Genomic DNA, 72,089 nt, shown 5'->3' with positions numbered 1-72,089 from the left:
TTATTGAGAGAAGAAAGAGGACTTGTTTAGGAAGATTGGGAGGATTATTGGTGGAGGGGAATGGCGGATTTGACGAAGATTGGGAAGATTATTGAAGGAGAGAGATGGAGGATTTAACTAGGAAATTTGGGGGATTATTGAGGGAGGTTGATGGTGATTTGACTAGAAAGATTGGGAGGATTATTAATGTGGGGATGGACGATTTGATGAGGAATATTGAGAAGATTATTGAGGGGAGGGGATGAAGGATTTGACTGGAACATTGGGGGAATTATTGAGGAAGGGGGATAGAGGATTTGACTAGGAAGATTGGGGGAGTTATTGAGGGAGGGGATGGAGGATTTGTCTTGGAAGATTGGGAGGATTATTGGGAAGGGGAATGGATAATTTGGCTGGGAAGTTTAGGAAGTTTAATGACAGAGGGAGATCTAAGATTTAATGAGGACAATTGGGGGGATTCTTGAGGGAAGGAGTTAGGGATTTGATGAGGAAGATTGGGGTTATTAAGGGACAGGGATGGGATTTGACTAGATGTCTGCATTTGTACCCCGTCATTGGCTTGTCCTTCCTTACATTCATGTTACATCCATCATCTACTTGTAAACCTGCTGGCTCATCCTCAGCTCTATCATACTGGTTCACATTTCCCTGCCATATTCGTTGAAACCACTCCGAACGGCTCTAGTAAACCTGTCCATAAGAATATTGGTCCCCCTTGGAATCAAGTGCAACCCTTCCCATTTGTCCAGGTCCCACCTACCCCAGAAGAGGTTCCAATTATCCAGAAATCTGAATCCCTACACCCTGTTCCAATTCTTTAGCCATGCAATTATCCACCACCTCATTCTATTCCTGTACTCACTATCGCATGGCACAGGTTGCATTACCAAGTATGCTACCTTTGAGGTTCTTCTTCTCAGCTTCCTTCCTAATTCCCTGTATTCTTTTTTCAGGACCTCCTCCCTTTTTCTCCCTATGTCATTGGTACCAGTATGTACCACAACTTCTGGCTGCTCAGCTTCCCCTTTCAGGAAATTGTGGAAGCATCCAGAAACATCACAGACCCCGGCACCCGGGAGGCAAACTGCCATCCATGTTTCCTTTACACGTCCACAGAATCACCTATCTGTACCCTGACTATACAGTCACCTATCAGTGCTGCCATCCTCTTCGGTTCCCTACCCTTCCAAGCCACAGGGCCAGACTCAGTGCCAGAAGCATGGCCACTGTTACTTCCCCTAGGTAGGTCATTCTCCCCCCTAGTAATACTCAAAATAGAGTACTTATTGTTGCGGGCGACAGCCATGGGGTGCTTTCCACTGTCTGACGTTCTCTCTTCCCTCTCTCGAGAATCACCCATTTATCTGTCTCCTGTAGCTTCTAGCCTTGATTTGGTCTTGGTTGACTACCTCCCTGTCTATCACTGCTTCATTTTCCCTAACAAGCCGAAGGTCATCAAGCTACAGCTCCAGTTCCCTAACATGGTCTCTAAGGAGCTGCATCTTGATGCATCTGGTGCAGACATGGCCATCGGGAAGGCTGGAAGTCTCACAAAAGTTGGGGGTGTTGTGGATAGTCTGGAGGGTTGTTTGAGGTTACAGCGGGACATTGATAGGATGCAAAACTGGGCTGAGAAATAGCAGATGGCGTTCAACCCAGTTAAGTGTGAAGTGATTCAGTTTGATAGGTCAATTTGAAGACCGAATATAATATTAATGATAAGACTCTTGACAGTGTGGAGAATCAGAGATCTTGAGGTCCGAGTCTATAGGACACTCAGAGCTGCTCCACAGGTTGATAGTGTTAAGAAGGTGTATGGTGTGTTGGCATTCATCAACTGTGGGACTGAGTTCAAGAGTCGCGAGGTAATGTTATAGCTGTATGAGACCTTGGTCAGGCCCCACTTGGAGTACTGTGCTCAGTTCTGGTCACCTCACTACAGGAAGGATGTGGAAACTATAGAAAGGGTACAGATGAAATTTACAAGGGTACTGCCTGGATTGGAGAGTATGCCTTATGAGAATAGATTGAGTGAACTTGGCTTTTTCTCCTTGGAGCGACAGAGGATGAGAGGTGACCTGATAGAGGTGTACAAGATGATGAAAGGCATTGATCGTGTGGATAGTCATTTTTCCCAGGGCTGAAATGGCTAACACAAGTGGGAAATAGGTACCAGGGGGTGTCGGGGTAAGTTTTCACACAAAGAGTGGTGGGTGTGTGGAATGCACTGCCAGTGGTGGTGGCTGAAGTGGATACAATAGGGTCTTTTAAGAGACTCTTAGATAGGTACATGGAGCTTTGAAAAATAGAGGGTTATGTGGTAGGGAGTTTCTAGGCAGTTTCTAGAGCAGGTTACATGGGTCGGCACAACATTGCGGGCCGCAGGGTCTGTAATGTGATGTAGATTTCTATGTACTCTGCCTCAGACTGCTTCAACAACTGCTCTGACAATGACCGGTCTGCTTGGTGGTACCCCTATTTTATAGAGACCTGGTTTTTATAGATCTTCACAGGACCTGTGCAGGAACACTTCTGTAGTGGCTGCACAGTGCTCCAACCACCGACTCTCGTTGAAAAACATACTGCTTTTTAAACCTCTTCCTGGACCTGTGCAGGAATGCTTCTGTTGTGTCTGTGTAGCTCTGCAATCACTGACTCTCATTGAAAAACTTACCGCTTTTTAAACCTCTTCGCTGGACTTATGCAGGAATGTTTCTGTTGTAGCTGCGCGGTTCTCCAATCAATAACCTTGTCATGTCTGTGTGGAGTTTACACCTTCCAAATGCTGCTTCCTGTGCTTCCCCTGGAAGCCACACTTCCTTCCTACATCCCAAGTGTAATTGCCAGTCAGTTATCTAGCCAGTGTTAGAATCTGGGAAGCGTTAATGAGAATGTGGGGTGAGTTGGGAGCATCAGGTTTCTGAGAGAGTACATAATGGATAATCTCACCTCAGCACCACCTCATTTGTCACAGCAGCATTTTCACTTCCTGAGGAGGTTGAAGTGGGTGAGGTTGCTCTCCCAAGTCTCCACCATTCTAACAAGCTCTACAGCAGAACCACTGAGGGTGTCCTAACCAGCTGCACCACCATCTGGTATAGGAATTCCAAGGTATCTGTCCGCAAGGCCCTACAAAGGATTGCGAGCATTACAGACAAGATCACCAGGTCTCTCGTCCACCCACCAGAGATATTTATCGAGAGTGCTGCATATGCAGGACCCTTGTCAATGATCCTTTCCATCTGTTTCAAAATCTCTTTCTGCCGGACGATGCTGAGGATGTCCTACGAGTCTGTGGTGGCCAGTGCGATCATGTTTGCTGTTGTGTGCTGTTGTGGGGCAGCAGGCTGAGGGTAGCAGATACCAACAGAATCAACAAACTCATTCGTAAGGTCAGTGATGTTGTGGGGATGGAAATGGACTCTCTCACGGTGGTGTCTGAAAAGAGGATGCTGTCCAAGTTGCATGCCATCTTGGACAATGTCTCCCATCCACTACATAATGTACTGGTTGGGCACAGGAGTACATTCAGCCAGAGACTCATTCCACCCAGATGCAACACAGAGCGTCATAGGAAGTCATTCCTGCCTGTGGTCATCAAACTCTACAACTCCTCCCTTGGAGGGTCAGACACCCTAAGCCGATAAGCTGGTCCTGGACTTACTTCCTGGCATAATTTACATATTACTTTTTAACTATTTATGGTTTTATTACTATTTAATTATTTATGATGCAACTGTAATGAAAGCCAATTTACCCCGGGATCAATAAAGTATGACTATGACTATGTGCAGTTGAGATCTAACAGCCAGGAAGACAGTACTGCAATGCTCTGTGGAGAGCGAAGGGAAAGACAAGGCACAGAAGAAGTCATAGTCATCCACTGAGACCAAGGAAGACTCCAGTTTGTGATGCTTGTTCGAAAACTAGATCCAGACTTCTGATTTCAGGACAGTGGAACTGCCCCAGTGCAATGGCTTTTGCACATTGAAAACTCTCCCACACAAGTTTCCTGTCATCATCGGGCACGATGGGCAACCATCATTATAAACAGTCGTAAATTAAGTCAATCCGTAAAGGAGGTGGTTCAATGTGAATCACGCTGAATACAGATAATAATATCTGTTAATTTTAACAATTATTTAATTGGAACTAAGTTTCTCCATTAAGATTGATATGTTAATTAGGTGAATCAGTAACTCAATAGTTCACATCAGGTTTTCTTTCTTAGTTTGAAAATGATATATAGCCACAGTCTCAGGTGATTGTCTCTTCGTACATTAGTTAAAAAGAGAGAATCTCTCCTGACTGCGAGTGCTGTCCAGCTCTTTGACCACATTCTCACTCAGACTCATCAGCACAACAGATGTCAGCCCTCCCCTCCTGGCCAGCTCTCAGTCCACTCCTCTCAGTATATTGGTCATCTCCACTTGTTCAGTACAGACAAAAGGTCTTAATGCAAAACACTAACTATCCATTTCCATAAGACCATAAGACATAGGAGCAGACTTAGGCCATTCGGGCCATTGATTCTGTCTGCCTTCCCATCATAGTCATCTTATTATCCCCCTCAACCCCATTCTCCTGGCCTCTCTCCATAACCTTTGATGCTCTTACTAATCAAGAAACTATCAACCTCTGTTTTAAATATATCCAGTGACTTGGCCTCCATAGCTGCCTCTGGCACTGAATTCCACAGATTTACCACTGTCTGGCTAAAGAAATTCTTCCTCACCTCTATTCTAAATGGACATCTCTCTTTTCTGAGGTTGTTCCTACTGGTCTTAGACTCCTCTACTATGGAAAACATCCTCTCCACATCTACTCTATCTAGGCCTTTTAACATTTGATAGGTTTCAATGAGGTTGCCCCCATTCTTCCAAGCTCTAGGGGTACAGGCCAAGAGCCATCAAACACTCCTCCTATGTTAAATCTTTCATTTCTGGAATCATTCTCCTCAACCTTCTCTGGACCCTCTCCAATGCCAGCACAGCTTTTCTTTGATAAGGGGCCTAAAATTTCTCACAATACTCCTGGAACAGTCTGCCTAATGTTTTACAAAGCCTCAACATTACATCCAAGAGAAAATCTGCAGATGCCGGAAATCTAAGGCTCTCAGCCTGAAATGTCAACTTTACTCTTTCCATTGATGCTGCATGGCCTGCCGAGCACCTACAGCATTTTGTGTCTGTTGCTCAACATTACATCCTTGTTTTTGTATTCATTATCAAATTTATTATCAAAGTACATACGTGTCGCCGAATACAACCCCAAGATTCATTTTCTTGTGGGCATACTCAATAAAAGTTCAAAAGGTTCAAAGTTTCAAAGGGCGAGTTTAATGTCAGAGAAATGTATACAATATACATCCTGAAATGCTTTTTCTTCACAATAAATCCATAAAAAATAACCATAACAGAATCAGTGACAGACCACACCAACTTGGGCATTCAGGCAGTGTGCAAATGACAACAACCTGTGAAAAACCAAAAAGAAAGAAATCATAATAAATAAACACACAATAAATATTGAGAACATAAGGAGGCATGGGATCCAAGGGGGGCATTGCTTTGTGGATCCAGAACTGGCTTGCCCACAGAAGGCAAAGAGTGTTTGTAGGCCGGTCATATTCTGCATGGAGGTCGATGACCAGTGGTGTGCCTCAGGAATCTGTTCTGGGACCCTTACTCATCATGATTTTTGTAAATGACCTGGATGAGGAAGTGGAGGGATGGGTTAGTAAATTTGCTGATGACACAGATGTTGGAGGTGCTGTGGATAGTGTGGAGGGCTCTCAGAGGTTACAGCAGGACATCGATAGGATGCAAAACTGAACTGTGAAGTGGCCGTTGGAGTTCATACCAGATAAGTGTGAAATTGTTCATTTTGGTAGGTCAAATATGATGGCAGAATATAGTATTAATGGTAAGACTCCTAGCAGTGTGGAGGATCAGAGGGATCCTGGGGTCCGAGTCCATAGGAAGCTCAAAGCAGCTGCGCAGGTTGACTCTGTGGTTAAGAAGGCATACGGTGTATTGGCCTTCATCAATCGTGGAATTAAATTTAGGAGCCGAGAGGTAATGTTGCAGCTATATAGGACCCTGGTCAGAGCCCACTTGGAGTACTGTGCTCAGTTCTGGTCGCCTCACTACAGGAAGGATGTGGAAACCATAGAAAGGGTGCAGAGGAGATTTACAAGGATGTTGCCTGGATTGGGGAGCATGTTTTATGAGAATAAGTTGAGTGAACTCGGCCTTTTCTCCTTGGAGAGACGAAGGTGACCTGATAGAGGTGTATAAGATGAGAGGCATTGATCGTGTGGATAGTCAGAGGCTTTTTCCCAGGGTTGAAATGGCTGCTACAAGAGGGCACAGGTTTAAGGTGCTTGGGAGTAGGTACAGAGGAGATGTCCGGGGTAAGTTTATTTACAGATAGAGTGATGAGAGGGTGGAATGGGTTGTCGGCAACGGTGGTGGAGGCGGAAACGATAGGGTCTTTTAAGAGACTTTTGGATAGGTACATAGAGTTTAGTAAAATAGAGGACTATGGGTAACCCTAGTAATTTCTAAGGTAGGGACATGTCAGCACAACTTTGTGGGCTGAAGGGCCTGTATTGTGCTGTAGGTTTTCTATGTTTTCTATAAAGAGTCCTTGAAAGTGAGTCCATAGGTTGTGGGAGCAGTTCAGTGATGGGGCAAGTAAATTTGAGTGAACTTATCCCCTTTGGTTCAAGTGTCTAATGGTTGAGGGTAATAACTGTTCTTCAACCTGGCAGCATGAGTCCTGAGGCTCCTGTACCTTCTTCCTGATTGCAGCAATGAGAGCATGGACTGGGTGCTAAGTGAAACTGATAATAGATGTTGCTTTCCTGCGACAATGTTTGATGTGGATGAGTTCAATGGTGGGGAGAGATTTACCCATGATGGACTGGGACATGTCCACTACTTTTTGTAGGATGTTTTAGTACATATATCACACTCAGCACATAAAACACAATGTTACCAGAAGTAAGTTAATAAATGCATTTAGTGCACAGTACGGGTAAGCAGTAACCAGTAAACAGTACACAGCTCACTATCCTAGTGATGCCAAGATGATTGTGTATAAGATAGCCCTGTGTTCTTGGCAATTGTTTCCACCATTACCGTTGCCTTGAAATACTATGCAAGCCAAGGCAGTACGAGGTGGAGAGCAAGCTGTTCCCCATGTAGCAGGCTCCTCCTTTCCACAGAGTTGATGAACCCAAAGGCATGGCAGAAACCAATACAGTTTGGGACCAGCAGCATGGTAGGAGTTGCCAGTCCACGTTCAACTCAACATAGGACTACCGTAAGGACTTGCTTGCGGATTACTCCCGAAGCTCTCCCAATGAGTGGGTATAGACATAAGGCAGCAGAGGTTTGAGATCAAAGTTTTCCTTCTCCTTGATGAGCTGCCAGCTATGGCTGACAGGCTCTACCTGCCTGGAGCAACTGGTTTTGCCCTTCTCTTGTCAGTAGAAACGGTTCCACCAAACTTAGTAGCTGAGCCACATGTGAAGGCCAGAAGCTAGACTTGGCTGTCAGAGGCAATTTGAGATACACGGCATTGGGAGCACTTAAGTGGAAGTGGAAGTTTATCCCCATTACCAGCCTCGGCTATGACAGCCTTAAGTAACCAACCTCAATGGAAAAAGGCTGCTTGCATTTACTCTGTCAATACCCCTCATCAGTTTCCATAGCTCTATCAAGTCTCCCCTCAGTCTCCTACGCTCTAGGGATTAAAGTCCTAAAGTACTCCAATGTAGTTTAATTACTGGTTTCTCTCTTGAAATGTTGCAGAAATCCTCAGATCTTTGGATGCTTTTTGTAATTCACAGCAGACCGAGAGCAGATGTACTTTCTGGTTGATTTAAAGTCTAGAGGACAGAGCAGTTTCTCCCAGACATAGAGGGAACACTAGTCCTGTTCTGAACTTTGAGCATGAGTGCAAGAATGAAAAGATGAAAAGAGAGCTCAAGGGCAGTAGAAGATGCTTGTAGAGAGAGGATAAGGAAAGGGAGGGGAGCTCAGCAAGTGGCCATTGGAGCAACAGTCCCCCAGGTGGTTAGATTGCTTTGGATGCTCTTTACACATTAAGGTGAGAGACAGAATCAAAGTTCAAAGTAAAACTTATATAAAAGCATGTGCAATCCCGAGATTCATTTCTTACAGGCATATACAGTAATCTAAGAACCATAATAGAATCAATGAAAGATTGAAAGGGTGGACAAACAACTAATGTGTAAAAGATAGCAAACTTAAAATACAAATGAGAAAAAATAAATATATGACCAATAAGTATCAAGAACATGAGATAAGGAGTCTTTGAAAGTGCGTCCATAGGTTGTGGGAACAGTTCAGTGTTGTGGTGACTGAAGTTATCCCCTCTGGTTCAAGAGCCTGATAGTTGAGGTGCAATAACTGTTCCGTAACCTGTTGGTGTGAGTTCTGAGTCTCCTGCACCTTCTTCCTCATGGTGACAGTGAGACGAGAGCTAACCTGTGTGATGTGTGTCCTTGATGATGGATGCTGCTTTTCTGCATTTTGTAGATGTGCTCAATGGGCTTCACCCGTGATGGACTGGGCCTCATCTGCTACCTGTTGTCAGGTTTTCTGTTCAACGGCATTGGTGTTTCCATACCAGGCTGTGATGCAACCAGTCAATATACTCTCCACCACATACCTTTAGAAGTTTGTCAAGGTATTAGATGTCATGCTGAGTCTGGCAAACTTCTAAAGAAATAGACATGCTGTTGTGCTTTCTTCTTAATTGCACTTACGTGCTGAGCCCAAGACAGGCAGCTGAAATGATAACACCAAGAAATTTAAAGTTGATCCCTGATCATAACTGGCTAGTGGACATTGGTTTTCTCCTCCTGAAGTCAATAATCATCTCCTTGGTCTTGCAGACATTACTGTTGTTGAGGTACCACTCAGCCAGATTTCCAGTCTCCCTCCTATTGTTACCACATTTGATTTGGCCAATGATACTGGTGTTGTCAGCAAACTGAAATATGGCATTGGAGCTGTCATAAGTATAAAGTGAGAAGAGCACGGGGGATAAGCACACATCCTTATAGTGCAACTACGTTGGTGGAGGTTTGGACGAGATGTTGTTAACAATCTGAACAGATTCTGGTCTGCAAGTGAAGTAATCGAGGATACAATTGCACAAGAAGGTATTGAGGCCAAAGTTTTGAAGCTTATTGATTAGTTTTGAGAGAATGATGGTACTGAATGTTGAGCTGTAGTTGATAAAGTGCATCCTAATGTATGCATCATTATTGTCCAGATGTTCCAGGGTTAAATGAAGAGCCAATGAAACGGCATCTGTTCCGGACCTGCTGTGATGGTAGGCAAATTGGAGTGGATACAATTCGCTTCTCTGGCGGGAGTTGATACGTTTCATCACCGGCCAGTAAGAACACTTCATCACTGTGGATGTAAGTGCTACTGAGCAATAGTCATTGAGGCAGGTTACCATGTTCTTCTTGGGCACCAGTGTGATTGAATCCAGCTTGAAGCAGGTGGGTACTTCAGACTGCTGAAGTGAGAGGTGAACACTCCAGCCAGTTGATCAGCACAGGTCTTTATTACTCGGCCAGGAAAGCCATCTGGACCAGACAGTTTCCATGGGTTCACCCTCCTGAAGGAGGCTTACACATCAGAGTTGGTATGTCACCTGTAAGGTGACTCAATCAATCCCTTTATCTTACTGCCATTGAGTGTAAGGTCGTTGCTGTGACACCACTCAACCAGCTGGTCTATTTCATTCCTGCACCACACGTAAAATCACTAATAATGTGGAAAACTTAATGCATGTGTGCAGTACATCAAGGATTATTGCCACAATTCTGATCAGTTCTATGCACCATATGCAAAGAACCCTGCAAGATTTAGTTTACGAGTTCTCGTTCTAATTCCTTCACTATTTTATGTCCTTGAGAAGAATTTCTAGGCCGTTATCCTCAAACTATTATCCTCTGAGTCATTCCCACATTAGTAGGTAAGATGCCAAATTTCAAATTTATTGTCATTCAACTCTATACATGTGTACCAACAAATGAAGCAACGTTCCTCTGGACCAAGGTGCACAACACAGTACATATAACTCTCACACAAAAAGTATAATGTAATGTTACCACAAATAAAATAAGGTGGATTTACAACACGATTAAAAAACGCAAGTGACGAAACCTGGTTGGTGACAGGCAGTTCAGTAGTCTCACTGCCTGGGAGAAGAAGCTGTTTACAATCCTGACAATTCTAGTTCTAATGCTATGGTACCTCCTGACTGATGGTGGGGGAATCAAGTGATTGTTGGACAGACGAGAGGTAACATTGGCAATGCTAAGAGCCCTGCATATGCAATGGTCCTGATAAATATCTCTGATGGAAGGAAAAGAGACCGCAATGATTCTCTCAGCAGTCCTCACAATCCTTTGTAAGGACTTGGGGTCAGATACCTTGCAGTTCCTGTAACAGATTTTGTGCTGCAACTAGTCAGGACACTCTTGATAGTGCTCCTGTAAAAATTAATTGGAATGGGGATGGGGAACCTCACTCATTTCAATCTCCTCAGGAAGTGGAAACGTTACTGCATTTTATTGACCAAAGAGATGGTGTTGATGGACCAGGTGAGATCATCCGTTATGTTGTAAACAAGATAAAATCTACAGATGTTGGAAATCAAAGTAATACACACAAAATGCTGGAGGAACTCAGTAGACCAGGCAGCATTTATGGAAAGGAGCAACCAGTTGGCGTTTCCGGCTGAGACCTTCCATCAGGACTGTTGGCCTGCTGAGTTCCTCCAGCATTTTGTTTGCAATACTCATTCGTTATGCGCACTCTCAGAAAATTGACTCACCTAATTGTCTCCACGGAGGAGCCATTTACTTGCAGTGAGGAGTGGTCAGCCTGCAATGTATAGTGACCTTGAGAAAGCTTCTGTAAAATAAATAAATTGTTACAAAGGTTTTGTCACTCTGGCTTCAAAAAGATATGAGAAATGAGAAGTATCTGAGATTTTAACAAGGCAGAGTAGATTTTCAGTAAAGACTAACTGAATCCTAATATTATATTTGATGTAATTACACTCTACAAGAGGACACAGTCAAGGTCAAAAAAGTAAGTTGAATGCATGCTTACATTTAATTTACATGGATGCTGATAAGTATTTCAAGAATAGATCTCAATAAACATGGACAAACTTTATCCAGAAATTCATGAGAATAGATTATTAGAAAACAGAATTGAAGAAATGAAAAATAAATCACTGCATCATGAATTTAGGACAAATTGATGGTAAGCTGTCATAAGCACCAGTATTTTTTGGTGGAGCGGCAGGTAGAGTTGAGGAAACAGGTAGGATGCAGAAGGACTTAGACAGATTAGGGGAATGGGCAAGGAAGTGGCAAATGAAATATAATGTTGGAAAATGCATGGTCATGCACTTTGGTAATAGAGATAAATATGCAGAATATTTTCTAAATGGGGAGAAAATCCAAAAATCTGAGATGCAAAGGGACTTGGGAGTCCTTTTGCAGAACACCCTAAAGGTTAACTTGCAGGTAGAGTTGGTGGTGAGGACGGCAAATGCAATGTTAGCATTCATTTCAAGAGGTCTAGAATACCAAAACAGGAATTTGATGCTGAGGCTTTACGAGGCACTGGTGAAGCCTCACCTTGAGTATTGTAAACAGATTTGGGCCCCTCATCTTAGAAAAGATGTGCTGGCATTGGAGAGGGTCCAGAGGAGATTCACAAGGATGATTCCAGGAATGGCTCTGGGTCTGTACTCACTGGAATTTTGAAGGATGAGGGGGAATCGTTGAAACCTTTCGAATGCATTACTAAATGACAATAAGAGAGGACTGCATGTCCTCATAATCTAATCTAATCTAATGTTGAAAGGCCTAGACAGAGTAGCTTAGGAGGATTAATGGTGCCTAGCTGCGACTCTGTTGCTTGCATCTTTGAAAACAGCTCTATTTCCATCTTTTTATATATATATTTTTTTATTTTCAAAATATCTCTATTTTTCCTTTTCAGGTTTCTTTTGAAGACCTGACCTGGAGTTACACGCTGACTAGTGTTCTTTGCGGGAATGGGACCAGCTCGCGGGGTTTCATGACTGGCCGTTATTCGGCACGCCAAGGGCTCTGCCTAAGGTCTCAGCTCATCTTCAGAGGTCTGAGATCTCGTGGCTCTGGAGATGGGCGGATCGAAGGTCGGTGTCTGAGCAGGAGATTGGTGTGCTGTGGGAGATGGAAGACCTAAGGCTGTGTGCCCAGAGACCTGAGATCTTTTTGGGCACAGAGCTCAGAAAAAGCGACGCAACTGATTTTTACCATCGTAAACCAGCGAGTTGTTTGTTATGTCTCCACTCTGGCTGTGAAATGGAGACACCTCTTTCTCCCTTATTAGAGAGAGAGAGCCTGTGGTATGTGGAATACCGAGTGAATAAGTAGTCATTATGGTAACTGCAAGTCTGCGTCTTTGCTGTTGGTTTGCTCACTCTTGAGTGCTCAGTGGCGGGTGCCGATGCTTTTTTTGCTGCTGGGGGGAGGGGGGATCATTGCTTGCTGCCGCTTACGCGCAGGAAGGAGGGGAGCTCCAGGGACTTTGGGGTTCTAATGTTTAATTGTTGTTCATTCTTTGGGGGCACTGTTCTGTTTTCGTGGATGGTTGTGAAGAGAAAGCATTTCAGGATGTATATTGTATACATTTCTCTGACATTAAATGTACCTTTGAAACCTTTTGACTAGATGTGAAAAGGATGTTTCCCATGGTGGGAATGTTTAGGACAAGAGGCCACAGCCTCGGGATAGAGGGGCATCCATTCAAAACAGAGATATGGAAACATACCTTTAGCCAAAGGGTGGTGAATTTGTGGAAATTTATTACCACAGGCAGCTGTGGAAGCCAGGTTGTTGGGTGTTTTTAAGGCAGAGATTGATAGGTTCTTGATTGGACATGGCATCAAAATTTACGGGAAGAGGGCGGGGAAATGGGATTGAGGAGGAGAAAAAAAAGGATCAGCCTTGATGAAAAGGCAGAACAGACTCAATGGACCAAATGGCCTAATTCTGCTCCTCTGCCTTATGGTCTTATTTGTTAATTATTCTCTTATCTAGAGTAGCTGTGCTTTCTGCTTAATCTGGTCAAGTTTATTTTGACTGGAACTATTCGCACTGATCACAGGGTTCCTATGTTTTGAGAATGATTCGTCTCAAGGCATAACTCACTCAAGTCACCAACATTCTGTTGGAATCCCTGTGTATAAACATTTGTTTCTGTCTCTACATGGGAGTCTGTCAGTCCTCTGCATCCGGTTCAGTCATTGCCAGCGCACACCGTGACATTCAGCCTTTTGCAGTTCTCTACGTTTTTGTCTGTAACTGCATGGAGATCCGAGGTAATTCTTTAATCTTCCTTTAGCAATTGAAGCTGAGTTTTATTTACTCATTCCCAGGAGATGGTCATGGTTGGCAAGTGCAGCATCTATTATCCATTATCCACCCCTAATTGACTTCATCTGCACGGGAAGCTGACCAGCAACTTCAAAGGGTAGTTACTTGAAACTGGAGTTTGACTTAAATCAGGCTGGGGATGGCAGCCCTCTGCCCTCCAAAGATAACGGTGAACCTGTACAGTTTTCTGATAGTCCTGTACTTTCCTTGTTCCAATTACTGATACCACTTTGCATTTCAAAATTTACTTATTTGCTCGAATTTCCAATACCAACTCTTATGATGGGATTTGAACGTTGTTTGCGGCTCAGACCATGGACAGTAGTCCATTCACTTAATTCCTGTGAAACACCAGAGAATGGGCAGATGCTGAGACTCCTGAGCAACACATACAAACTGCTGAAGGATCTCAGGGTCCCGAAGAAAGGCCTCAGCCCGAACCGTTGACCGGCACCAGCCCACCTGCCGTCAGTATATACTGTGTAGAGAAAGGTGCTGGAAAAGGGCTAGTAACATCGTGAAGGGTCATGGACTCTTTCTCACTCCCATCAGGGAGGAAGCTACATAACCTCCAGGCCAGGAACTCCAGACTCAAAAACAGAGACTTTCCCCAAACAGTAAGGCTGATCAACACCTCCACCCACTGACCCACCACTACTTAATCATTTCCTGTCAGTCATCTTGTGTACAGATGCTCCTGTACCTAGTGTTACTACATGCACATGCTGTCAATCTATATATATGCAAGCTTATGTATTGATAGTTGTTGTATTTTTTATCTTATTGTATTTTTTTGTGCTGCACCAGATCCGGAGTAGGAACTAGTTTGCTCTTTACACTTGTGACAAGGAAATTACATTAAACAACCTTGAGGCCCCCCCCCACCCTTTTCCTTGTCCCTGAGCCTCCTGTCCCATGATCCTCTCATATCCCTTTTGCCTATCACCTGTCCAGCTCTTGGCTCCATCCCTCCCCCTCCTGTCTTCTCCTATCATTTTGGATCCCACCCCCCCTCCAACTTTCAAATCTCTCACTAACTCTTCCTTCAGTTAGTCCTGACGAAGGGTCTCGGCTGGAAACGTTGACTGTACCTCTTCCTAGAGATGCTGCCTGGCCTGCTGTGTTCATCAGTAACTTTGATGTGTGTTGCTTGAATTTCCAGCATCTGCAGAATTCCTCGTGTTTATGTTTTCAAACAATCTTGAGCCTTGATTTCCACAGATGCTGCCTGACCTGCCGAGTTCCTCCAGCATTTTGTGTAAGTGGACATGTAGCCTGTTCCAAAATGCTGGCTTCCAGAAAAATCTGTTAAATACTATTCCTCAAATCTATTTTCCTAAACACACCATTAACACTCATCGCTCGCCGTCCCCAACCCCCATTTCCCCATGTCTGATTAGTCATTTACACTGAGGGCAATAGTCTGCAATTAACCAAATAACCAGAAAATCTCTGGGGTGTGGGGCTTGGGGACATGAGTGGAAAGGGAGGGCATGCAGCTTCCATAGTGTGAGCATCAGAGTTCAACGACAGACCTGTGCTCTCCACTCCCATATTCAAGATTTAAGACTGATTAATTTCATTTCCTGTACTTAAGTGTAAAAAACAAAATAATTGTTCCTCCGGGTCCGGTGTAGCACAAACAAGGCCTCAAAAGATAAGGAACATAATAATAAAAAAAAGCAGAATTAATACAAATACATATGATGGCTTATATACACTGAGGTCACTTCCCCACTTTTCCTATGCTGCATCGATGATTGCATTGGTGTAGCTTCCTGCACCCATGTGGAACTCGTCGTCTTCACCCACTATGCATCCAACTTCCACCCTGCCCTCAAATTAACCTGGTTTATTTCTGACAAAACCTTTCTTTTTCTTTCTTTCTTTCTTTCTTTCTCTTTCTCTCTCTCTCTCTCTCTCTCTCTCTCTCTCTCTCTCTCGTTTATCTACTGATGTCTATTATAAACCCACGGACTCTCAGAGCTACCTTGACTATGCCTCTTCCCACTCTGTTACTTGTAAAAATGCCATCCCTTTCTCTCAATTCCTCTGTCTTCACCACATCTGCTCTCAGGATTAGGCTTTCCATTCTAGAATGAAGGAGATGTCCTCTTTCTTCAAAGAAAGGGGCTTTCCTGCCTCCACCATCAATGATGCCCTCAAACGCATCTCTTCATGTTTGCCCTCATCCCATTCTCCTGCCACCCCACCAGGGATAGTATTCCTCTTATCCTCACCTCCTACCCCACCAGGGATAGTGTTCCTCTTATCCTCACCTCCCACCCCATCAGCACCTGCATCCAGCACATAATTCTCCGCAACTTCCACTACCTCCAACGGGATCCCACCACCAAACACATCCTTCTCTCCTCCCCACTTTCTGCTTTCCACTGGGATCACTCCCCAAGTGTTTCTCTTGATCATTCGTCCCTCCCACTGATCTCCCTCCTGGCACTTACCCTTGCAAGTTGTACAAGTGCTACACCTGCCTCTGCACTTCCTCCCTCACCGCCATTCAGGGCCCCAAACAGTCCTTCCAGGTGAGGCAACACTTCACCTGTGAGTCCGTTGGGGTCATATACTGTGTCTGGTGTTCCCAGTGTGGCCTCCTATATTTCGGGGAGATGCAAAGTGGATTGGGAGACTGCTTCGCTGAGCAACTACGCCCTGTCTGCCAGAAAAAGTGGGATCTCCCAGTGGTCACCCATTTTAATTCCACTTCTCATTCCCCATTCTGATATGTCAATCCACGGCCTCCTCTACTGTTGTGATGAGGCCACGCTCAGGTTGGAGGAGCAACACCTTATATTCCATCTGGGTAGCCTCCAAGCTGGTGGCATGACCGTGGTTTCTTGAACGTTTGGCGATGCCCCTCCCACCCCACTTCATTATTCCCCATATGCATTTCAGTCTCTCACCCTACGTCCTTGCCTGCACTCTAGTGCTCCTTCACCTTTCCTTTTTCTATGGCCTTCTGCCCTCCCCTATTACATCTCCCCATTCTCCAGCCCTCTATCTCTTTCACCACTCAACTTCCCACCCCCCCCCGATTTCACCAATCACCTTGTATTTCTTCCTCTTCTGCCCCCACCTTGACTCCTGACTCCTCATCTTTTCGTTCTCCACCCTTGCTGAAGGATCTCAGCCAAAAGTGTCGACTCCACTCTTTTCCATCCTCCCTGGCCTCCTCAGTTCCTTGCTTCTTCATTTTGTGTGTGTTACTTGGATTTCCAGCATCCGCAGATTTTCTCTCACTTTATATACATTGATAGCCAGTTGCTGGGGTATGAGGGCATCTGTACTAACTGCTACCACCATGTGGATGTGTCAGATTTATAGGTTGGTTGGAAACAACGTCGGGTAAATTACAAAAAAAACCCCACCAAAGCTAAAATCTGTCCCCGACCTGTAATTGATACGTTTAGCAAGACATTTCGTTTTCCCATTCAGAACTGAGTTAAGATAATCGCTCTTCCACTTTATAGTTTCTGGTCCAGAAATGTGGCAAAGATTTTACAGACCAGAAAATCAATATTTAACAGAAGCCAAGTCTTTGGTGCAGGTTTCCAGCTTTGTGAAATGATTGTTAGAAATGCTGACTTCTTCACACTCTGTAAAGGGAGAACGATTTTTCCAGACTAACGTTTTATTGAGGTCAGCGTTCTTTCTACACTTGCTGTGTGCAAAGTAACACAAGATTTAAAATGCTCTTCTCCTTTGTTTCCTGAACTTATAATTGACACCAAATAATACAGCAGCAGCAAGGTAAACAAACTTTGCTTTATAAAGTTCTTTCAGTAGGCTAAATTTTAAACACTATTCTTTTACCTTAGACTTGCTGCTATCAGGAAAAAGGTATGGCAGCCTTAGGACCCACACCACCAGAGTCAGGAACAGTTATTACCCCTCAATCATCTAGACTATAAGACATAGGAGCAAAATTAGGCCATTCAGCCCATTGAGTCTTGTCCGCAATTCCATCATGGCTGATCCCAGATCCCACTCAACTCCATACACCTGCCTTCTTGCCATACCCGCAGACATGACCTCCACCGCAGTCTGTGGCAGAGCATTCTACAGACTTACTATTCTCTGGCTAAAATATTCCTCCTTACCTCTGTTCTAAAGGGTCATAACTTAATTTGAGGCTGTTCCATCTAGTTCTGGACAAACCCACTAAAGGAAACATTCTTTCCACATCCATCCTATCTAGTCCTTTCAACATTCCGCAGGTTTCAATGAGATCACCATGCATTTTTCTAAATTCCAGTGAGTACAGGCCCAAAGCTGTCAAAATCTCCTCATATGTAAACCCCTTCATTCCTGGAATCATCCTCATGAACCTCCCCTGGACTCTTTCCAATGCCGAAACATCACTTTTAGATATGGTGCCCAGAACTGTTGAAAATACTAATCCAGCTGGGCAACTTCCTCTCTCATGCCTCTGTAATTCCCTTTATTCCATTGTGATACTGATACATGTGATTAAAACTTCTCCCTCTCAAATTGCAGTATGAATTCAATCATATTATGATTACTATCTCCTAAGCGTTCTTTTATATTAAGCTCCCTAATAAGATCTGGGTTATTACACAACACCCAATCTAAGGTAGCCTTTCCCCGAGGAGGCTCAAGCACAAGCTGCTATAGAAAGCCATCTCGTAGGCTTTCAACAAATTCCCTCTCTTGTGATCCAACATCGACCTAATTTTCCCATCCCTTTGCATATTGAAGTCTCCAATTACAATTGTGTCATTACCCTTATTACATGTCCTTTCCAGCTCCCTTTGCAATCTCAACCCCCATCTTAGTTACTATTTGGAGGCCTAAATATGATTCCTATAATGGAATTTTTACCCTTGCAAATTCTTAACTCCACTCACAAAGACTCAACATTCTCTGACCCTATGTCATCTCTTTCTGAAAATGTAATTCTATCTCTTACCAACAGGGCCACATCACCGCCTGTGCCTTCCTGCCTGTCTGCTTGATGCAAAGTATATCCTTTGATGTTAAAGCAACACTCACAACACGCTGGAGGAACTCAGCAGGTCGGGCAGCATAGAATAGGGGAAAGCACAATGGGTAGTAGAAGGAGGCAGAACCATGAGGGAGGTGGTAGGCAGCTGGGGGGGGGGCAGGGTGACATAGGGATAGGGGAAGGGAGGGGGAGGGAATTACTGGAAGTTGGAGAATTCTTTGATGTTAAGCTCCCAACTATGTCCTTCTTTCAGCCACGACTCAGTGATGCCCACAACATCCTACGAACCGATCTCTAATTTCACCACCAGTTCATCCAACTTATTCTGAATGCTATGCACATTTAAATACAGTATAGCACCTTCAGTCCTGCATTCTTCACCTCTTTGAATTTTGCCTGTGTGGTACAAATTAACTCTTTGCTCTGTTTGGATTTGTATCCAGTCATTGGCTTGTCCTTCCTTACATTCATGTTACAAATCATCTACTTGCAAATCATCTGGCTCACCTTTAGCTATATCATCCTGGTTCTCATCCACCTGCCGTATTAGTTCAAATCACTCCCAACAACTCTAGTAAACCTGCCTGCAAGGATATTTGTCCCCCTGGGATTCAGGAGCAACCCATCCCTTTTGAACGGTTCCCACCTGCCCCAGAGAGGCCCCAATAATCCAGAAATCAGAATCCCTGCTCCCGGCTCCAATTCTTCAGCCACATATTCAAGACAATGCCACCTCATTCTATTCCTATGCTCACTATTGCATGGCACGGGCAGCAATCCTATGATTACTACCCTTAAACCAGAAGGGATAGCTTCACTCAGCTTCACTGACCCAACATGGAACTCTTCCCACAACCTACGGACTCACTCAAACAGACTCTTCACCTCATGCTCTCAATATTTATTACTATTATTATTATTATTAATTTTTCTTTCTTTCTGCATTTGCACAGATGCATGTCTTTTGTACTCTGGTTGTCTGTCCCCTTGGTATCGTCTTTCATTGATTCTATCATAGAACATAGAATAGTACAGCACATTACAGGCCCTTCAGCCCACAATGTTGTGCCAACCCTCAAACCCTGCCTCCCATATAAGCCCCCACCTTAAATTCCTCCATATACCTGTCTAGTAGTCTCTTAAACTTCACTAGTGTATCTGCCTCCACCACTGACTCAGGCAGTGCATTCCACGCACAAACCACTCTCTGAGTAAAAAACCTTCCTCTAATACCCCTCATGAACTTCCCACCCCTTACCTTAAAGCCATGTCCTCTCGTATTGAGCAGTGGTGCCCTGGGGAAGAGGTGCTGGCTATCCACTCTATCTATTCCTCTTATTATCTTGTACACCTCTATCATGTCTCAGCTCATCCTCCTTCTCTCCAAAGAGTAAAGCCCTAGCTCCCTTAATCTCTGATCATAATCCATACTCTCTATACCAGGCAGCATCCTGGTAAATCTCCTCTGTACCCTTTCCAATGCTTCCACATCCTTCCAATAGTGAGGCGGCCAGAACTGGACACAGTACTCCAAGTGCGGCCTAACCAGAGTTTTATAGAGTTGCATCATTACATCGCGACTCTTAAACTCTATCCCTCGACTTATGAAAGCTAACACCCCATAAGCTTTCTTAACTACCCTATCCACCTGTGAGGGTAGTTGTACCCTCACAGTTATTGTTATAGTTATAGTTACAGTTATAGTTATTGTATTTACTGTGAATGCCCACAAGAAAATGAATCTCAAAGTTGTATGTGGTGACATGTATGTCCTTTGATAATAAATTTATTTTGAACTTTGAGCTTTAAATATAATATAAACTAGACACTAAATACATAAAAGGATGCAATCACATAGAAATAAAATATTTAGGTAAACCAAATTAATCCAAAAATAGAGTTTAAGAACCAAGAGGTAATGTTACAGCGATATCGGACCCTGGTCAGACCCCACTTGTAGTACTGTGCTCAGTTCCCGTCACCTCAGTACAGGAACGTTGTAGAAACTATAGAAAGGGTGCCGAGGAGATTCACAAGGATGTTACCTGGATTGGGGAGCACGCCTTATGAGAATAGGTTGAGTGAACTCAGCCTTTTCTCCTTGGAGTGATGGAGGATGAGAGGTGACCTGACAGAGGTGTATAAGATGATGAGAGGCATTGATCGTGTGGATAGTCAGAGGCTTTTTCCCAGGGCTGAACTGGTTGCCACGAGAGGGCACAGTTTTAAGGTGTTTGGGAGCAGGTACAGAGGAGATGTCAGCGGTAAGTTTTTTACAGAGAGAGTGGTGAGTGCGTGGAATGGGCTGCCAGCAACGGTGGTGGAGGCGGATACGATAGGGTCTTTTAAGAGACTTTTGGATAGGTATTTGGAGCTTAGAAAAATAGAGGACTGTAAGTAAGCCTAGTAATTTCTAAGGTAGGGACATGTTCAGCACAACTTTGTGGGCTGAAGGGCCTGTATTGTGCTGTAGGTTTTCTATGTTTCGATGTTTTTAAAATTTTGGATGACCTAATAAATAGTAGATCTATGTGTTGTTTAGGAACAGTTATTAACTTTCAACCATCAGTCTCTTGAACCAATGCAGATAACTTCTCTCACCTCTACACTAAGCTGATTCCACAACCTATGGACTCACTTTCAAGAACTCTACAACTCATTTTCTCAAAATGATTTATTTATTTATTTGCACAGTTTGTTTTTTATGCACTTTAATTGTTTGTCAGACCTTGCGTGTTGGTTTTCCTTGATTCTACTGTATTTTTGGTTCTACTGTGAATACCTGCAAGAAAATGAATCTCAGGGTTATGTATGATGACATACAGTACTGTGCAAAGTCTTAGGCACCCTAGCAATGTGCAGTATACTGTACGTACATAAGACGTTTGCACTTTTGCATCTGTTAATGTAGAGCGGAGATCAGGTTTGGTAATCTGGTGGGAGCAAATGATGTTGGGAATGATGAAGGTGGAGCACCATGGGAGGGGTGTGGGACAGGTGGCAGAGAAGGAGTGTTAGGTCCTTTCATGGGAGAAAAGAGCATCACATCACTTAATCAAACTTCAAACTGCATATTGCAGGCTCCAACAGTCTCTGAAATCCAATCAAAACAAAAAGAACAAGCAGAATGTATAGAAAAAGTGAAATAATTGAAATGATTGGCTATCTAGAAGATATTGCCCATGGAATTGTTGTTCACTGGTGTCATATTGACCAGAAGTCAGATCCAGAGTATCAATTTTTTTCATTCTCCTTTACACTTGTGCACAAGAAATAACATTAAATCATCTTGATTTGACAAAATCCAGGTATAGTCTTCTACTCTTTCCAATATTATGCATCCATCAGCCATTCTAGGTCTCAACTATGTCTGTCAAGGTAAATTTATACTAATAAATTTTAGAACTGGCAAGGTCTTTGCCCAAGATTGATCAATGTCTATTTTGTTCAGTGTATTTGTTAACTATGACTCTACATTAAAATTGGTATAACCGAATAATCATAACAGATACCTGAGATTATTAATAGCTGAACATTTATCAGTGCTAATGCTGTATTTCAGTGGATCGACACAAAAATAATGAGCTCATTACTGTTCTCTTTGCAGATCTAAATGTAAGATTTGATTTAAATGAGTTTAAAATGAACAATAATATATGACCTAATTCTATTCACTACAAATTAGGTGAAAAATGATCAGTACTGAGTCTCACATTATCAAATTTATAAAAGCGCCTTAAGTAACATTTGTTATTTAACTTGTGCTGCCAAATATTTCAATGTTTTTTTTCATTGCTAATGTTGCATTTTATTAATGCAAGAAAAGTAAAAGGAAAATGAACAATGATGTCCTTGCACAACTTTAAGTCATCATTATAATAACAAGTTATTTTACAGCTTAAACCTCTAAGAGGACTACAACCTTACAGTAGTTTTTGGAGGCTTGCATGCCTCAATGACCCGAAGAGCCTTATTGGCTCTGGTCAGGGATTTATGCTTTGGCTCTTAGTCAGGTCACCCATCCCAAACAGATGAAAGGAGAGAGACCATTTGAAGTGTGGTTCACCAGTCCCAATTTTGTGTTCAGCTCAGGACTAACATCCTTGAGTGGAAAAATAAAACTGCTGCAGAAACAACAATGAAGAATCCTTCTACATCAGACTGCGACGGTATTCCTGAGTCTCCATCTGGATCTTGCATAACTGACAGCAGTGAAAACTGAGAGGAGGCTTCTGACATGATGAAGGAAGCCCTGAACACCACTGGAGATGGAGAACCTTCAATATGGCCCTAAACGCCAACAGCGTAACAGGCAGTAAGTATGCATCTTAATAACATAGAGTTCCTTCCCATGCTGGGTGCAATAACTTAAAGTAAGAACATTTGTTTGTTTATGCAAGTGTTTTTGATCCAAATTTTTCCAAAGCCTTGTCAATTTTTGCACTTTGGATTCTACAGCCCTCCATTTCTGGTATTTGAACATTAAGATACCCTTTTGGAATTCCCTCATGGAGTATTATGTGCACTTTTGGTCACCTACCTACAGGAAAATATAAATAAGGTTGAAAGAGTATAGAGAAAATTTACAAGGATGGTAGGGAACCTAAGCTGTAAGGAAAGATTGAATAGGTTAGGACTTTATTCCTTGGAATGTACAGACAGAGGGGAGATTTGATAGAGGTATACAAAATTACCAAGTGTATAGATATAGTAAATGAAAGCAGACTTTTTCAACTGAATATGGGTGGCACTATAACTGGAGATCATGAGTTAAGGGTGAAAAGTTGGAAGTTTTAGGGGAACATGCGGGAAAACTTCTTCAGTCAGTGGGTGGTGATAGTGTAGAATGAGCTGCCAGAGCAAGTGGTACATGTAACTTTGATTTCCATGTTTAAGAGCAGTTTGGAAGGGATATGGAGGGCTATGGTCCCAGTGCATGTCAACAGAACTATGCAGTTTAAATGGTTCACCATAGACTAGATGCACCAAAGGGCCTGTTTCTGTGCAGTATTTTTCAAAATCTCTGTGGCTGTATAACTCCAACCTTAAACTATCTCCTTCTCCACAAATATCTAATGTCTCTAGACGAAAACTACAGACGTTGAAATTCAGAACTAAAAAACAAACAGAAGCATCCATAAATATTCAGCCAACACTGTTGGGAAAGAAAATCTAGGATAGGTAATCTGAGTGAGTATCTGTCCGCTACTTACAACTCCATAATGGTTGAAGGATAGTTCGAGGATAGAAGTTGGTCACTTAAAAAGAATTCAAACAGAATGAAATGCCATTTGGGGCAACAGAAATGCCAATAGGGAAGATTGTGGGCTTCACGATGGCACAGATTGACCACTCTCCATTGCATCTCAATGGCTCTGCTGTGGAGAGAGTGAAGGGCACAAAGTTCCTTGGTGTGCACATAATGGATCATCTAACCTCAACCCTCAACATCTCCTCACTAGTCAAGAAGGCAAAGCAGCGTATACACTTTCTGAGGAGGTTAACGCGTGCAGAGTGCCCTGCCCCCATTCTAAAAACTTTTTACAGGAGCACTGTTGATGGTGTCCTGACTGGCTGCATCTTGATGTGCTACAGAAACTGCAAGGCATCAGACTGCAAGACCCTACAGAGGTAGTAAAAACTGATGAACAGATTACGGGGTCTCCCTCTGCCCCTATCTATGTCATTTACTGGGAACTTTGTACAGAAAGGTGCTGAAGTATTGCTGAGAATTCCTAACACACATCCCACAGGAGGAGTTCAGGTGGAGACCATTTCGCCTCACAGCAACTCCCTTGTTTGCATCTTCGGATACAGCTCCCAAATAATTGGCCTAATTCTGCTCCTACATCTTATGATCTTGTGCATTCCACTAGGTTTAAAGGATTGTTTTATTTTTGCCCCTGGAGGAGGTTAATATTACCTTAATAATTCTCTTAAACTCCTTTTATCTAAACAGAAAAAGTGTGAGCTTTCTCTGTCAAAACACAAGAGATTCTGCAGATGCTGGAAATCCAGAAAAACACAGAAAGTACTGGAAGAACTCAGCGGAATATGCAGCTTCTAAAGAGGGGAATAAATATTTGACATTTCTATAAGACCAACCATAGCAGCAGAATGAGGCCATTCGGCCCCTCGACACTGATCCGTCATTCCATCATGGCTGATTCATTTCCATGTCAACCCCATTCTCCTGTCTTCTCCCTGTAACATTTCACGTCCTAATTAATCAAGAATACATCAACCTCTGCCTTAAATACACCCAATGTCTTGGCCTCCACAACCACTGCGGCAAGAAATTCCACAGAGTCACCACCTCTATCTAAAGAAATTCTTCCTCATCTACGTTCTAAAAGGACATCCCTCTGTTCTGAAACTGTGCCCTCTGGTCCTTGGCTCCCCCAACTATAGGAAACATCCTGTCCATATCCACTCTATGCAGGAATTTCAAGCTTCGATAGGTTTCAGTGAGATCCCTCTCATTCTTCTAAATTGCACACAGAGAGTGGTCGGTGTGTGGAATGCACTGCCAGTGACGGTGGTGGAGGTGGATACAATGAGGTCTTTACGAGACTCTTAGATAGGTTCATGGAGCTTAGTAAAATAGAGGGCTATTTGGTGGGGAAATTCTAGGCAGTTTCTAGAGTAGGCTACATGGTCAGCACAACATCATGGGTCGAAGGGTCTGTAATGTGCTGTAGATTTCTATGTTCTATGTTCCAGCAAGTGCTGGCCCAGAGCCATCAAACGCTTCTCATACAATAAGCCTTTCATTCCTGGAATCATTTTCGTGAACCTGCTCTGAATCCTCTGCAATGTCAGAACGTCCTTTCTTAGATGGATTAATCTGCCAAATTATTCTCTTATCCTCACTGGCACGTGGTTCTGGGCTGAGACCCATCATCATGTCAGTTCTATCTAACCCTACAAGTGAAAATTCTCATCTACAGAACCATTTCATTAATCTTCTGAAAGAGATAATAAATCAGCCATGATAGAATGGTGGAACAGACTCAATGAGCCAAATTCTGACCTAATTCTGCTGAATGTCTTATTGACTAGTGGTCTGAAAAATAATTCCTAATGAGAGCTGTACCACGCCTCCCCCCCCCCCAATGTGTGGTTATGAAGATGAAAGAAGCATTTGAAAAGCATTGCACATTCAAGTCACTTGCCAAGAAAGCTAAAAATGACCTTGATGGAGGTCTCATTGCCTCTTATAACATTTTCACAATGATAGCAAAGTGTGGAAAATCTCATACAATTGACAAAAGATTATTAATACCTGCTGTATCAGAAGTGCTCACCACTGTTCTCAAAATAGAAACCAGTATTTTAAAATCAATTCCTCTGAGTAATAACTCTGTAGCTCATTATATTGATGAAATGAGTGAAGACATTGAGTATCTACTATGCACAGAGCTACAAAAAATAAAATTTGGGATACAACTGGATGAGTTAACTGTGCAAAACAACGAGGTGTTGCTAATGGCATAAGTATGGTTTATCAAAAATAGAAAAGTTTATGAAGAGGCACTCTTTTGTAAAAAGTTAAAAACAAATATCAACAGAGAATCAATCTACTACAAGCTCAAAATGTGTATTGAGGATAAAAGTATTTTGACCATGATTAGGAACATGATTTCTTGTGCAACAGATGTGATGCGTATATCACAAACAAAAGAAAATCTGCAGATGCTGGAAATCTAAGCAACACACATAAAATGCCGAAAGAACTTAGCAGACCAGGCAGCATCTATAGAGGAGTACAGTGCAGCCAAAACCCTCAGCCAGCAACTTTTTTCAATCATGACTTCTGTAATGTCTGCTATCATCCATTAAATAGCAGAATATTTCACCTGTTATGTCAAGATAATGATGAAGAGCTTGAATGCTTGCTTCTTCACACTGAAAAAGGCTGCTGCTTAAAACATTTCTTTGATCTTTTTGACACTGTGGTTGAATTTTTATTCAAAGTCGACAAGAGCTTGGGAAAAAAGCTTGAAATTCTCGGTGAAGCTGATCTGTATGACAAAATGAATATTCTAAATATGAAACTGCAGGGTGAGAATGTCAATTTAATCCAGGCGAAAAGTGCAGTGTCCACTTATATTGGAAAATTGGAAATAGTTAAGTAGAACATTGGGAGAAGAATGTTCTCACAGTTTCCCTGCACTGAAAATATGACTCTCTCTTTCACAGACGGTGATCTGCAAGAGTACTGTTTACACCTGCAGTCACTGGTGAAGGAATTTTAGAATTGATTCAAGGATTTGAGCAATCTGGAAATTCCAGACTGGTAAATTAACCCATTTCTTTGCAAGATGGAAGAGCAGGAAGAGAACTTTCAGGATGAAATTATCAAAATTCACTATGATAACAATGCAAAAACGTTTTTCAAAAATGTGGATTTTGTGGTATATGGCTACATTGTCATCCAAAGTTTCCTGGTCTTTGGAAAAGAGCCAAACTGCTCTTCATTGCACGTCTATCCTTCTACCTTGTTGAAAGAAACTTCAGTGCAGTGAACCACATACTCACAAAGAAACAGAAACCGCTTGGATGTTGTTACGTGTGGGGTCTTAAGGCTTCTGCTGTCACCAGATATTTCAACTCTTGCTAAAAACCATCGAACTCAAGGATCACATTGATATTGAAGCTGCTGTACAGCACCCAGGTACTGTGTAAGCTATATTAAAAACAAATAGAAATTTAAAGCACAATCGTTTTTCTCATGTTAGCATTCAGAAGACATGTTTTTACACTATGAGGGTGCTGGAAAGTATACAGTATTTTGCCTAATAGGGGCATTGGCAAGTATGAAGGTGCTTTAGGGGAGTGTTGGCAAGTATGAAAGTGCTTTAAGGGGACTGAAAAGGTTGGTAAACACTGATCTAAAATGTATTACAAAAGTTCCAGGTAACAGAAATTTCAGCTCTTAAGTTAGCTGGGGGTTGGAGAGGGATTTGATAGACCATCAAGATATGAAATCATGCAGATTTAAGTGAAGCAGAGACAAATTGTTGCCACTTGGAAATGGGTAAAGGGTAAAGTGCAGTGGATAGCTCAACATTTAGCAGCAGAGGCAACGCAAGTTCAATTCCGCAACTCACTCTAATGGGTTTGTACATTCTTCCCGTGACTGTGTGGATTTCCTCTGGGTGCTCCAGTTTCCTCCCACAGTCCAAAGACCTGCTGGTTAGTAGGTTAATTTGTCATTATAAGTTGTCCCATCATTAGGCCAGAGGACTGATGGGTGGTGCAGCTCCAAGGGTGAGAAGGGTTTATTCTGCACTGTATCTCAATAAAGAAGTAAATGTGAATCTGAATCAGGTTTAATATCATCGACGTACATCGTGAAATTAGTTGCTTTGTGGCAGCAGTACATTGCAATTCATAATAATAAAAAAAACTATAAATTGCAGGACAAATATATGTTAAAAATTAAATGAAATCAGTAATGCAAAAAGAGCAAACAATCAAACAATAGTGATAGTGTACATGGGTTCCTTGTCTGTTCAGAAATCTGTTCTTTTACACAAGAATACTTCTAAACTGGAACACATTGTCTTTAAGGGTGGTTGTTGGATTTTCAAAGGGCAATTAGAGAGCTTGGTCAAAAATATTTAGGAGGACTATGATGAAAGAGGGAGTGGATTGCTTTACCAAGAGCCAGCATGTACTTGATAAATTATAATTCTTGAATTCTATTTATGATGGTGAACTGTTGCACAATCTAAGAAAAAGTATTGACACACTTTCACACTTTCTGAAAAGTTATTAATATAGAAGTACGTCTCGATCTTGGTGGAGTTTTCTGTCCAAAATAGAATGCAGTTCTAAACGTTCAGGTTCACTAACAACAATAATCTTGCGTAAAACCACACAATGAACAATGCAAACCTTAATGTACCCTGAAATGTTTGATCTGCAAGCTGTTCTGATTTCATGGTTTTGGGGAGATCAGTGGATAAAAGTGGAAATATATCCTAACATGTCTCGATGCAAAATCCAATACCTGAAACTGATATTACAAGATTCTTCCTGGAATATTTGCTGAGACACAGTGATGTAGTCAAATCCATACTTGCAAATCCAATTGAATTGTTTAAACAAAGATATCTACAGATCAAAAGTCACTTCATTGATTAAAGTCTGAATCATGTTTGCAATTGCTATGGTATAAATTGACATTAGAGACCAAGGACTATACTTCAGCAAGTTGGACTGCCAAAGGCGAACGGGCTTCTTCAGTTCAGGTAGGACTCTGAAATTATAAATAGGCTACCAATATGAATCTGTAAGTGAACTTGTGTTAGAACCTAAGGAGCAATATCCGATCTTGTTAACTTGTGAAATGTAATAGAGTTTCAATGTAAGCTTTGTCGAATATCTAAAAGGAAGGTTTTGAGCAAACTCAGAACCCAGTAATAGTAGTAGGTAGTGTGTTGCTATTACTGCTCAGGGGGGTCTGGAGTTCTGAGTTCAATTCTTTGTATTTCCTGCCCATGAGCGCATGGCTTTCCCCCAGCTGTTCGAGTTTCTTCCCACGGGCCAAACATGTACAGGTTAGTCGGCTAATTGGTCATTGTCAATTGTGCTGTGATTTGACTAGGGTTAAATAGGTGAGTTTCTGGGTATTGTGGCTCGATAGACTGGAAGAACCTGTTCTGCGCTGTATCTCTAAATAGTGCACAATAAATACATTGTAGGTTTGTGTTTTACTTTGCAGGTTCAACATGGAGAAGTTGCTTGCTTTTGCTTTCCTGATGGTCACTTTACCTTCCAGTAGCATGGTCAGTGGATATCCCTCTGCTGTCAATGAACCTACCCCACATCCTCCCCTCCTCAGCCTCTCAGCAGCAAATTCAGAATTTGCATTGCGTCTGTACAGAAAGATTGCCGCTCAACCAGACACAGCTTCCCAAAATATTTTCCTTTCTCCACTAAGCATCTCTAGCTCCCTGAGCATGTTGTCATTGGGTGCCAAGGATAATACTCGGGCTCAGCTCCTGCAGGTTCTTGGATACAGCAACATGACAAACAATGGTACTGTCGCCGTGAGGGAGACATTCCGCCAGCTTCTGAAGCATTTGAATAATGTGAGTGATGGAATCCAAATGGGAAGCTCTCTGTATTTTCAAAAGGGAAAAGAAATTCATGAAAAGTTCCTCAGAGAAGCCGAGGAATATTATAATGCCACGATAGAGAGGGTTGATTTTCGTGAACAACAAAGTACAAAAGACAAAATAAATGCTATTGTGAATGACACAACCCACGGCAAAATCCCAAACATCCTTAGAGAGCCCCTCTCACCGGATACTCTGATGTTTCTTCTCAACTATTTCTTGTTCAAAGGTAAGAGATCATTTGGATGTTAAACACACATCATTTAATGACTGGATCAGTTGATGCTTCAACTTCTGTTTCTTGAGTAGGACAATTTCTCAACATCTCTATATGCTCTGTGAGGGTAGGGGTGTTTTGCAATTGTTTGTTTTTTATGCGCCCTGTTGTATGACATGAGCGATCATTGTCTTTCCATGATAATGATTGTTCTTGGCAATTTTTTTTACAGAACTGACTTGCCATTGCTTTCTTCTGGGCAGTGTCTTTACAAGATGGGTGAGCCCAGTCTTTATCAATGCTCTTCAGAGATTATCTGCCTAGTGTCAGTGGTTGCATATCCAGGACTTGTGATATGCACCAGCTGCTCATACGACCACCCACTACCTGCTCCCATGGCTTCACGTGACCCTGATGGGATGGGGTGGGGGGGGGGAGAGTCTAAGTCGGTGCTGCACCTTGCCTAGGGTGAGCTGCAAGCTCGTGAAAGGAAGGAGGGCCTTACACTTCCTTTGGTAGAGATGTCTCTCCACCCCACCACCCATGTTATGCAATGCAATAATTTGAAAATCTAACCATTTAAAAGTTTATTCATCAGTGCATGAATTGCCATTTTTTACACTGATGTCCCCAAATTGATGATGTCAGAATTACCTGTAATCCAAACATTTCTGAATGCATTGTTAATTTGTGTGGCTCTATGCAAGATTATTGTTAGTGAACCAGAAAACTTAGAACTATATTCTATTTATAAAAAAATATTTCTCAGGGAACTTAAGGTGAATTGAACAGTAATCAATTTTCAAGACAGTATATTTATTTTACTTTAGGTATTTGAAATATTGATCCAAAGAATGCAATATTTGTTTGGTTATATTTTATTTGTAATAATTATGAGATACTGCAGATGCTGGAGAACCAGAGCAACACATGCAAAATACTGGAGGAACTCAGCAGGTCAGGCAGCATCTATGGAAATGAATAAACAGTCAGCACTTTGGGCTGAGAGCTTCTTTGTGACCTGAAAGGAAAGGGGAAGATGCTTGTATAAAAAATGGGGAAGGAAGATAGCTAGAAGGTGATAGGTGAAGCCAGGTGAATCGGAAAGGTAGGCTGGAGAAGGAGGAATCTGATATGAGAGGACAGTGGACCATGAGAGAAACGGAATGAAGAGGTGACGCATGGTGGGGGGGGGGGGTGACAGTCAGGTGAGAAGAGGTAAGAGGACAGGGAGGGGAATAGTAAAGGGGAGGAGGAGATAAATTTTTACCAGAAGGAGAAATCGATGTTCCTACCATCAGGTTGGAGGCCACCCAGATGGAATACATGGACCAACATGTTTGAAGAGGAAAGGAGAAATTAAAAGTTTGACCACCAGGAAGTTCCACATTGTTTTTTTAAGTCATTTTTAAAGTTATGCACTGGAGTTACAGATCTCTCTCTGTTCTCCATCTTGTACACCTCCCCTTGATCCTGTGCATCTCTCACACACAGGGGCACCACAGTAGGGTAGCGGTTAGTGTGACATTCCAGAGTTTGGAATTCTGTTCTGTAAGAAGCCTCTGTACATCATTCCTATGGAATGTGTGGGTTTCCTCTGGGTGCTCCAGTTTCCAAAGTCGTCCCGGATAGGTTAATAGGTGACTGTAAATTGACTGGTGATTAGGTTTGGATTTATTGGGTTTGTGGGTAGTGGGGGTTGATGGGATGGTGTGGCTCGAAGGGCCAGATGGGCCCACTCTGCCCTGTATCGGCAAATAAATAAAGTCAAACATGAACATCTCTGTCCATCTCTCCTCCGATAGAGTTTTACATTGATCTGCTCTAAACTCTCTTACATCAAACTATCTTTGGGGCGTATTTCAAACTATGTCCCGAGGTATATTTAAGGCAGAGATTGATAGATTCTTGATTGGTTATGGCATAAAGGGTTACAGCAGGGAAGGCAGGATATTGGGGCTGAGAGGGAAATAGATCAAACATGATGAAATGGCAGAATAGACTCAATGGGCCAAATAGCCTTCTTCTGCTCCTATATCTTATGGTCTGTTTCTCTTGTCTGTTTTCCTTTTCCTTTTTGGCGTTTGTTCATTTAAATTATAGTTTCATTGTAAGAAGACTCATGATCAGACATGGGGCACTGATTGAGTCATTGGTAGAGACGGGAGTATTCAAGGAAAGAAAGAACTTGCACTACCTACAAGTTCTCAATATGACACAAAAATCATCAAACCCAATGAATTACTTTGAGATGTGTGTCTAACCAGCAATTGATTCAATAAGGGCGACTAACAACAAAATAAGTTATTGGCTCCATTTCCTTTTATAATTTCTGCATAGAGCAATTCCAATTCTTGGTGGATGTTAGCAGTATTTGTAATTCAGTAGAGGTAGAGAAACTGTTCTGTACCTGTGGTTTACGTTCTGTACCCACACTGATCACTTTTAACATTCTAGTTAGCACGTTGCTTATTTCCCACTGGCAGCATCAATATCATTATAAGTGTGTTGCTATGCGTACTGAACATAGAGAAAAGACAAGATTAATCTGAACATCAACCTCAAGTTCTTGTCATTTCTCCCACCTCCCTCTTCTCTCTTCTTCTATTCGCCATTTTGTCTCACTTCTTACCCATTTTCTTCTCCATCACCTCACTCTGTTTCCCCTTTCTCCCATGGTACACTCTCCACCACTATCCGACTCCTTCTTCTTAACCCTTTACCTCTTCCACCCATCACCTCCCAGCGTCTTACCTCATCTCCATGTCCCACTTAACCACCTTCATCTTCACATGGTTTCACCTATCATCTGCCAGCTCAAACTTCTCTCTCCAACTCCCTCCCCTTCCTTTATCAGCCTGAAGAAGGGGTTTGGCCCAAAATATCAACTGGTCATTCTCCTGCACAGATGCTGCCTGACCTGATGAGTTCCTCAAGCATTTTTCTGTGTGTTGCTCTGGATTTCCAGCAACTGCAGAACCGCTTGTGTTTCCAATTACAGTCTGTTGGTTAACATCAAGAAAGGAATAAAATCATTGCCAGGAAATTGGTTTGAACATAAAACATTACAGCAGAGAAAAGGCCATTTGGCAATGATGTTGTGCCAAGCTACAGTACTGTGTGACAGTCTCAGGCACATACATATAGCTCGTGTACCTAAGACCTTTACACAGTTCTGTATTTGTCAACGTGCAGTGGAGAACGAGTTTGTAAGTCTGGCGGGAGGAAAGGATGTTGGGAATGGGGAGGGTGGAGGGCGACAGAAGGAGTGTGGGACCGATGGCAGAGGAGGAGTGCCATGGGTGGGGGTGGGCTTGGTACAGGGGCAGACACACCCAGCCTTGAGACAGTAGGCAAGGTATAAGAAGCCATAGAAAAGCACAGCAGCGATAAGCCATTTGTCTCATCTGGCTCATCTGATCTGTGCCTAACTATGTAAACCACCACCTTCCATCAAGCTGCACGTGACCAGAGACCTCTGTACCCCTCCGATCCAAGTACCTTGCACGTAGCACTTGCTCTGGCAGCTACTTCCACACACTCACCACCCTCTGAGTGAAGGAGTCTGCCTTCACATTCCCCTTAATCGGTGGTGGCCCACTCAAGCATGCAGCAAAGCATCAGGAAAGACAGACTTGCCCAAAGACTACTCGCTCACCCGGTATTCGACATACCACAGGCTCTCTCTCTCTAATGAGGGAAAAAGAGGTGTCCCCGTTTCACAGCAGGAGGGGAGATGTAACAGAACAACTCATTGATTTATGATGTTAAAAGTCTGTTGCATCGCTTTTTCTGAGCTCTGTGCCTCTGGGCACACAGCCAGCAGCCAGCCTGCTGCTTCCGATCTTCCTTGTTCTCCCGTGACGCATCAGTCGTCATCGGTGGCGGCACCGGCATTGAATCAGCCCGTCTCCAGAGCCACAAATATCCGGCACCCTGGAGGCACGTTAGTCTTCCAGGCCATGTGCTTGGCATATCGAAAAGCCGACAGTTATGAGGCCGCATGAGCTGGTCCCATTCCTATAAAGAACCGAAGTCAGAGTGTAAATCCAGGTCAGGGTCTTCAAAAAGAGCCTTGAAAGGGAAAAAAGACATATCACAGTCCACCACCATGACGTCCATTTCAACAGATCTAACATATCTTTAGCGAGCACATAGATAATGAGAATACTTTCCTAAATAAGGAATGCCTGAAAATAGTAGGTTTTTCTGGTGATTTCTGATACGACAATGTCCAGAAATAGTGCATCAGAGACAGATGTGATCCAGTGTCCCGGTCCGAAAGGATTCAGTAAACCGGACTCTCGAGAATGCAGTACAGCTATGGCGGCCATTGCTGGAGCAGACTTGGGCTTAATCGAAGCATCAGTGTCTGAGCCCGAGAGCGAAAAATGAACCGATGTTTGGCCATTGCTGGGGTGTACCTGAGAGGAGATTGAAATGTCAGGGCCCAGCCTGAGAGCTAAAACAAATAGATGCTTGGTGGATGCTGTCCAAGTTGCATGCCATCTTGGACAATGTCTCCCATCCACTGCATAATGTACTGGTTGGGCACAGGAGTACATTCAGCCAGAGACTCATTCCACCGAGATGCAACACAGAGCGTCATAGGAAGTCATTCCTGCCTGTGGCCATCAGACTTTACAAATCCTCCCTTGGAGGGTCAGACACCCTGAGCCAATAGGCTGGTCCTGGACTTATTTCCTGGCACAATTTAAATAATATTATTTAACTATTTATGGTTCTATTACTATTTATGATTTATGGTGCAACTGTAATGAAAACCAATTTCCCCCGGGATCAATAAAGTATGACTATGACTATGACTATGGATTTAAGCACCGAGCCAGATTTACAAGAGCAAAGCATCAAAGTTGAGGATAAAGGATGAACTCACTACTCTGCATGGTTTACTCGTCTTAGCACTAAACTGTGGCGTGCAGTGATTGGCACTCATCTCTGTGCTGAACTGCCTCTGGGGCTGTGGCCTGCAGTCATCGGGTTCCTGGACTGGTATCACTTGCCTCTGTGCTGAAATATCTCCGGGGCTGTGAACTCACTCGCAGGGTCTCTGCAGTTCACGTTCTGTGTGGTATTTGTTTACTTGTTTATTGTTTGGACAATTTGTTCTTTTCTCACATATTGGGGGTTTGACGGTTTGTTCTGTGTGGGGGCAGGGTTTTTTCAGGGATTCTATTGCGTTTCTTTGTTTAGTGGCTGCCTGCAAGAAGACAAATTTCAAAGATGCATTTAGTGTGCGTAGTTTGATAATAAATGTACTTTGAACTTTGAACATACAGTATGCTGCATGCACATACATGTTGATAAAATTACCTGAGTGCGCTTATCTCTTTAATTTCTCCAGGTGAACTGTTGCAGCCTTTTGACGCTAAGCGCACTTATGAAGCTGACTTTCATGTCGATGACAGAATAACAGAGAGAGTTCGCATGATGAGAAGGACAGGAATGTATTACAGAACGTATGCCGAGGACCTCTCCAGTGAAGTGCTTCTGATGGAATATGCAGGAAATACCTCCCTATTGATTTTGCTACCGAAATCTGGAAAATTGGCAGAGTTGGAGCGGAACCTGACCGTTCAAAAATTTGATCATCTCTTGTTGTCAATGCGAAAGCAGTAAGTTCAATTAAATCAAATTTAATGTTATTATTATTTTCTAGCTGTACAAGTGAACTAAAAAAATTACCATGATGGAAAGACCATAAGACATAGGAGCAAAATTAGGCCATTCAACCCATCAAATCTGCCCCACCAATCCATTATGGCTGATTTATTATGCCTCTCAACCCCATCTCTTGCTTTCACCCTGTATCCTTTGATGCCCTGACTAATCAAGAACCTATCAACCTCCACTTTAAATATACTCAATGACTTGACCCACATAGTGATCCCCGGCAGTGATTCACCATCCTCTTACTCACAAAGTTCCTCCTTATCTCTACTCCAAAGGGGCAACATAGAAAATAGGACATTCAACAGTACAGCACAGGAACAGGCTATTCGTTGCTATCACATCTCAGCTCTGCCTTCACTGCTCCACCGAAAAGAAAACCAAGTACATCCAACGTCACATTATAACACATGCTCTCTAATCCTGGCAGCATTCTGGTAAACTTCTGCCGCACTCTCTCCAAAGCTTCAACATCTTTCCTATAATGAGGTGACCAGCACTGTATACTATACTCCAGATGTGGCCTAACCAGAGTTTTATAAAGTTGCAACATAACCTCCTAACTTTTGAACTCAAGGACCAGTGAAGACAGAGAAGCCAAATGCCTTCTTCAGAGTCAGATTTATTACCAGTGACACAAGTCATGATGGAGCATAGACAACACAGGAAGAGGCCATTCGGCCCACAGTGTTGTGCCAAACCAGCTAAAATGCAAATCAAAAACAACCGAACACTAATCCCTCCTACCCACACCATGTCCATATCCCTCCATCTTCCTTACATCCATGTGCCTATCCAAACATCTCTCAATAGCCTCTGATGTATTTGCCTCTACCACCATACCAGGCAGCGCATTCCAGGCTCCTATGACTCTCTAGGTATAAAACTTACCCCTCACATCCCCCTTGAACCTACCATCTCTCACCTTCAATGCATGCCCTCTGGGAAACAGATACTCCCTCTATGCCTTTAGGATCTATGCCTCTCATAACCTTGTAAACCTCAGTCAGGTCTCCTCTCAACCTCCAATGCTCCAGAGAACACAACCCAAGTTTATCCCGTCTCTCATGATAGTATATGCCCCTTGAACAAGGCAACATACAGGTAAACCTCTTCTGCACCCTCTGCAAATCTTTAACATCCTTCCTATGGTGGGGTGACCAGAACTGTACACAACACTCCAGAGGAAGCCTAACCAGGGTTTTATAAATTTGTAAATAACCTCTTGACTTTTGAACTCATTTCCTTGACTAATAAAAGCAAATATTCCTTCTTAATCACCTTATTGACCTGTGTAGCCACTTTCAAGGAGCTATGAACTTGGATCCCAAGATCTCTCTGCTCAGCAACACAGTTAAGGACCTTGCCCTCAACAGTGTACCGTCTCCTAGCATTTGTCCTGCCAACGTGCAACACCTCACATTTATCTGGATTAAACTCCATCTGCTATTTCTCTGCCTATATCTGCAAATGATCTATATCAGCTGTACGCTTTGCCAGTCTTCTACACCATCGACAACTCCACCAATCTTGGTATCATCTGAAAACTTACTAAACCACCCACCAACAGTTTCATCCAGGTCATTTATATACATCACAACAGCAGAGGTCCCAGCACAGATCCCTGTGGAACACCACCAATTACAGAACTCCAGCTCGAATCTCTGCTCCTGTGTCTTATGGTCTCATGGTCTTTTGGAATTTGTCCCTTCAACCATTACCCCTTGTCTTCTATGAGCAAGCTAATTCTGAATCTAAACAGCCAAATCACCATGCATTTTAATCTCACAAACAACAGGAATTCTGCAGATGCTGGAAATTCAAGCAACACACATCAAAGTTGCTGGTGACACAGCAGGCCAGGCAGCATCTCTAGGAAGAAGTACTGTCGACGTTTCAGGCCGAGACCCTTCGTCAGGACTAACTGCTAACTGAGAGTTAGTCCTGACGAAGGGTCTCAGCCTGAAACGTCGACTGTACCTCTTCCTAGAGATGCTGCCTGGCCTGGTGCGTTCACCAGCAACTTTGATGTGTGTTGCATGCATCATAATCTTCTGGGTTAGCCTTATATGAGTGACTTTGTCAACTGTCTTCCTAAAATCCATGTGAACATTGCCCTACCCTCAACGATCTCTCTCGTCACCTTGTCAAAAAAACTCAATCAAGTTGGTAAGGCACGACCTGCCCCATACAAAGCCATTTTACTCTCCCTAATTAGGCCAAATGCTCATATATCCTATCCTTAAGAAGTTTCTCCAGCAATTTCCTGACAACTGACATGAGACTCACTGGTCTGTAGTTTCCAGGATTTTCCCTTGTCCATCCTTAAATAAAGGTACAACATTAGCCACTCGCCAGTCCTCTGGGACCTTGCCTGTGGCCAGAGAGGACATGAAGATACCAGTCAAGGGCCCAGCAATCTCGTCTCTTGCATCCTTCAATCCCATCAGGTCCTGGGGACTTATCCACCTTAATTCTCATCAGAAGGCCCAACACTTCCTTCTCCTTGAACTCTGAACACCTTAATGTAAATATACATGCAGCACTGATCTCCTGGTCTTCCAAATCCTTTTTCCTTGATAAATATTGAAACAAAGTACTCACTAAGTACCTCACTCATATTCTCTGCATCCAAGCAAATGTTCACCTCTTTATCGTTGAGTGATCCCACTCTCTCCCTCATTATCCTTTTGCTCTTGATGTAAGTACAGAATTCCTTTGGATTCACCTTAATCCTACTTGCCAAGGACTTTTCATGACCTCTCCTGGCTTTCCTAATTCCCATCTCAAGTTCTTTTTTGGCTTCTTTGTACTCCTCATGTGTTTCATTTCATCTTAACTTTTGAAGCTTTACATACCTTTTCTTTTTCTCCTCGACTAAATTCATCACAGCTCTTGACATCCAAGGTTCTCTTATCTTTCCAACCCTGTCCTTCCTTCTAACAGGAACGTATCTTTCCTGCACTCTGTACAATTCATCTATAAACACACTCCACACGTCTGCTGTGGACTTTCCAGAGAAAAGGTGTTCCCAAATAATGCTTCTTAGTTCCTGCTTAACATCTTCTTAATTTGCCCTGCTCCAATTTAAAACTCTCCCACAAAGACCATACACTGTCCTGAAATTCAAGGAGTTGAACTCACTGTTCCCTAACTGTTCACCCACTGAAAGGTCAGTCACCTCTGGCCAGGCCCATTTCCCAACACCAGGTCAAGTACGGCCCCTCCTCTTGTTAGACTGTCCACATATTGATTTCAGAAACCTTCCTGGATACACTTAACAAATTCTGCCCTATCTAAAACCCCTTACACTAAGAAGCTCCCATTTTATATTAGGGAGGTTGAAATCCCCATGACAACGACCCTAATATTTTTACACATTTCCTTGATCTGACTATATATCTGTTCCTCAATGTCCCGTTGGCTATTAGGGGTCAGTGGTACAATCCCATCAGTGTGATTGCACCCTTCCTATTCTATCCAAATGACTCAGCATCTGACATCTGACCCCTCCATTGTCTCCCCGAGTACAGCTGTGATATTGTCCCTGATTAGTAGTGCTGATCCCCACATCCCCCACCCCCTCTTTTACCTCCTCTATCTTTTCCAGTTATTGTGTTTGTCTTAATATGTTCTTTTGCAGCTGCATCAGACCCGGAGTTTCAATTATTTTATCCTCCTTTGCACCTGTGTACTGGAATTTATATAAAACAATCTTGAACCTTGAATCCATAGATGCTGCCTGATCTGTTGTTTTCCTCCAGCAGTTTCATGTGCGTTGTATTAATTCTTAGATTTCCTTTGTGTTAGTTTAATTTCTTTATCAGTAAAAGCTTAAAAATCTAAGATGTGAGAAAATTTGAGATGATACAGTACCTTTCTGGTGTTATGTTCATGACAGATCTGTAGATGTGCATTTCCCAAAGACGACGCTGAAGGCAATTTACAAACTCAAAACCCTACTGAGGTCCATGGGTATCGAAGATGCATCTACTGACTATGCAAACTTTTCTGGAATATCTGATGACCCGCTAAAATTATCAGAGGTAAACCATTGGAAAATTGATTATATTGAATATAGTTTATGTTAACTAACAAAAGATCACAAAAGTACTGCTTGGTTTATTGGGATAATTTAAATGTTTAAGTTTGTATGCACTCATTGAATATGAATGCACGAACTACCCTACACAATCCATACGTATCCTATACATATCTACCCACTGACCCACCCCTCCACATTCTCTATGTACAGTATACTATACATATCCACCCAATGATATTAAATTGGGTTTAATATCATTGGCATATGTTGTGAAATTTGTTTTTGTTAATAATGATAAACTGTACAATAGGAAATATATTTTTAAAAATTAAATTAAATAATTAGTGCAAAGAGAGTGCAAAAAATATAGTGAGGTTGTATACAAGGGTTCATTGTCAGTTCAGAAATCTGATGGTGGAGGGGAAGAAGCTTTTCCAAAACATTGAGTGCATGTCTTCAGGCACCTGTACCTCTTCCTTGATGGTAGCAATGAGAAGAGGGCACGTCCTGCATGGAATATACAAACATAGTACTCTCACAAACAACAGGAATTCTGCAGATGCTGGAACTTCAAACAACACACATCAAAGTTGCTGGTGAACGCAGCAGGCCAGGCAGCATCTCTAGGAAGAGGTACAGTCGAAGTTTCAAGCCGAGACCCTTCGTCAGGACTGTCCAGTTTTGGTCAGCTACCTACAGGAAAGATGTAAATAAGGTTGAAAGAGTATTGCGAAAATTTACAAGGATGTTGCCTGGTCTGGAGGACCTGAGTTATAAGGAAAGATTAAATTGGTAGAACTTTATTCCTTGGAATGTAGAAGACTTATAAAGTAATACAAAATTATGAGAGGTGTAAATGTGCTGAATGCAAGCAGGATTTTTCCACTGTTGGGTGAGACAACAAATAGTGGTCATAGGTTAAGGGTGAAAGGTGAAAAGTTCAAGGGGAATGAGGGGAAACTTCTTCACTCAGAGGGTTGTGAGAGTGTAGAATGAGCTGCCAGTGCAACTGGTGCATGTGAGCTCAATTTCAATGCTTACGAGAGGATCAGAGTTCAGAGTTCAGAGTTCAAGGCCAATGCTGTCTGGAAGGAGTTTGCACTTCCTAGTCGTGAACACATGGGTTGACTTCGGGTTACCTGGGGTTCCCTCCAAAGCCCAAAGTCGTACTGGTTATTAGGCTAATTGCTGATGGCAAATCAAAGTTGAAAGTAAACTTGTTATCACAGTACATATATTGTATGGTAGCACAAACAACCCTGAGATTCAGTTTCTTGTGGGCATAGTCTATAAATCCAAGAAACACAATAAAATCAATGAAAGACTGCACTGACAACAGGAATTCTGCAGATGCTGGAAATTCAAGCAACACACATCAAAGTTGCTGGTGAACGCAGCAGGCCAGGCAGCATAAGGGTCTCGGCCTGAAACGTTGACTGTACTTCTTCCTAGAGATGCTGCCTGGCCTGCTGCGTTCACCAGCAACTTTGATGTGTGTTGAAAGACTGCACTGAATAGGATGAACAACCAACCAATGTGCAAAGGACCACAAAATCTGTTTAGGATGGTGGTGAATCTTGGTCGCTCGGGTTCAGTATCTGATGTTCTGGTGTTTGCCGAGCTTGCAGATGTTTCATTACCAGTCGCAGTGACATCCTCAGTGCACAGTTGTTGGTGTTTCTCTCTGGGAGTGCTTGTGTTCATGGAGACCCCTGTTCACTTGCTTTGATCCTGATTGGCGAGTCCTTCAGTTGACCTTTGAATTCTATTGCCTCACGTCTTAAGAGCCTCGACTGGTGAGGAAACATCTGCAAGCTAATTGGCAGGCTCGAAAAACGTGGCAACATCAAAAAGTAAACTGTGTAGGTACAAAAGAGAAAATAATAATCATTATACATACAGTGGCATGCAAAAGTTTGGGCACCCCGGTCAAAATTTCTGTTACTGTGAATAGTTCAGTGAGTAAAGATGAACTGATCTCCAAAAGTCATAAAGTTAAAGATGAAACATTCTTTTCAACATTTAAGCAAGATTAGTGTATTATTTTTGTTTTGTACAATTTTAGAGTGAAAAAAAGGAAAGGAGCACCATGCAAAAGTTTGGGCACCGCAAGAGATTTGAGCTCTCAGACAACTTTTACCAAGGTCTCAGACCTTAATTAGTTTGTTAGGGCTATGGCTTGTTCACAGTCATCGTTAGGAAAGGATAGGTGATGCAAATTTCAAAGCTTTATAAATACCCTGACTCCTCAAATCTTGTCCCAACAATCAGCAGCCATGGGTTCCTCTAAGCAGCTGCCTAGCACTCTGACAATTAAAATAAATAATGCCCACAAAGCAGGAGAAGGCTATAAGAAAATAGCAAAGGGTTTTCAGGTCGCCGTTTCCTCAGCTCGTAATGTAATTAAGAAATGACAGTTAACAGGAACGGTGGAGGTCAAGTTGAGGTCTGAAAGACCAAGGAAACTTTCCGAGAGAACTGCTCGTAGGATTGCCAGAAAGGCAAATCAAAACCCCTGTTTGACTACAAAAGACCTTCAGGAAGATTAAGCAGACTCTGGAGAGGTGATGCACTGTTCTAGTTGTTCGTCCATCGTCGTCCATGAAGATCTCAACACCATTATGATGATGATGGTGGTGTCGAGACTAGCGCTTGATTTGGATTTAAGTGAGGGAGAGTTGTGCAGTATCAGTTTCACTCTTTCTTCCCAATTCCCATCCGGATCCAGTGACAAGACAATAGTTGCAATGGCTGGGGATGGGACTAGGCGCAGTGGAAGACCAGGACATCTTCTGTGTCTTGTCCTGCTCTACGCGTTCCAGGACGCTTGCAGAGACCGCCTTCTTGACCGTTGGACCTTCCAGTGGTCTCGTCCACTCAGTCCATCGGAGTCTGTTTCATATGCTGCGATAGACAACTCCCTATCTCACCAAGGGTTTGAGACCCGTCGGCTACCCTCACCTGGTTTAGCCAGCTTGTCAAAGCCGTTGCCCGGGGTGTAGCTGCTGTCACATGCAAACAAGTACGGGGACCCACAGGTGAGAGCTGAATGCCAGGTGGGGACCAAAGGTGGACAACCTGCCTGAAAAGGACACGATATGTTCCCCCACCAGAGGTGCTAGCCTCCCTGACACCCCGTACACTGTTCTACTGCGGAGCGACACCTGCACAGATATGACCATCATGGAAGAGTCATCAGAAGAAAACCTTTCCTGCGTCCTCACCACAAGATTCAGCATCAGATGTTTGCAAAGGTACATCTAAACAAGCCTGATGCATTTTGGAAACTAGTCCTGTGGGCTGATGAAGTTAAAATAGAACTTTTTTGGCCACAATGAGTAAAGGTACATTTGGAGAAAAAATGGTGCAGAAATTCATGAAAAGAACACCTCTTCAACTGTTAAGCATGGGGTTGGATCAATCATGCTTTGGGCTTTTGTTGCAGCCAGTGGCATGGGGAACATTTCACTGCTAGAGGGAAGAATAAATACATTTAAATACCAGCAAATTCCGTAAACAAACATCAGACCGTCTGGAAAAAAGCTGAAGATGAAAAGAGGATAGCTTATACAACAGGATAATGATCCTAAACGCACCTCAAAATCCACAATGGACTACCTCAAGAGGTGCAAGCTGAAGGTTTTGCCATGGCCATCACAGTCCCCCGAATTGAAGATCTGTGGATAGACCTCAAAAGAGCAGTGCATGCAAGACGGCCCAAGAATCTCACAGAACTAAAAGCCTTTTGCAAGGAATAATGGACGAGAATCACCCAAACAAGAATTGAAAGACTCTGAGCTGGCTACAGGAAGCATTTACAAAATGTGATACTTGCCAAAGGAGGTGTTACTAAGTACTGAACATGCCCGGTGCCCAAAGATTTGCTTCAGGACATTTTCCTTTTTTGTTATTTTGAGACTGTAAAAGATGGAAATACAAAAGTAATCTTGCTTAAAATATTAAAGAAATGAGACATCTTTAACTTTATGCCTTTTGGAAATCAGGTCATCTTTTACTTGCTTAGCTATTCACAGTAACAGAAATTTTGTCAGGGGTGCCCAAACTTTTGCATGCCACTGCAAATAAGCAATAAGCATTGAGAACATTTGAAAGTAAGTCCATAGGTTGTGGGAACATTTGAAACTTAGGATGAGTGAAGTTATCAAGAGCTTGATGGTTAAGGTGGAATAACTCTTTGTGAACCTGGTAGTGGGGCTCCTGAGGCTCCTCTACCTTCTTTCTCATGGCAGCAGCAAGAAGAGAGCATGTCCTGGATGGTGGGTGGGTGGAAATGTACTTAGGCTGGTGTTAAATCTGTGGGTTAGGGTTAGGGTTAGAGTTAATTATCTCTAATTAATTAAATAGGCAGTTTGAATAATTCAGTGCATGTTTATAGGCCTAAAACACAACAACACTGTTTTTGTAAGTTGTAGGGTATTAATCATATATAGTAATAAAGTATTTGGAAAATCTATGAAACTTATAAATTGGATGTTTTTGTTATAACTCAAGTTTGATGCCTTTTTTTCCCTCCGTAGGTGATATATAAGGCTGGGCTGGAAGCAAATGAGGAAGGAACAAAATCTGCTGCATTGAGAAATGACGAATTAATCAAAAGGTCTCTTCCTATTGAGTTTAAATGTAACAGACCTTTCTTGTTACTAATTGCTGATAACAATATCAGGAATATCCTGTTTGCTGGGAGAGTGATGAACCCCAACATTTGATCACAGAGTCCACACCATCACAAAACTTGTGCATCTCCGGATGGAAAACAATGCAGTTACTTCTAACACTTAAGCTTGTAACATTTAAATATTGGGAGCTGGCTAACATAATTTGGGTTTGCTTTATAGTAGGTTAGCATGTCAGGCATTGATTGAGGAGATTTCAATTCAAAGTAAACCCTTCAAGAATATTCACATTAACAAAATATCTCAAATATAGACTTCTTGATTGTTATGATTTGCTTAATACATATTTGATTGAATAACATGATTTATATTAAAGTAGAAATTGCACCTGATCTTTACTAGTAGAGTTTGTTATTGGTTTTACTTCAAAGCTCTTCTTTAACTTGCTCTTGTAGACATTTATTTCAAGAATAACAGTCACAGGAAGATTTCCAAATTGTATAAATGATCCATTTATCCTCAGGCACTCAGTAAAAAATGCAATAAGCATGAGAGATTCTACAGATATTGGAAATTTTGAGCAACATGCACAAGACACACAAAATGCTGGAGAAACTTAGCAGATCAGGCAGCGTCTATGAAATGAATAAACAAATGTTATCTCAGGCCCAGGCGAAGCCAAGTGGCTGGGAAAGGTAAAAAGGAATCTGACAGGAGAGGAGAATGAACCATGGGAGAAAGGGAAGGAGGAGGGTCACCAGGGAGAGATGAAGTCAGGTAAGAAGAATAAGGGGCCAGAGATGGGAAAAGAAGAGAGGAGGGTTTTTTTTTACCGGAAAAAACAGTGTTCATGCCATCAGGTTGGGGGCTACACAAGTCAAGTCAAGTTTATTGTCATTTAATTATATATCTATATATGATGTATATTACCATACAATATACAGTATATAACAATGAGACAGTTCTTCAAACCAGGTTAGTACACATAACAGGGTAACTTATGAATATAAGGATAAAATATACAGATGAATCACACATAAGTAACAAATTGAAGTGCATTAATATTAAATATTGTAAGGTACGGAACAGATTAACCAGTGACTCAGAATATGATGTGACAAGGAATTCAGAAGCCTAACAGCCTGGGGGAAGAAATTGATTCTCATTCAGACCCAGAGGAACATGAGGTATTGCTCCTCCATTCTGAGAGTGGCCTCATCACAAGGTGAAAGAAGAGGACATGGATCGACCTATCAGAGTGAGAATGGGGATCGTAATTAAAATGGTCTCACTGTTGCAGATGAGTCATGCAGTGGCTGATGAAAGGAGAAAGGTTATCACATCTTTGTTGAAAATGCAAGATGTGGTGAATCTGGAAGAGCAGAATATCTGTTGTAGGAACTCACTGGGAAACTCTGGCAGATCTTTTGTATAATTTAACCAAAGAGTGGTGAATCTGTGGAATTCTTTGCCATAGACAGCTGTGGAGACCAAGTCTTTGTGTATATTAATAGATTCTTTATTGGTCAGAGCATGAAGATTTCTGAAGGTAAATGTATCAGATCTGATCAAATGGCAGAGTAGACTCGATGGGCCAAATGGCTTAATTTTTCTCCTATACCTTATGGTTTTATGGTTCCAAGGAATAAAGTCCTAACATATTCAATCTTCCTTTATACCTCAGGTCCTCCAGTCCCAGCAACATCCTTGTAAACTTTCCCTGTACTCTTTCAACCTTTTTTTAACAAAATTACAAAGCCACATCAAACCTTTTGCCTATCCGCATGTGATTTCGATACAATGTGTATCCCTGGACACTAAGCTCCCAGCTATAATCTTCTTTCAGCCACAATTCAGCAATGAATTGCTGAAACAATTCAGCCCACACCATCATATATGCCGATCTGTAACTGTGCTACAAGTTCAACTACCTTATTCCATATACTGTGCACAAAGGTAACATCTTCTGTATTTACCCATTTTGATCTTATAGAACACAGAACATAGAATAGTACAGCACAGTACAGGCCCTTCGGCCCACAATGTTGTGCCGACTCTCAAACCCTGCCTCCCATATAAGCCCCCACCTTAAATTCCTCCATATACCTGTCTAGTAGTCTCTTAAACTTCACTAGTGTATCTGCCTCCACCACTGACTCAGGCAGTGCATTCCACGCACCAACCACTCTCTGAGTAAAACCTTCCTCTAATATCCCTCTTGAACTTCCCACCCCTTACCTTAAAGCCATGTCCTCTTGTATTGAGCAGTGGTGCCCTGGGGAAGAGGCGCTGGCTATCCACTCTATCTATTCCTCTTATTATCTTGTACACCTCTATCATGTCTCCTCTCATCCTCCTTCTCTCCAAAGAGTAAAGCCCTAGCTCCCTTAATCTCTGATCATAATGCATACTCTCTAAACCAGGCAGCATCTTGGTAAATCTCCTCTGTCTGCACGATGCTAAACTCAAGTGCCTATGAATGATGGAAGATGACAAATCAAAGAGTAATTTGAAACTTACAGCCTATGCCATTCTGACACAAAAGTGCTAGCGTGTTCTCACACTAAAATTGTCTGTATCGGCATCATTTTCCCGGCAAAATCTAGCTGATTGTGTTTATATCTAAAATGGTGAAGCCAAACATTTTTGGAGTGCCGTTAGAAACATATGCACACTGGGCTATGGGAAGAGAATTGAAATATACTTTTTCAATTGATGCTGGAAGAACTGATTATAGAATTTATGAGAAGGAAACCAAAGGTCCATCAACCAGATCTCCTCGGAGGATCAGAGATGGAGAGGGTCGGCAACTTTACATTCCTCGTTGCTATAATTTTGAAGGACCTGTCCTGGCCCAGCACGTACATGTAGTTACAAAGAAAACATGGCAATGCCTCTACTTCATTAGGAGTTTTTGGAAAGTTGGCATGACATCTAAAACTTTGACAAATTTCTATAGATGTGCGGTGGAGAGTATTTTGACTGGCGGCATCACAGCCTGGTATGGAAACAGCAATGCCCTTGCACAGAAAATCCTACAAGAAGTTCTGGATGCAGCCCAGTCCATCATGGGCATAGCCCTCCCACAATTGAGTACATCTACATGAAACGCTGTTGCAGGAAAGCAACATCAATCATCACCGTCCCCCACCACCCAAGACATGCTCTCTTCTCTAGCTTCCAATAAACCCCTCGTTCACCTTCCTCCTTCTACTTCCCCAGCTCTTTGTCTTCATTCTATAGTCCTCTGGTCTTTCTTACAAGATTCCTTCTTCATCAGCATTTTGCTTTTGCTGCGATACACCTCTCAGTTTCTCACATTCTTCCTTTTTGCCTCCTCACCCTCCCGCCTTCCTCTCAATTGGATTGATCTATCACATGCCAATTCCTGCTCCTCCTCCCAAACACCACCTTTTGATTTATGTATCTATCTATCTATCTATTTATTTAGCAACACATTTTGGAACAGGCTCTTCTGGCCCAATGAGCTGCACCACACAGCAACCCAGTGATTTAACACAAGTCTAATCAGGGGACAATTTACAATGACCAATTAACCTGCTAACCAGCATGTCCTTAGCTTCTGGGAGGAAACCAGAGCATCTGGAGGAAACACATGCGGTTACAGGGAAGATGTACAAACTCCTTACATACGGCGCTGGAAGTGAACTCCAAACTCCAACAGCACAAGCTGTAATAGTGTCACCCCAACCGCTGTGCTGCCATGGCCCCCCACTTTGGCTGCCATGGCCCCCTACTTTGGCTTCCATTCCTGTCCTGGTGGTTTCAGCTTCAAACATCAACAGCCCATTTCACTTTGTAGGTGTTGCCTGACATATTGAGTTCATCCAACATTTGACGTGTGCTGAAATATTAAAATAAATAGAAGTACTTGCAGAGATTGTTAAGAGCTTATAGTCATAGTCTTAGTCATACTCTATTGATCCCGGGGGAAATTAGTTTTCGTTACAGTTGCACCATAAATAATAAATAGTAATAGAACCATAAATAGTTAAAGAGTAATATGTAAATTATGCTAGTAAATTATGAAATAAGTCCACGACCAGCCTGCATTTCACTCAAAGAGTGGAACTACACGTGCATGTAACGAGAGCTGTATAACTCATCTCCTTGTACCTTAGGCCATGAACTTATCAATCAGCCCTGCTGTGGACCACCTGTAGGTCCATGAGGCTCTCGTTACATGCACGTGCAGTTCAACTCTGTGAGTGATAATGCAGAGTTTACATTTAATAACTCATCTCCTTCTACCTTAGGCCACAGACTTAACAATCACCCCTGTTGTGGACCACTTCTACAAAGGAGGAATCCGTATGCTCTACGACTGCTGAACTAAGTGTGTACATGTAGCAGGGGACTATGTTGAAAAATAATTTTGCTAGGTTTTCTAAAATTGACTCCTTCTACCTTAGCCCATGAACTTATCAATGACCCCTCGTATCTCCAAATACGCAAATAAGAAAATAAATAGATAAATAAATTTGTTTGTAAGTAAGTCATTTTAACGTATAAGCCAATCCAATTTTAGAAAGTAAGTAGACTCGGATCTGTCTCGGACCTGGAACAGTCAGATAAAGGTGGCGTTATACGGAGAGGAATGAGTGCCATCATGTCACTCTGTCTGAGGTTGACTTTGATACAAAGAACATTGAAACTTCAACAGTGACTAAAGATTAAATTCCTCTGTACAGTACTTACCCTCTTTGACTCCAGGATTTGGTCTCGTCAGGTACTAAGATGGATGTATGGGAATAATTGAAGGCGATACTTTCATCCACAATCTTGCAGAAGTTCCTTAGAGTCTTCAACCTAAGCAATACATATATGGAATTATGATGTAGTGGCCATTACAGAGACTTGGCTGGCACCAGGGCAGGAATAGATTCTCAATATTCCTGGATTTCAGTGCTTTAAAAGGGATAGAGAGGGTGGAAAAAGGGGAGGAGGGGTGGCATTACTGGTCAGGGATCCTATTACAGCTACAGAAAGGGTGGGTAATTTAGCAGGATCCTCTTTTGAGTCAGTATGGGTGGAAGTCAGGAACAGGAAGGGAGCAGTTACTCTATTGGGGGCATTCTATAGGCCCCCTGGTAGCAGCAGGGATACAGAGGAGCAGATTCGGAGCCAGATTTTGGAAAGGTGCAAAAATAACAGAGTTGTTATCATGGGTGACTTTAACTTCCCTAATATTGATTGGCACCTGATTAGTTCCAAGGGTTTAGATAGGGCAGAATTTGTTAAGTGTGTCCAGGATGGATTCCTGTCACAGTACGTGGACAGGCCGACTAGGGGGAATGCCATACTAGATCTAGTACTAGGTAATGAACCGGGTCAGGTCACAGATCTCTCAGTGGGTGAGCATCTGGGGGACAGTGACCACCGCTCCCTGGCTTTTATAATTATCATGGAAAAGGATAGAATCAAAGGGAACAGGAAAATTTTTAATTGAGGAAAGGCAAATTATGAGGCTATAAGGCTAGAACTTGCGGGTGTGAATTGGGATGAGGTTTTTGCAGGGAAATGTACTATGAACATGTGGTCAATGTTTAGAGATCTCTTGCGGGATGTAAGGAATAAATTTGTCCCGGTGAGGAAGATAAAGAATGGTAGGGTGAAGGAACCATGGGTGACAAGTGAGGTGGAAAATCTAGTCAGGTGGAAGAAGGCAGCATACATGAGGTTTAGGAAGCAAGGATCAGATGGGTCTATTGAGAAATATAGGGAAGCAAGAAAGGAGCTTAAGAAGGGGCTGAAAAGAGCAAGAAGGGGGCATGAGAAGGCCTTGGCGAGTAGGGTAAAGGAAAACCCCAAGGCATTCTTCAATTATGTGAAGAAAAAAAGGATGACAGGAGTGAAGGTAGGACCGATTAGAGATAAAGGTGGGAAGATGTGCCTGGAGGCTGTGGAAGTGAGCGAGGTCCTCAATGAATGCTTCTCTTCAGTATACACCAATGAGAGGGAACTTGATGATGGTGAGGACAATATGAGTGAGGTTGATGTTCTGGAGCATGCTGATATTAAGGGAGAGGAGGTGTTGGAGTTGTTAAAATACATTAGGACAGATAAGTCCCCGGGGCCTGACGGAATATTCCCCAGGCTGCTCCACGAGGTGAGAGAAGAGATTGCTGAGCCTCTGGCTAGGATCTTTATGTCCTCGTTGTCCACGGGAATGGTACCAGAGGATTGGAGGGAGGCAAATGTTGTTCCCTTGTTCAAAAAAGGTAGTAGGGATAGTCTGGGTAATTATAGACCAGTGAGCCTTACGTTTTGTGGTGGGAAAGCTGTTGGAAAAGATTCTTAGGATAGGATCTATAGGCATTTAGAGAATCATGGTCTGATCAGAGACAGTCAGTATGGCTTTGTGAAGGGCAGATCGTGTCTAATAAGCCTGATAGAGTTCTTTGAGGAGGTGACGAGGCATATAGATGAGGGTAGTGCAGTGGATGTGATCTATATGGATTTTAGTAAAGCATTTGACAAGGTTCCACATGGTAGGCTTATTCAGAAAGTTAGAAGGCATGGGATCCAGGGAAGTTTGGCCAGGTGGATTGAGAATTGGCTTGCCTGCATAAGGCAGAGGATGGTGGTGGAGGGAGTACATTCAGACTGGAGGATTGTGACTAGTGGTGTCCCACAAGGATCTGTTCTGGGACCTCTAGTTTTCGTGATTTTTATTAACGACCTGGATGTTGGGGTAGAAGGGTGGGTTGGCAAGTTTGCAGACGACACAAACGTTGGCGGTGTTGTAGATAGTGTAGAGGATTGTCAAAGATTGCAGAAAGACATTGATAGGATGCAGAAGTGGGCTGAGAAGTGGCAGATGGAGTTCAACCAGGACAAGTGTGAGGTGGTACACTTTGGAAGGACAAACTCCAAGGCAGAGTACAAAGTAAATGGCAGGATATTTGGTAGTACAGAGGAGCAGAGGGATCACAGGGTACATGTCCACAGATCCCTGAAAGTTGCCTCACAGGTGGATAGGGTAGTTAAGAAAGCTTATGGGGTGTTAGCTTTCATAAGTCGAGGGATAGAGCTTAAGAGTCGCGATGTAATGATGCAGCTATATAAAACTGTGGTTAGGCCACACTTGGAGTACTGTGTCTAGTTCTGGCCACCTAACGATAGGAAGGATGTGGAAGCATTGGAAAGGGTGCAGAGGAGATTTACCAGGATGCTGCCTTGTTTAGAAAGTATGCATTATGATCAGAGATTAAGGGAGCTAGGGCTTTACTCTTTGGAAAGAAGGAGGATGAGAGGAGACATGATAGAGGTGTACAAGATAATAAGAGGAATAGATAGAGTGGATAGCCAGTGCCTCTTCCCCAGGGCACCACTGCTCAATACAAGAGGACATGGCTTTAAGGTAAGGGGTGGGAAGTTCAAGGGGGATATTAGAGGAAGGTTTTTTACTCAGAGAGTGGTTGGTGCGTGGAATGCACTGCCTGAGTCAGTGGTGGAGGCAGATACACTAGTGAAGTTTAAGAGACTACTAGACAGGTATATGGAGGAATCTAAGGTGGGGGCTTATATGGGAGGCAGGGTTTGAGGGTTTGCACAACATTGTGGGCCGAAGGGCCTGTACTGTGCTGTACTATTCTACGTTCAATGTATTTTTACAAGTAACAGGGTGAGAAGAGGTATACTCCAAGTAGCTGTGAGAATCAGTGGTTTTATAATAGACATTAGCAGATATGCTGTTTCCAGGGATAGAGACAGAGATCGAGAAAGGGGAGGGAGGTATTAGAAATGGACCGAGTAAATCTGAGGGCAGGGTGGAAGTTAGAGACAAAGTTGTTGAGGCCTCATTTCTTTCTTCCATGGCCTTCTGTCCTCTCCTATCAGATTCCCCCTTCTCAAGCCCTGTATCTCTTTCACCAATCAACTTCCCAGCTCTTTACTTCACTCCTCCTCCCTCTCCTCCTTGTCTGCTGGTTTCACCTATCACTGTGTATTTCATCCTCCCCTCCCCCACCTTTTCACTCCGACTTCTCATCTTTTTTTTCTCCAGTCCTGTTGAAGGGTCTTGGCCCGAAATGTCAACTCTACTATTTTCTATAGATGCTGCATGACCTGCTGAGTTCCTCCAGCATTTTATTGTATAAAGTACATACACTTTACTAGTTTCTGGAATGGTTCCAGAGGTTCCAGAAGGTTAAGACAAATGTAGGTCCCCTACAGACAGAAACAGGTGAATTGATTATGGGGAGCAAGGACATGGCAGACCAATTGAATAACTACTTTGGTTCTGTCTTCACTAAGGAGGACATAAATAATCTTCCGGAAATAGTAGGGGACAGAGAGTCCAGTGAGATGGAGGAACTGAGGGAAATGCATGTTAGTAGGGAAGTGGTGTTAGGTAAATTGAAGGGATTAAAGGCAGATAAATCCCCAGGGCCAGATGGTCTGCATCCCAGAGTGCTTAAGGAAGTAGCCCAAGAAATAATGGATGCATTAGTGATAATTTTTCAAAACTCTTTAGATCCTGGACTAGCTCCTGGCTAATGTAACCCCACTTTTTAAAAAAAGAGGGAGAGAGAAACCAGGGAATTATAGACCGGTTAGCCTAACATCGGTGGTGTGGGAAATGCTAGAGTCAGTTACCAAAGATGTGATAACAGCACATTTGGAAAGTGGTGAAATCATCAGATAAAGTCGGCATGGATCTGTGAGAGGAAAATCATGTCTGACGAATCTCATAGAATTTTTTAATGATGCAACTAGTCGAGTGGATGGGGAGAACCAGTGGATGTGGTATAGTTGGATTTTCAAAAGGCTTTTGACAAGGTCCCACACAGGAGATTCGTGTGCAAACTTAAAGCACACGGTATTGGGGGTAAGTTATTGATGTGGATAGAGAATTGGTTGGCAGACAGGAAGTGAAGAGTGGGAATAAACGGGACCTTTTCAGAATGGCAGGCAGTGACTAATGGGGTACTGCAAGGCTCAGTGCTGGGACCCCAGTTGTTTACAATATATATTAATGACTTAGATGAGGGAATTAAATGCAGCATCTCCAAGTTTGCGGATGACACGAAGCTGGGCGGCAGTGTTAGCTGTTAGGAGGATGCTAAGAGGATGCAGGGTGACTTGGATAGGTTAGGTGAGTGGGCAAATGCATGGCAGATGCAACTTAACATGGATAAATGTGAGGTTATCCACTTTGGTGGCAAAAACAGGAGAACAGATCATTATCTGAATGGTGGCTGATTAGGAAAAGGGGAGGTGCAACGAGACCTGGGTGTCATTATACACCAGTCATTGAAAGTGGGCATGCAGGTACAGCAGGCGGTGAAAAAGGCGAATGGTATGCTGGCATTTATAGTGAGAGGATTCGAGTACTGGAGCAGGGATGTACTACTGCAGTTGTACAAGGCCTTGGTGAGACCACACCTGGAGTATTGTGTGCAGTTTTTGTCCCCTAATCTGAGGAAAGACATTCTTGCCATAGAGAGAGTACAAAGAATGTTCACCAGATTGAGTCCTGGGATGGCAGGACTTTCATATGATGAAAGACCAGATCGACTAGGCTTATACTTGTTGGAATTTAGAAGATTGAGGGGGGATCTTATTGAAACGTATAAAATCCTAATGGGATTGGACAGGCTAGATGCAGGAAGTTTGTTCCCGATGTTGGGGAAGTCCAGAACGAGGGGTCACAGTTTGAGGACAAAGGGGAAGCCTTTTAGGACCGAGTTTAGGAAAAACTCCTTCGCACAGAGAGTGGTGAATCTGTGGAATTCTCTGCCGGAGGAAACAGTTGAGGCCAGTTCATTGAATATATTTAAGAGGGAGTTAGATATGGCCCTTGTGGCTAAAGGGATCAGGGGGTATGGAGGGAAGGCTGGTACAGGGTTCTGAGTTGGATGATCAGCCATGATCATACTGAATGGCAGTGCAGGCTCGAAGGGCCGAATGGCCTTCTCCTGCAACACACATCAAAGTTGCTGCTGAACGCAGCAGGCCAGGCAGCATCTCTAGGAAGAGGTACAGTCGACGTTTCAGGCCGAGACCCTTCGTCAGGACTAACTGAAGGAAGAGTGAGTAAGAGATTTGAAAGTTGGAGGGGGAGGGGGAAATCCAAAATGATAGGAGAAGACAGGAGGGGGAGGGATGGAGCCAAGAGCTGGACAGGGGATTGGCAAAAGGGATACGAGAGAATCATGGGACAGGAGGTCCGGGAAGAAAGACAAGCTGGGGGGGGGACCCAGAGGATGGGCAAGGGGTATATTCAGAGGGACAGAGGGAGAAATTGGAGAGTGAGAGAAAGAATGTGTGTATAAAAATAAATAATGGATGGGGTACGAGGGGGAGGTGGGGTATTAGCGGAAGTTAGAGAAGTCGATGTTCATGCCATCAGGTTGGAGGCTACCCAGACGGAATATAAAGTGTTGTTCCTCCAACCTGAGTGTGGCTTCATCTTTACAGTAGAGGAGGCTGTGGATAGACATATCAGAATGGGAATGGGATGTGGAATTAAAATGTGTGGCCACTGGGAGATCCTGCTTTCTCTGGCGGACAGAGAGTAGGTGTTCAGCAAAGCGGTCTTCCAGTCTGCGTCGGGTCTCGCCAATTTATAAAAGGCCACATCAGGAGTACCGGACGCAGTATATCACCCCAGCCGACTCACAGGTGTAGTGTCGCCTCACCTGGAAGGACTGTTTGGGGCCCTGAATGGTGCTAAGGGAGGAAGTATAAGGGCATGTGTAGCACTTGTTCGGCTTACACGGATAAGTGCCAGGAGGGAAATCAGTGGGGAGGGATGGGGGGGACGAATGGACAAGGGAGTCGCGTAGGGAGCGATCCCTGCGGAATGCAGGGGGGGGAGGGAAAGATGTGCTTAGTGGTGGGATCCCGTTGGAGGTGGCGGAAGTTACGGAGAATAATATGTTGGACCCGGAGGCTGGTGGGGTGGTAGGTGAGGACCAGGGGAACCCTATTCCTAGTGGGGTGGCGGGAGGATGGAGTGAGAGCAGATGTGCGTGAAATGGGGGAGGTGCGTTTAAGAGCAGAGTTGATAGTGGAGGAAGGGAAGCCCCTTTCTTTAAAAAAGGAAGACATCTCCCTCGTCCTAGAATGAAAAGCCTCATCCTGAGAGCAGATGCGGCGGAGATGGAGGAATTGCGAGAAGGGGATGGCGTTTTTGCAAGAGACGGGGTGAGAAGAGGAATAGTCCAGATAGCTGTGAGAGTCAATAGGCTTATAGTAAACATCAGTGAATAAGCTGTCTCCAGAGACAGAGACAGAAAGATCTAGAGAGGGGAGGGAGGTGTCGGAAATGGACCAGGTAAACTTGAGGGCAGGGTGAATGTTGGAGGCAAAGTTAATAAAGTCAACGAGCTCTGCATGCGTGCAAGAAGCAGCGCCAATGCAGTCGTCGATGTAGCGAAGGAAAGGTGGGGGACAGATTTTTTTTTTTTTTATTTCAAAATATACTTTATTCAAAAATAAATATATACAATAAACCATTCAATAACTTTTCATCCTTTACATACGTTTCCATTATACTCAGTAAAATACCCGTGTTTATAGCCACCCACGTGGCACTCCAGTAGTTCAGCTTAGCATCTCATTGTTGAGGGGTATACTCCCCGCCCACCGACCCCTCCCACTCCCACGGGTGGAGAAACCTATACTGTGGTCCTTCCCCACTGGGCCCTTGCGGTGGCTGCACCAAGTTTCAGTGCGTCCCTCAGCACGTACTCCTGCAGCCGAGAGTGTGCCAGTCGGCAGCATTCTCCCACGGACATCTCCATGTGCTGGTAGATCATCAAGTTTCGGGCTGACCAAATAGCGTCTTTCACCGAGTTGATGATCTGCCAGCAGCACCGGATGTTGGTCTCCGTGTGCGTCCCCGGGAACAGCCCGTAGATCAGAGAGTCCTCTGTCACGCAGCTGCTGGGGATGAAACGTGACAGTAGCCCGTCCATCCTCCTCCACACCCTCTTTGCGAACTGGCAGTGTGCAAAGAGGTGGGTCACAGACTCCTCCTCACTGCAGTCCTCCCGTGGGCAGTGGGGTGCGGAGACGACGTTCCGGGCGTACAGGAGGGCTCTGACTGGGAGGGCCCCTCTCACCGCCAGCCAGGCGAGGTCTTGGTGCCTGTTGGTGAGATCTGGCGATGAGGCATTTTGCCAGATGAACTGGACAGTCTGCTCAGGGAACCACCCCACTGTGTCCATCACGTCCTTCTCCTGCAGTGCCTGCAGGACACTTCGTGCCGACCACTGCCTGATGGCCTTGTGGTCAAAGGCGTTCTCCTGGAAGAACTTTGCTACGTGGGATAGGTATGCCGGCAACGACCAGCTGACTGGGGCGTTGCGCGGGAGTGGGGCCAGACCCATCCTTCGCAGCCAGGGCGACAAGTAGAACCTGGGCACATAGTGGTACTTGGTGCCCACATACCTGGGCTCTACACACAACCTGATGCAGCCACATACGAAGCTGGCCATCAGGGTGAGGGCGACATTGGGGACGTTCTTGCCCCCGTTGTCCAGGGACTTGTGCATGGCGGTCCGTCTCACCCGCTCCATCTTGGATCCCCAGACGAATCTGAAGACAGCCCGGGTGATTTCCGAGCTGTAGGAGCGGGGGACGGGCCAGACCTGCGCCAAGTACAGCAGCCCTGAGAGCACCTCACACCTGATGACCAGGTTCTTGCCCGTTATCGACAGGGAGCGCCCTCCCCACAGTCCCAGTTTCTGTTTCACCTTGGCAGTCCGCTCCTGCCAGTTCTTGTTGCACGCCTCAGCCCCTCCGAACCAGATCCCCAACACCTTCACGTGGTCAGACCTGATGGTGAAGGGGACGCTGGATCGGTCGGGCCAGTTGCCAAAGAGCATGGCTTCGCTCTTCGTGCGGTTGACCCTGGCCCCCGACGCTAGCTCGAACTGTTCGCAGGTGCCAATCAACCTGCGAACTGACCTCGGATCAGAGCAGAAGACGGTGACGTCGTCCATGTACAGGGAGGTTTTCACTTGGGTCCCTCCACTGCCTGGCAGCGTCACCTCTCTTATGCCCTCATCCCTCCTGATGGCTTCCACAAAGGGTTCTATGCAGCAGACAAACAAGACAGGGGAGAGGGGGCAGCCCTGCCTGACTCCAGACCTGATGGGGAAGCTGTCTGTTTCCCACCCGTTGACCTGGACTGCACTACGGATGTCTGTGTAGAGCAGTCTGATCCAATTCCGGATTCCCTCCCCAAATCCCATTTTGGAGAGCACGTCCGCCATGTACGTGTGCGATATCCTGTCGAAGGCTTTCTCCTGGTCCAAGCTGACCAGGCAGGCGTCCACCCCCCTGTCCTGCACGTAGGCGATGGTGTCCCTCAGCAGCGCGAGGCTGTCTGAGATCTTCCTGCCCGGTACAGCACAGGTTTGGTCCGGGTGGATCACCTGTCCCAGAGCAGACTTGACCCTGTTGGCGATAGCCTTGGACAGGATCTTGTAGTCCACATTCAGGAGAGAGATGGGTCTCCAATTCCTAATGTCCTCCCTTTCCCCCTTCTGCTTGTAGATGAGGGTGATGATGCCCTTCCTCATGGACTCAGACATACTGCCGGCCAGAAGCATAGCGTTGTACACTTCCAGCAGGTCTGGGCCCATCCAGTTCCACAGAGCCGAGTACAACTCGGCCGGTAAGCCGTCGCTTCCGGGAGTCTTACCCGACCCGAAGGAACGGATGGAGCCTGTCAGCTCGTCCAGGGTCAGTGGCCGATCCAGACTCTCCCGCTTGCCGTCGTCTAAGACCTGCGTGATAGACGACAGGAAGTTGCGGGAGGCTGTGGATTCTGTGGCCTTTTCCTCGTACAGACCGGCATAGAAGGACTTTACCAGAATAGGCACAGAACATAGAATGTTCCACAAAGCCAACAAAAGGCAGGCATAGGACCCATACAGGTGCCCATAGCTACACCTTTAGTTTGGAGGGAGCAGGAGGAGCCAAAGGAGAAATTATTAAGAGTAAGGACTAATTCCGCTAGACGTAGCAGAGTGGTGGTAGAGGGGAACTGATTAGGCCTTCTCCTGCACCTATTTTCTAAGTTTCTATTTGAAAGTTGCAAATTTCACTCCTCCCTTCAATAAGGGAGAGAGTCAGAAGAAAGGAAATTATAGGCTGGTTATTCTGACCTCTGAATATGGGTGGCACTACAACTGGAGGTCATGGGTTAAGGGTGAAAGGTTGGAAGTTTTAGGGGAACATGCGGGAAAACTTCTTCAATCAGTGGGTGGTGAGTGTGTAGAATGAGCTGCCAGAGCAAGTGGTACTTGTGAGTTTGATTTCCATGTTTAAGAGCAGTTTGGAAGGGGTATGCAGGGCTATGGTCCCGGTGCATGTCAACAGAAGTATGCAGTTTAAATGGTTCGCCATAGACTAGATGCGCCAAAGGGCCTGTTTCTGTGCAGTATTTTTCAAAATCTCTTATGGCTGTATAACTCCAACCTTAAACTATCTCCTTCTCCACAAATATCTAATGTCTCTAGACGAAAACTACAGACGTTGAAATTCAGAACTAAAAAACAAACAGAAGCATCCATAAATATTCAGCCAACACTGTTGGGAAAGAAAATCTAGGATAGGTAATCTGAATGAGTATCTGTCCGCTACTTACAACTCCATAATGGTTGAAAGATAGTCCGAGGATAGAAGTTGGTCACTTCTTAAAAAGAATTCAAACAGAATGAAATGCCATTTGGGGCAACAGAAATGCCAATAGGGAAGATTGTGGGCTTCAGGATGGCACAGATTGACCACTCTCCATTGCATCTCAATGGCTCTGCTGAGGAGAGAGTGAAGGGCACAAAGTTCCTTGGTGTGCACATAATGGATCATCTAACCTCAACCCTCAACATCTCCTCACTAGTCAAGAAGGCAAAGCAGCGTATACACTTTCTGAGGAGGTTAACGCGTGCAGAGTGCCCTGCCCCCATTCTAAAAACTTTTTACAGGAGCACTGTTGATGGTGTCCTGACTGGCTGCATCTTGATGTGCTACAGAAACTGCAAGGCATCAGACTGCAAGACCCTACAGAGGTAGTAAAAACTGATGAACAGATTACGGGGTCTCCCTCTGCCCCTATCTATGTCATTTACTGGGAACTTTGTACAGAAAGGTGCTGAAGTATTGCTGAGAATTCCTAACACACATCCCACAGGAGGAGTTTAGGTGGAGACCATTTTGCCTCACAGCAACTCCCTTGTTTGCATCTTCGGATACAGCTCCCAAATACTTGGCCTAATTCTGCTCCTACATCTTATGGTCTTGTGCATTCAGCTAGTTTTAAAGGATTGTTTTATTTTTGCACCTGGAGGAGGTTAATATTACCTTAATAATTCTCTTAAACTCCTTTTATCTAAACAGAAAAAGTGTGAGCTTTCTCTGTCAAAACACAAGAGATTCTGCAGATGCTGGAAATCCCGAGAAACACAGAAAGTACTGGAAGAACTCAGCAGAATATGTAGCTTCTAAAGAGGGGAATAAATATTTGACATTTCTATAAGACCAACCATAGCAGCAGAATGAGGCCATTCGGCCCCTCGACACTGATCCGTCATTCCATCATGGCTGATTCATTTCCATCTCAACCCCATTCTAATATATTCTCACCGTAACATTTCACGTCCTAATTAATCAAGAATACATCAACCTCTGCCTTAAATACACCCAATGTCTTGGCCTCCACAACCACTGCGGCAAGAAATTCCACAGAGTCACCACCTCTATCTAAAGAAATTCTTCCTCATCTACGTTCTAAAAGGACATCCCTCTATTCTGAAACTGTGCCCTCTGGTCCTTGACTCCCCCAACTATAGGAAACATCCTGTCCACGTCCACTCTATGCAGGAATTTCAAGCTTCGATTGGTTTCAGTGAGATCCCTCTCATTCTTCTAAATTGCACACAGAGAGTGGTGGGTGTGTGGAATGCACTGCCAGTGACGGTGGTGGAGGTGGATACAATGAGGTCTTTACGAGACTCTTAGATAGGTTCATGGAGCTTAGCAAAATAGAGGGCTATTCGGTGGGGAAATTCTAGGTAGTTTCTAGAGTAGGCTACATGGTCAGCACAACATCATGGGTCGAAGGGTCTGTAATGTGCCGTAGATTTCTATGTTCTATGTTCCAGCAAGTGCTGGCCCAGAGCCATCAAACGCTTCTCATACAATAAGCCTTTCATTCCTGGAATCATTTTCGTGAACCTGCTCTGAATCCTCTGTAATGTCAGAACATCCTTTCTTAGAAGGATTCATCTGCCAAATTATTCTCTTATCCTCACTGGCACGTGGTTTTGGGCTGAGACCCATCATCATGCCAGTTCTATCTAATCCTACAAGTGAAAATTCTCATCTACAGAACCATTTCATTAATCTCCTGAAAGCGATAATAAATCAGCCATGATGGAATGGTGGGACAGCCAAATTCTGACCTAATTCTGCTCAATGTCTTATTGACTAGTGGTCTTAAACAATGATTCCTAATAAGGGCTTTCCCGCACCCCCCCCCCCACCGATGGTGCGGTTATGAAGATGAAAGAAGCATTTGAAAAGTATTGCACATTCGAGTCATTTGCCAAGAAAGCTAAAAATGATCTTGATAGAGTTCTCATTGCCTCTTATAACATTTTCACAATGATAGCAAAATGTGGAAAATCTCATACAACTGGTGAAAGATTAATAATGCCTGCTGTATCAGAAGTGCTCACCACTGTTCTCAAAATAGAAACCAGTATTTTAAAATCAATTCCTCTGAGTAATAACTCTGTAGCTCATTATATTGATGAAATGAGTGAAGACATTGAGTATCTACTATGCACAGAGCTACAAAAAACAAAAGTTGGGATACAACTGGATGAGTCAATTGTGCAAGACAACGAGGCGTTGCTAATGGCATAAGTATGGTTTATCAAAAATAGAAAAGTTTATGAAGAGGCACTCTTTTGTAAAAAGTTAAAAACAAATATCAACAGAGAATCAATCTACAACAAGCTCAAAATGTGTATTGAGGATAAAAGTATTCTGACCATGATTAGGAACATGATTTCTTGTGCAACAGATGTGATGCGTATATCACAAACAAGAGAAAATCTGCAGATGCTGGAAATCTAAGCAACAAACAGAAAATGCCGGAAGAACTTAGCAGGCCAGGCAGCATCTATGGAAGAGTACAGTAGATGTTTTGGGCCGAGACCCTATGACAGGTCACCATGCTGGTTTAGTGGTGTTTATGAAAAAGGCAATTCCCAGTCTGTTTGCAACTCATGTAAATTCATCATCAACATCTCTCAGCCAAAAACCTCAGCCAGCAAATTTTTTCAAGCATGACTTTTGTAATATCTACAATCAACAAAATTAAAGCTCATCCATTAAATAGCAGAATATTTCAACTGTTATGCCAAAATAATGAAGAAGAGCTTGAATGCTTGCTTCTTCACACTGAAAAAGGCTGCTGCTTAAAACATTTTCTTGATCTTTTTGAAACTATTTGAATTTTTACTCAAAGTTAACAAGAGCTTGGGAAAAAAGCTTGAAATTCTCGGTGAAGCCGATCTGTATGACAAAATGAATATTCTAAATATGAAACTGCAGGGTGAGAATGTCAATTTAATCCAGGCGAAAAGTGTAGTATCCACTTATATTGGAAAATTGGAAATAGGTAAGTAAAACATTGGGAGAAGAATATTTTCACAGTTTCCCTGCACAGAAAGTATGACTCTTTCTTTCACAGACAGTGATCTGCAGGAGTACTGCTTACAGATGCAGTCACTGGAGAAGGATTTTTAGAATCGATTCATGGATTTGAGCAATCTGGAAATTCCAGACTGGTAAATTAACCCATTTCTTTGCAAGATGGAAGAGCAGGAAGAGAACTTGCAAGAAGAAATTATCAAAATTCAGAATGATGACAATGCAAAAACGTTTTTCAAAAATGTGGCTTTTGTGCTATGTGGCTACATTGTCATCCAGAGTTTCCTGGTCTTTGGAGAAGAGCCAAACTGCTCTTCATTGCATTTCTATCCTTCTACCTTGTTGAAAGAAACTTCAGTGCAGTGAACCACATACTCACAAAGAAACAGAAACCGCTTGGATGTTGTTATGTGTGGGGTCTTAAGGCTTCTGCTGTCAACAAATATTTCAACTCTTGCTAAAAACCATCAAACTCAAGGATCACATTGACATGAAGTTGCTGTACAGCACCCAGGTACTGTGTAAGCTATGTTTAAAAACAAATAGAAATTTAAAGCACAATTGTTTTTCTCATGTTAGCAGTCGGAAGACATGTTTCTACACTATGGGGGTGCTGGAAAGTATACAGTATTGTGCCTAATAGGGGTATTGGCAAGTATGAAAGTGCTTTCGGGGAGTGTTGGCAAGTATGAAAGTGCTTTAAGAGAACTAAAAAGGTTGGTATACACTGATCTAAAATGTACTAGAAAAATTCCAGGGAACAGAAACTTCAGCTCTTACTTTAGATAGGGTTTGAGAGGGATTTGATAGATCATTAAGATATGAAATCATGCAGAATTAGGTGAAGCAGAGACAAATTGTTGCCACTTGGAAATGGGTAAAGGGTAACATATATCAATATTAGGAGTAACTGATAGAGCAGGAGTGAGGAATAAGAATCGGGCGGCACGGTAGTGCAGTGGATAGCTCAACACTTAACAGCAGAGGCGACACAAGTTCAAATTCCGCAACTCACTCTAATGGGTTTGTACATTCTTCCTGTGACTGTGTAGATTTCCTCTGGGTGCTCCAGTTTCCTCCCACAGTCCAAAGACCTGCTGGTTAGTAGGTTAATTTGTCATTATAAATTGTCCCGTGATTAGGCCAGGGGACTGATGGGCGGTGCACTCGAAGGGTGAGAAGGGTTTATTCCGCACTGTATCTCAATAAAGAAGTAAATGTGAATCTGAATCAGGTTTAATATCATTGACGTACATCGTGACATTAGTTACTTTGCAGCCCCAGTACATTACAATACATAATAATAAACTATAAATTGCAAATCAAATATATGTTAAAAATTAAATGAAATCAGTAGTGCAAAAAGAGCAAAATTCAAACAATAGTGATAGTGTACATGGGTTCCTTCTCCATTCAGAAATCTGTCCTTTTACACAAGAATACTTCTAATCTGGAACACATTGTCTTTAAGGGTGGGTAGTGGATTTTCAAAGGGCAATTAGAGAGCTTGGTCAAAAATATTTAGCAGGACCACGATGAAAATGGGAGTGGATTGCTTTACCAAGAGCCAGCATGTGCTTGATAAGTTATAATTCTTGAATTCTATTTATGATGGTGAACTGTTGCACAATCTAAGAAAAAGTATTGACACACTTTCAAATAGATGTCACTGAAAAATTTTTAATATAGATGTACCTCTCGGCCTTGGTGGAGTTTTCTGTCCAAAATAGAAAGCAGTTCTAAATGTTCAGGTTCACTAACAACAATAATCTTGCGTAAAACCACACAATGAACAATGCAAACCTTAATGTACCCAGAAATGTTTGATCTGCAAGCTGTTCTGACTTCATGGTTTTGGGGAGATCAGTGGATAAAAATGGAAATTTTTCCTAACATGTCTCGATGCAAAATCCAATAACTGAAACTGATATTACAAGATTCTTCCCGGAATATTTGCTGAGACACAGTGAGGTAGTCAAATCCATACTTGCAAAACCAATCAAACTGTTTAAACAATGATATCTACGGATCAAAAGTCACTTCATTGATGAACGTGTGAATCATGTTTGCAATTGCTATGGTAGAAATTGACATTAGAGACCAAGGACTATATTTCAGCAAGTTGGACTGCCAAAGAAAACGGGCTTCTTCACTTCAGGTAGGATTCTGAAATTATAAATAAGCTACCAATATGAATCTGTAAGTGAACTTGTGTTAGAACCTAAGGAGCAATATCTGAAAACAACAGGAATTCTGCAGATGCTGGAAATTCAAGCAACACACATCAAAGTTGCTGGTGAACGCAGCAGGCCAAGCAGCATCTCTAGGAAGAGGTGCAGTCGACGTTTCAGGCCGAGACCCTTCGTCAGGACTAACTGAAGGAAGAGTGAGTAAGAGATTTGAAAGTTGGAGGGGGAGGGGGAGATCCAAAATGATAGGAGAAGACAGGAGGGGGAGGGATGGAGACAAGAGCTGGACAGGTGATTGGCAAAAGGGGATACGAGAGGATCATGGGACAGGAGGCCCGGGAAGAAAGACAAGGGGGGGGGGGGACCCAGAGGATGGGCAAGAGGTATATTCAGAGGGACAGAGGGAGAAAAAGGAGAGTGAGAGAAAGAATGTGTGCATAAAAATAAGTAACAGATGGGGTACGAGGGGGAGGTGGGGCATTAGCGGAAGTTAGAGAAGTTGATGTTCATGCCATCAGGTTGGAGGCTACCCAGACGGAATATAAGGTGTTGTTCCTCCAACCTGAGTGTGGCTTCATCTTTACAGTAGAGGAGGCCGTGGATAGACATATCAGAATGGGAATGGGATGTGGAATTAAAATGTGTGGCCGCTGGGAGATCCTGCTTTCTCTGGCGGACAGAGCATAGATGTTCAGCAAAGCGGTCTCCCAGTCTGCGTCGGGTCTCACCAATATATAAAAGGCCACATCGGGAGCACTGGGCGCAGTATATCACCCCAGTCGACTCACAGGTGAAGTGTTGCCTTACCTGGAAGGACTGTTTGGGGCCCTGAATGGTGGTAAGGGAGGAAGTGTAAGGGCATGTGTAGCACTTGTTCCGCTTACACGGATAAGTGCCAGGAGGGAGATCAGTGGGGAGGGATGGGGGGACGAATGGACAAGGGAGTTGTGTAGGGAGCGATCCCTGCGGAATGCAGAGAGATGGGGGGAGGGAAAGATGTGCTTAGTGGTGGGATCCCGTTGGAGGTGGCGGAAGTTACGGAGAATAATATGTTGGACCCGGAGGCTGGTGGGGTGGTAGGTGAGGACCAGGGGAACCCTATTCCTAGTGGGGTGGCGGGAGGATGGTGTGAGAGCAGATGTACGTGAAATGGGGGAGATGCGTTTAAGAGCAGAGTTGATAGTGGAGGAAGGGAAGCCCCTTTCTTTAAAAATGAAGACATCTCCCTCGTCCTAGAATGAAAAGCCTCATCCTGAGAGCAGATGCGGCGGAGACGGAGGAATTGCGAGAAGGGGATGGCGTTTTTGCAAGAGACAGGGTGAGAAGAGGAATAGTCCAGATAGATGTGAGAGTCAGTAGGCTTATAGTAGACATCAGTGGATAAGCTGTCTCCAGAGACAGAGACAGAAAGAGCAATATCTGATCTTGTGAACTTGTGAAATGTAATAGAGTTTCAATGTAAGCTTTGTGGAGAATCTAAAAGGAAGGTTTTGAGTAAATTCAGAACCCAGTAATATAGTAGGTAGTGTGTTGCTATTACTGCTCAGGGGGGTCTGGAGTTCTGAGTTCAATTCTTTGTATTTCCTGCCCATGAGCGCATGGCTTTCCCCCAGCTGTTCGAGCTTCTTCCCACAATCCAAACATGTACAGGTTAGTTGGCTAAATGGTCATTGTCAATTGTGCTGTGATTTGACTAGGGTTAAATAGGTGAGTTTCTGGGTAGTGTGGCTCGTTAGACTGGAAGAACCTGTTCTGTGCTGTATCTCTAAATAGTGCACAATAAATACATTGTAGGTTTGTGTTTTACTTTGCAGGTTCAACATGGAGAAGTTGCTTGCTTTTGCTTTCCTGATGGTTGCTTTGCCTTCCAGTGGCATGGTCAGTGGATATCCCTCTGCTGTCAATAAACCTACCCCACATCCTTCCCTTCTCAACCTCTCAGCAGCAAATTCAGAATTTGCATTGCGTCTGTACAGAAAGATTGCCACTCAACCAGACACAGCTTCCCAAAATATTTTCCTTTCTCCACTGAGCATCTCTGCCTCCCTGAGCATGTTGTCATTGGGTGCCAAGGAAAATACTCGGGCTCAGCTCCTGCAGGTTCTTAGGTACAGCAACATGACAAACAATGGTACTGTTGCCGTGAGGGAGACATTCCGCCAGCTTCTGGAGCATTTGAATAATGTGAGTGATGGAATCCAAATGGGAAGCTCTCTGTATTTTCAAAAGGGAAAAGAAATTCATGAAAAGTTCCTCAGAGAAGCCGAGGAATATTATAATGCCACGATAGAGAGGGTTGATTTTCGTGTACAACAAAGTACAAAAGACATAATAAATGCTTATGTGAATGACCTAACCAATGGCAAAATCCCAAACATCCTTAAAGAGCCCCTCTCATCAGCTACTCTGATGTTTCTTCTCAACTATTTCTTGTTCAAAGGTTAGAGATCATTTGGATGTTAAACACACATCATTTAATGACTGAATCAGTTGATGCTTCAACTTCTGTATATTGAGTAGGACAATTTCTCAACATCTCTATATGCTTTGTGAGGGTAGGGGTGTTTTGCAATTGTTTGTTTTTTATGCGCATGACCGACATGACATGAGCGATCATTGTCTTTCCATGACCATGATTTTTCTTGGCAAATTTTTTTACAGAAGTGATTTGCCATTGCTTTAGAAACATAGAAACATAGAAAATAGGTGCAGGAGTAGGCCATTCGGCCCTTCGAGCCTGCACCGCCATTTATTATGATCATGGCTGATCATCCAACTCAGAACATCGTCCCAGCCTTCCCTTCATACCCCCTGACCCCCGTAGCCACAAGGGCCATATCTAACTCCCTCTTAAATATAGCCAATGAACTGGCCTCAACTGTTTCCTGTGGCAGAGAATTCCACAGATTCACCACTCTCTGTGTGAAGAAGTTTTTCCTAATCTCGGTCCTAAAAGGCTTCCCCTCTATCCTCAAACTGTGACCCCTCGTTCTGGACTTCCCCAACATCGGGAACAATCTTCCTGCATCTAGCCTGTCCAATCCCTTTAGGATCTTATACGTTTCAATAAGATCCTCCCTCAATCTTCTAAATTCCAACGAGTACAAGCCCAGTTCATCTAGTCTTTCTTCATATGAAAGTCCTGCCATCCCAGGAATCAATCTGGTGAACCTTCTCTGTACTCCCTCTATGGCAAGGATGTCTTTCCTCAGATTAGGGGACCAAAACTGCACACAATACTCCAGGTGTGGTCTCACCAAGGCCTTGTACAACTGCAGTAGTACCTCCCTGCTCCTGTACTCAAATCCTCTCGCTATAAATGCCAGCATACCATTCGCCTTTTTCACCGCCTGCTGTACCTGCATGCCCACTTTCAATGACTGGTGTATAATGACACCCGGGTCTCGTTGCACCTCCCTTTTTCCTAATCGGCCACCATTCAGATAATAATCTGTTTTCCTATTTTTGCCACCAAAGTGGATAACTTCACATTTATCCACATTAAATTGCATCTGCCATGAATTTGCCCACTTACCCAACCTATCGAAGTCACCCTGCATCCTCTTAGCATCCTCCTCACAGCTAACACTGCCACCCAGCTTCGTGTCATCCGCAAACTTGGAGATGCTGCATTTAATTCCCTCATCCAAGTCATTAATATATATTGTAAACAACTGGGGTCCCAGCACTGAGCCTTGCGGTACCCCACTAGTCACCGCCTGCCATTCTGAAAAGGTCCCGTTTATTCCCACTCTTTGTTTCCTGTCTGCTAACCAACTCTCCACCCACACCAATACCTTACCCCCAATACCGTGTGCTTTAAGTTTGCACACTAATCTCCTGTGTGGGACCTTGTCAAAAGCCTTCTGAAAATCCAAATATACCACATCCACTGGTTCTCCCCTATCCACTCTACTAGTTACATCCTCAAAAAATTCTATGAGATTCGTCAGACATGATTTTCCTTTCACAAATCCATGCTGACTTTGTCCGATCATTTCACCGCTTTCCAAATGTGCTGTTATCACATCCTTGATAACTGACTCCAGCAGTTTCCCCACCACCGACGTTAGGCTAACCGGTCTATAATTCCCCGGTTTCTCTCGCCCTCCTTTTTTAAAAAGTGGAGTTACATTAGCCACCCTCCAATCCTCAGGACCTAGTCCAGAATCTAACAAGTTTTGAAAAATTATCACTAATGCATCCACTATTTCTTGGGCTACTTCCTTAAGCACCCTGGGATGCAGACCATCTGGCCCTGGGGATTTATCTGCCTTCAATCGCTTCAATTTACCTAACACCACTTCCCTACTAACATGTATTTCGCTCAGTTCCTCCATCTCACTGGACCCTCTGTCCCCTACTATTTCTGGAAGATTATTTATGTCCTCCTTAGTGAAGACAGACCAAAGTAATTATTCAATTGGTCTGCCTTGTCCTTGCTCCCCATAATCAATTCACCTGTTTCTGTCTGCAGGGGACCTACATTTGTCTTTACCAGTCTTTTCCTTTTTACATATCTATAAAAGCTTTTACAGTCCATTTTTATGTTCCCTGCCAGTTTTCTCTCATAATCTTTTTCCCCCTACCTAATTAAGCCCTTTGTCCTCCTCTGCTGAACTCTGAATTTCTCCCAGTCTTTCTTCTGGGCAGTGTCTTTACAAGATGGGTGAGCCCAGTCATTACCAATACTCTTCAGAGATTATCTGCCTAGTGTCAGTGGTTGCATATCCAGGACTTGTGATATGCACCAGCTGCTCATACGACCACCCATTACTTGCTCCCATGACTTCATGTGACCCTGATGGGATTGGGGGGGGGGGGGGGGGGGAGTCTAAGTAGGTGCTGCACCTTGCCTAGGGTGAGCTGCAAGCTCGTGAAAGGAAGGAGGGCCTTACACTTCCTTTGGTAGAGATGTCTCTCCACTCATGTTATGCAATGCAATAATTTAAAAATTTAATCATTTAAACGTTTATACATCAGTGCATGAATTGCCATTTTTTACACTGATGTCCCCAAATTGATGATGTCAGAATTACCTGTAATCCAAACATTTCTGAATGCATTGTTAATTTGTGTGGCTCTATGCAAGATTATTGTTAGTGAACCAGAAAACTTAGAACTATATTTCATTTATAAAAAATTATTTCTCAGTGAACTTAAAGTGAATTGAACCGTAATCAATTTTCAAGACAGTATATTTATTTCATTTTAGGTATTTGAAATATTGATCCAAAGAATGCAATATTTGTTTGGTTATATTTTATTTTTAATAATTATGAGATACTGCAGATGCTGGAAAACCAGAGTAACACATACAAAATACTGGAGGAACTCAGCAGGTCAGGCAACATCTATGGAAATGAATAAACAGTCAGCACTTTGGGCTGAGAGCTTCTTCGTGACTGGAAAGGAAAGGGGAAGATGCTTGTATAAAAAATGGGGAAGGACGATAGCTAAGGTGATAGGTGAAGCCAGGGGAATCGGAAAGGTAAAGGGCTGGAGAAGAAGGAATCTGATAGGAGAGGACAGTGGACCATGAGAGAAACAGAATGAAGAGGTGACCCATGGGGGGGGGGGGGTGACAGTCAGGTGAGAAGAGGTAAGAGGACAGGGAGGAGAATAGTAAAGGGGAGGAGGAGGTAAATTTTTACCGGAAGGAAAAATCGATATTCCTACCATCAGGTTGGAGGCCACCCAGATGGAATACAAGGTGTTAGTCCTCCACACTGAGGATGGCCTTATGATGGCACAAGAGGAAGCCATGGACCAACATGTTGGAAGAGGAAAGAAGAAATTAAAAAGTTTGACCACCAGGAAGTTCCACATTTTTTTAAAGTTATTTTTAAAGTTATGCACTGGAGTTGCAGATCTCTCTCTGTTCTCCATCTTGTACACCTCCCCTTGATCCTGTGCATCTCTCACACACAGGGGCACCACAGTAGGGTAGCGGTTAGTGTGACATTCCAGAGATTGGAATTCTGTTCTGTAAGGAGACTCTGTACATCATCCCTATGGAACGCGTGGGTTTCCTCTGGGTGCTCCAGTTTCCAAAGGCGACCCAGATAGGTTAATAGGTGATTGTAAATTGGCTGGTGATTAGGTTAGGATTAATTGGGTTTGTGGGTGGTGGGGGTTGCTGGGATGGTGTGGCTTGAAGGGCCAGAAGGGCCCACTCTGCCCTGTATCGCCAAATAAATAAAGTCAAACATGAACATCTCTGTCCATCTCTCCTCCGATATGCCTTTTACTTTGATGTGCTCTAAACTCTGTTATATCAAACTATGTCATGAGGTATATTTAAGGCAGAGATTGATAGACTCTTGATTGGTTATGGCATAAAGGGTTACAGGAGGCAAGGCAGGAGATTGTGGTTGAGAGGGAAATAGATCAGTCATGATGAAATGGCAGAATAGACTCAATGGGCCAAATAGCCTTATTCTGCTCCTATATCTTATGGTCTGTTTCTCTTGTCTGTTTTCCTTCTCCTTTTTGGCGTTTGTTCATTTAAATTATAGTTTCATTGTAAGTAAACTCATGATCAGACATGGGGCACTGATTGAGTCACTGGTAGAGACGAGAGTATTCAAGGAAAGAATTTGCACTACCTACAAGTTCTCAATATGACACAAAAATCATCAAACCCCAATGAATTACTTTGAGATGTGTGTCTAACTAGCAATTGATTCAATAAGGGCGACTAACAACAAAATAAGTTATTGGCTCCATTTCCTTTTATAATTTCTGCAAAAAGCAAATCCAATTCTTGGTGGATGTTAGCAGTATTTGTAATTCAGTAGAGGTAGAGAAACTGTTCTGTACCTGTGGTTTATGTTCTGTTCCCACACTGATCACTTTTAGCATTCTAGTTAGTACGTTGCTTATTTCCCACTGGCAGCATCAATATCATTATAAGTGTGGTGCTATGCGTACTGAACATAGAGAAAAGACAAGATTAATCTGAACATGAACCTCAAGTTCTAGTCATTTCTCCCACCTCCCTCTTCTCTCTTCTTCTTTCCCCATTTTGTCTCACTTCTTACCCATTTTCTTCTCCATCACCTCACTCTGTTTCCCCTTTCTCCCATGGTACACTCTCCTCTACTATCCGACTCCTTCTTCTTAACCCTTTACCTCTTCCACATATCACCTCCCAGCTTCTCACCTCATCTCCCATGTCCCACTTAACCACCTTCATCTTCAAATGGTTTCACCTATCATCTGCCAGCTCAAACTTCTCTCTCCAACCCCCTCTCCTTCCTTTATCAGCCTGAAGAAGGGGCTTGGCCCAAAATGTCAACTGGTCATTCTCCTCCACAGATACTGCCTGACTTGCTGAGTTCCTCAAGCATTTTTTTGTGTGTTGCTCTGGATTTCCAGCAACTACAGAACCTCCTGTGTTTCCGATTAAACTCCGTTGGTTAACATCAAGAAAGGAATAAAATCATGGCCAGGAAATTAAGAGACCATAGAAAAGCACAGCAGAGATAAGCCATCTGACTCATCTGATCTGTGCCTAACCATGTAAACCACCTCCTTCCATCGAGCTGCACGTGACCAGAGCCCTCTGTACCCCTCCCATCCAAGTACCTTGCATGTAGCACTTGCACTGGCAGCTACTTCCACACCCTCACCACCCTCTGAGTGAAGGAGTTTCCCTTCACATTCCCCTTAATCGGTGGTGCCCCACTCAAGCATGCAGCAAAGCATCAATAAAGACACAGACTTGCCCAAAGACTACTCGGTCACCCGGTATTCGACATACCACAGGCTCTCTCTCTCTAATGAGGGAAAAAGAGGTGTCCCCGTTTCACAGCAGGAGGGGAGATGTAACGGAATAACTCGTTGATTTATGGTGTTAAAAGTCTGTTGCATCGCTTTTTCTGAGCTCTGTGCCTCTGGGCACACAGCCAGCAGCCAGCCTGCTGCTTCCGATCTTCCTTGTTCTCCCGTGACACATCAGTCGTCATCGGTGGCGGCACCGGCATTGAATCAGCCCGTTTCC

The 72,089-nt window shown here is 43.4% G+C and overlaps 2 protein-coding genes across 2 annotated transcripts in view; both read left to right on the top strand.

Moving 5' to 3' along the window:
* Positions 1 to 29,218: 29,218 nt before the first annotated feature.
* Positions 29,219 to 44,288, top strand: LOC140194111 (alpha-1-antitrypsin-like). Its single transcript, XM_072251564.1, has 4 exons — positions 29,219 to 29,837; positions 35,191 to 35,461; positions 39,418 to 39,562; positions 44,100 to 44,288. Exons 1-4 carry the CDS (start codon positions 29,219 to 29,221, stop codon positions 44,286 to 44,288), a joined length of 1,224 nt encoding a protein of 407 aa, XP_072107665.1.
* A 21,617-nt stretch (positions 44,289 to 65,905) lies between these two features.
* Positions 65,906 to 72,089, top strand: part of LOC140186866 (alpha-1-antiproteinase-like) — an 18,660-nt gene continuing 12,476 nt past the window's right edge. Inside the window, exon 1 of the mRNA XM_072241606.1 lies at positions 65,906 to 66,524. Within this exon, the coding sequence (XP_072097707.1) occupies positions 65,906 to 66,524 (619 nt within the window). The remainder of the gene's footprint in view (positions 66,525 to 72,089) is intronic.

This window comes from Mobula birostris, chromosome 1 (assembly GCF_030028105.1).
Source record: "Mobula birostris isolate sMobBir1 chromosome 1, sMobBir1.hap1, whole genome shotgun sequence".
Lineage (NCBI taxonomy): Eukaryota > Metazoa > Chordata > Chondrichthyes > Myliobatiformes > Myliobatidae > Mobula > Mobula birostris.
Note: the sequence above shows the minus strand (reverse complement) of the source record. Positions and strands in the feature narration are given on the sequence as shown.

Bases quoted from the DNA above. Each gene is read 5' to 3' on its own strand.
- LOC140194111 (XM_072251564.1), top strand. From the start codon at position 29,219: ATGGAGAAGTTGCTTGCTTTTGCTTTCCTGATGGTCACTTTACCTTCC. The intron at 29,838-35,190 runs GTAAGAGATCAT...TAATTTCTCCAG, and splicing joins CAACTATTTCTTGTTCAAAG to GTGAACTGTTGCAGCCTTTT. The intron at 35,462-39,417 runs GTAAGTTCAATT...TGTTCATGACAG, and splicing joins TTGTTGTCAATGCGAAAGCA to ATCTGTAGATGTGCATTTCC.